Source organism: Gordionus sp. m RMFG-2023, chromosome 5 (assembly GCF_954871325.1).
Source record: "Gordionus sp. m RMFG-2023 chromosome 5, tfGorSpeb1-WG-v2, whole genome shotgun sequence".
Classification (NCBI taxonomy): Eukaryota; Metazoa; Nematomorpha; class Gordioida; order Chordodea; family Parachordodidae; genus Gordionus; species Gordionus sp. m RMFG-2023.
In genome coordinates this window covers 23,807,855-23,874,587 of record NC_088779.1, presented here as the reverse complement: position 1 = coordinate 23,874,587, position 66,733 = coordinate 23,807,855, and the positions used below count along the sequence as shown (strand labels likewise).

Below are 66,733 nucleotides of genomic sequence, written 5' to 3'. Positions count from 1 at the left end.
GTAATAAAAATAATATTTATTTCTTTTATGTAGTAAAATAATAACGTAGGAAAATATTATTAAATTATTTTGACGGAGTATAAGTATTATTTTTTTTTAATAGTATAAAAAACATGGAACAATACTTCCATTGCTTCTATGTCACTGTTGAAATTTTTTTACTTCTATTGATATTAAATATATTGTTAAGTACGTCCAAAAAGAGCGTTTAATCTGAATGTTAGTATTTTGAATCAAGGAGAACAAACTGCTATTTTCCTCAGTTTTAGATTTGTTAAGGATACTCCTAAATGGATACACATACATCGTTAAAAAGTTATCTAGATACAGATAAAATTATAAAGATCAGATACAATTTAAAAAATATATCTAGATACTGATACAATTTTTATTATACTCTTATAAAAGGTTTGCATAAACCTAAATTAGGATTTGATTGTGAAAACTCATGAAATGACCTAAAAATATTTATTGGCTCGATATCACATTTATCAAAATATATATTATAATTTTCCGATGTCCTCACTACGTCATCATGACGTCATGTCATCGGTACGTATTTATTTTTATATTTTTTATTTGTTGATTTATTTATTTATTTATTTATACAAACAGATGATTTTACCAACAGTCTTAATTTATTTTTAAATAGATTATATTTTTCATTATTTATACATCCATTTTATTATACATACAAATTTTAAATAATTCGTTAAATTTTCTTTACTTTTTTATCGATTCGGAAAATGCGTATAAATAAGAATAAATATAACTTTTATTTCTTGCTAATACGCCATTTGGCGTAAGTCTATCATCTCCCGTTTTATCTATTTTATAAATTTATAATAAGAATCTTTAATTAGGTTAAAGCGTTGTGTAAATTTAATCAAGAAAATGATAATTAAAAAATAAAAAATTTGAATGCATGTTAATCTTATGTGGTTCAAAAACATTATGACCAATGTACTGGGTTACTCTTTAACACTTACTTTCACTAAATATCACAAAATTTCAAGCAACTACTTGATATAAATTGCCTTATTCAATCACATTATCCTGTTTTGAAAATTTTAAATATTTGAATAAGTCTATTAAATTGTGTTAAATTAAATTTAATTTCTCATCACATTTTCCTGGTTTGAAATTTTAAATATTTGAATAAGTTTATTAAATTGTGTTAAACTAGACTGAATGTCTCATCTATCCTATAAATTAGATTATGAATTATTAAAATTAAGCCAAACTGTTGTGTAACTAAAATTAATAAATTGATGACTAATAATGATGCAATTTAGGATGCTGTATGGTTTTAATTAACACAATGGATTCATTTTAATATAACGGCTACATAGACTTTTATACTACTGAGGAATTTAAATAATAAATGTTGCTTTTGCTCAACCTTATCTTCCAATATAATCTCCGGAGGAAATGAACGGAGGAAATGAATAACGAGTGCTATCTTATCTTAAAATAGTAAATTCTTAATAAGGAAATACTTATCTAGGTTAAAATATTATATCTGAAAACAGATAAATTTAAACGTAACGTAGGAATGTAAATAGTTTTATTCTTCCTTTTCCTCCAATTTAAATCTTTATTTTGGGGGCCATTTCTATAAATGTTCACAAAATAAATCACCCTTATCTTATTTTGTTTCATTCGCATGACTTTTGCGCAGAATATTTAAGAATATATCTATAAAAAAACATAAAATAATTCTGGAAAATGTAAATGAATAGTGAATAATTCAAAAATAACACTTTTTATCTCCTGATAAGACTCATTAATTTAGTCAAGTCATTTTTTTTAACTATTTAATTAAATTTGTATTATTTTATCATCCTACCTATTTTTAAGGCTATCCATTTTGTCAGGCTGCACAATATGTCATGTCCTTTTATCTCTTATGAATATTTTATCTAACTAACTGAAAAATATACAAAGTACATTTTTAATATTTAACTAAATTAATATAACAATTTTTAAGGATCCTACCTTTTTATAAGCTTACCATTTTGTCGGATCCAGAGATTTACCTATCTCCAGGTTTGGGAAAAAATTTTGAAAATTACTATGGGTTGGCCAGGCTTGAGAAAAATTTTTATAAAATTATTATCAGTTGGAGTGAGCTTGGAAAATATTTTTATAAATTATATTGGGCTGGGCTTGGAGAAAATTATGAGTTTGGACGTTTGATAATTTTTTTATTATTAACTATGGGTCAGACATTGGCCTAAAACAAGTTATTTTGCAGGCCTGGGCTCGACATGATCAAAAAACCTAGACCCATGAAAATCTGATTTTTATTGTATTTTTAAATTCATTATGATTCTTTAAATGTTTTATTTGAGTTCTCAACTACCAAAGTTATTATGATTTTTCATTCAGCTTGGATGAATTTTTCAAAATTATTATGACTTTGTACCAGCGTCTACATGACAGGATTTTCACAGGATGCAAACCCCCTTCAAAAACCCTTGCCTACCCCCCTAAAAAATTCTCGTCCCCTTTGGCGGCCGTATTTCTTTATCATTATTTTCACCTATTTATTTATTGATACTCTTTTCAAAGAATTTATAAAGGATTACTTAAATTAATCTATCTCTACTACCAACTTTCGATATTTTGTGAATATAAAGAATTTATTTTTTAGATAATAAATTCAATTAAAACCTCCATTATTTACAATGAATTAATTATGCCATTATGAGCTTGCTGAAATATCTATTTATTTGGAAAACAATGTGTATGATTGTTTGCAATATATAGATAATATATAGATTTGGTCGACGAATTGTATTATAATAATACTATAATAAAAGTATTAATTTTTACAGCAATAAAATTTGTCCTATTTCATTCTCAAAATTTAATAGATAACCCCAAAAAATTTATCCTACCCCAATTAAAGCAGCTTACCCCCTATCCCCTCAAAAAAATAGGATATAAACTGTTCCAACCCCTCCCGCTCATGTAGACCCTGCTTTGTACTTTACTTGGGAATTTTTTTAATAATAAATATTATGTATAAATGATTAGTAAATTTGACCTATTGGTATTATCAAGTAAAAGCTTTAAATTTATTCTTACTCAAACCATAGTATTTAGTCTTAGTTTTAATGGATTGAACCCGGCCTGAAGGGGGGAGGTGGTAAAAAGAATAAAATTGTATATAATTTTCAAATAACAGGTAACATCTAGCATGAATATAAGAAGAAAATTCTCATTCCCCGTCATTTTAGACGGGTTATCTACTAGTATATCTAAAATAATGTACTTTTAAAATTTAATATAATAATAATGTATATGAAAATATATAATTAAATGATTATAAATAATTACTAGATTTCAGTAATATAATATTTTGGTCATTAAGGCATCCTCGTTTATCCGTAAAAACATTTTTTACTTTGGTGTTATATTATACGAATAACAATTTACAGGATATTTTTAAAAATACTAAAATCTCGACATTCATTTTTGAAAAAATTATTTTAAAATAAATAAAGGATTTTAAACAATTGGAAATGGCTGAATGCCAGTTATCATTAATTCAATTATTACATCATCATAAGTGGTTTGGTTTCTGAGGTCTCTTGGCAGAAATATCAATGGACGATGAGCCTAGTATAATATTTTCTTTAATAGATTTATTCTCCTTCCCATTTTTTATTCTCATTAACAGTGTTTGATGTTTGCTCTGAAAATTTCAGTGGTGTCACTAGGGAGAAGCGCGCAGGGGCTCGAGCCTCCTAAAAAATTTGAATAGCCCCCCTGAAGCAATAAATTTTTTTTTAATGGTCCTTAATATCCTCTTGAACTAAAATTAAATTTTTTGATTGCCCCCTGAATGATTTCTTTTATAATTTTATTAAGTAAATATAAATTTAATTTTAATATTTAGATATTAATATGAGTATCTAAATTTTTATTAAATAAATACTATTTTAATTATTAGATTAGATTAATACATATAAATTATATTTTCACAATGTCAGCTTGCAATCAAATTCTGTTAAAAATAGAATATCAATATAACTCACTCAATATTAATTTAGCTTTAATAGTTGAAGCTTATTGACTTTTATTATTTAAATGAGTATATAGCCCCAATTAAATAAATATAATCATTTATTTATTGAAAATTAACTAATTTAATATTGAAATTAGCTGAGTTCAAAATCACTAATCAACTATATTATTTTATTTAAATTTAATTACCATCCTCTTCCTAAATATGAGATTTCTTTATAAAAAGTAAGTATACATAAAGTTTAATTGTTCTATCCCACATAGAAGTAATAAATTAGATATCTTTTCTTCTCTTTGTTGACGTGTTATTAGGAAAGTTATTTTTTTCTTATTTGAAAAACAGTTTTGAGTTAAATTTTTAAGAGTATATTTTTGATATTTTTACAAACTATTATTATTTTAAGATATAATATACCAACTAGAGGTGGTGCCACAATAATATATATAATATAATAGATTTCATTATATCACTCTGGTTCTTATTTTATAGTTAAAAATGTTTCATTAATATGGCATCCTTGCTGTGTAAATAACTTAAGGCTTCAATATATTTGCATAATTTCTTCTAAAGGTTTTACGTGTTTTTGTTTTATCAATTTATCTAACATATAAAATTCTGATATGAGATAACATCGTGAGTGCCATGGCTGTGACTGCAAACTAACTTGCATCTATTATTTGTGTGGCTATATAATTTAAGATTATTATTACAGCTGCTGAGAGCATATGATTTCATATTTTAGATTAGCAATAATTGTCAATTGTGTAGTCGTTTATATATTATTAAAAATGGAAGATAATCTTTAAGAAATTTATTATCTCACAATAATTTTCTCGATTACTTATATAGCTTCCATCATGTCATCTACGAGGATGCTCTAACCACCATATAGTTTTATGATTTGGATTGGTCGTTTATATTCTTTCTTCAAGAATTGTTGATTTGGTTAGCCCTATAAATTTTTCGTTATTAGTCCATTCTATAAAATATTGTCTAAAATGGTAACAGAGATTTATATAAATTTTATGACCTTTTCTTTTCTCAATGCAAGTTGCTAAGAGTTATATTATATTATGTAATTTTTAAAAATCATTATCAATTGAGGCTTATATATAAATTAATTAACCTTTTTTATCACTTTTTATTCTTTAGACACATAATTTTTTATATCAGCAATCGAAAATATTTTATACTGTATTAAATAGATTTTGTATTAAAAAACATTATTTTTTGATGACTTGTTTAGCAAATTTAAAAAAAGTATAATATATTAAAATAAATCTGGCCGAAGGCCGGGCAAAAGTGGCTCCTGAGATTGTTAAGGCTAGAGATTGAAAGCACAAAATTATAAACAGAAGCGAGTAGTAACCAGAGCACATGCCCCTTCCCCCAAACACCAACCATAACATAACAGGGGCGTCGCTTTTCAATATATGGGTTTAGATAAACTAATAGATCAATTTAGCTGAGTTGGGTATTTCAATCACTACCCAGATTCGTGGACTTGTAGAACTCAATATTTAAATAACATAACGTTAGGTGCTGCATATACGACCATTTTAATCTTTTTATTTTTTATAAAAATTATGGTTAATTTTATCGATTTTGGTAAAAAAAAAGACTTGTAATATTTTATTGAATATCAAGTAGTTTCTAAGGAACAACGTGATGAGTTTGTGTCAAAATAAAAATATATAATATATATTAGCTTTTTTACCATTACATTTTAAAGTAGTTATTATTAATATACAAAATAAATAAACAATATAATTGAAATAATATGAAACTGGGGCGGAGGATTTAAGCAATCAATGCAGCATTCTTAGGGCATAAAATGCTAGCCAACCGACCTACTAGCTCACAGCTTTACATATAGACCATATTCACTGATGATAAAATATTCTTATGTTTATTTACAAATAATATTTCTACTTTGCTCTAGCACTATCATTGAATAATTATATTTTTAAAATAAATTTGTATAACTAGTGATGTTAAATATTAGATTTTGAAACTGGAAAAATCGTGAAACAGGGCTTGATCAGTTTATGTTTTCTAAAAGGGTTGGATTTTGGTTGAGTGAAAAGAAATCCAAGAAATTAAACTTTGCGGAATTCCATTCAATATGCAGGTAATTTAATTCATGACTTGTAAATGTGTATATCATATTTATATTAACTTATTCCTATTTTAATTCTCTCTTTTTATATATATTTAACTCAACACATTCCCACTGTCTCTCAGATTAGAGAAATAGTTATTAATTGATTGTGTACATTATTTACTATTCAAATACTAATTATTTTTTAAAAAATGATTACAATTCAAATATTAAATATGGGTATCATATGATTAATAAAAATGTATATATAAGAGTTTATTAGGCTGTGTCCAAAATATCAAAAATTTAATTCCAAAACTAAAAAAAACACAAAATAAGCTTTTTTTTTATTATATAAATATATGGACAAAACATATTTGTGAAATACTAACATTTATTATTATATTTTCTTAAATTTTGAAATTTATAACAGTTTTTGGTCCCAATTTTGAAAAAAATATTAACACAAAATAAAATACTAACTTAATATTGTTAACAGATGCTTTATTTGGTTACAATGTTTAATAATGTCTTTTAATCTTTATCATCAATTATTATAATTGGATTTTCTAATCTATGTGCTCATTTTATAACAAAAATCTCTAGGCCTGTAATGATAATATTATAATGACCAAAAGTTGACAGCAATATTTTTTTAAAAAAATTCCTAATCAGTTGGAAAATTCATATGATGGATCATTCAAAATTAATTTAACGTTTGTACTTTCAATTCCCTTATGAAACAATTTAACAAAATACAGCAAAAGTTTAAATTAAAATTTTAAAAAGCAAATATTAAAAATCAGGACTAAAATAGGTTTAAAAATATAATCATGTAGTTTCAACATCAAAATGGCAAGATTATTCAATATTTTTTTAATTGTAAAAAAAAATATTCTGCCCAAAAATAAAAAAATATTGGCACTAGTCTTATTTGAAGAAATATATTTAAAAATAACATAGAATATTTATAAAATAACATATCTATATATATATATATCAAAACTATAAAATATTTAAAATAATCACAAATAATATTTAAAATATTAAAAAAAACTAATTTTATAAAAATGGAGTTGGGACACAAGTTCCCAAAAAACATGAATAATTGTAGTTTAAAATTGTAATATATATATTTAGTTATAAAAAAATAATATTCTTTAGGTTCTGGTGTAAGGGCTCTTATTTTGCCTATATTTTTTAAAAATTTTAAAGTTCTGCTTATATGTCCAAGGGAAGAGATAACATTTGGTAAAAAAATATAATTTGTTAAATAGAATATTTAATTATATTTTTTTCTCAGCATCAACCGGGTCAGAATTTAAATTTTTTGGAAATGTAGAGATGTATGTAAAGCCCCAAATTAAGGACTTACCTAAAGACCAAGGCACAGAAGTTAAGCCATCTGGTCTTAAGCCATCATCTAATGATAAATTAGCAAGCTCTAGGATATATGGGTCTTGGTGAGAGAATGACTAATAACTGAATTAATTGCTGCATGTCTGCCTAAGACCATGTCTCCCTTTGGAATCAATTAATATTTTATATTTGATGCATATGTTTGGTTGAATTATGTTACGTCCACTCGATGTCCTATGACAACTCTTAATTGTTCATCTGATAAGAGGTTACCTAGATTATGACTTGGTAATGCTTCCAGCAATTCATAACATGATGTTGTTCATCAAACACGATGCCAAGATATAAGATTAAATGGATATTATTGTTTTTTAAAATTATCAAGCATAAATTTATTAGGACTAATAACTAGTTCTAATACACAATTTTAAATTAATATGAATTATAAAAAAATTATATGTAAAAAATCACTTAAATGACCCAAAATAGAAATTTGAATTTTTTGAGCGTTTAAAATTTATATACAAAGTAAAAAATATTTAAATGTTAGAAATATAAATTAATACACAAAAAGTTTCTTAGGAATAATTGTAATTTGTATTTTATTTATTTACAATGTAAAATTAAATCTTAGTTGGGATTGAGCTAATTTTTCAATTATCTCATCCTTGCTTGTAGTCAAATGCCTATGAATATTTAAAAGATCCAAACCTTTCAATCTAATTTCAGAAGTTGTACTTCTTGGTATTTAAAAGAAAACACCCAGGCTGGTTTTTAAAAAAACATATAGCCTGAAAATTTTTTAAAAAAAAATATCCGCGCCGGGCTGTATATTTTAAAACAGCCCATATTTGAAATCGATATTATTAGCTATAAAAATCAAAAATAAATAAATTTATTTAAAAAAATAAGGGTCGGGTTGGAATATTTTATTTAAAAAAAAAGCCAGGCAGTGTCTAAAAATTTTTAAAAAATTTGGGCCGTGTTCTGCAAATGGTACCTCTGCTGGGCTCTGTTATTCTTCTTAAAATAGAGAAATATATAAACCCTTTTAATACATTGGGAATATAATCTAAAATGTGTTTGAAATAATGCAGAGCATCCTTAGCATTTTTTGGGACTATATCAACCCTAGTTAATCTTATAAATTTAGTTATTCAGCTAATAAGGCATCATAAGATACTTTAACATCTTCATGATAAAAATCCAACAAATATTTTTTTTTTCTATCACCATCTGAAAAAGGTTAAGAAGGCTTTTATGGAAGTTATATTTGCAAATTGGTAAGTGCTGCATGATGAATTAAAAACCATTCATTTATTTGGGTTATAAATGTATCTGTATCTAAGATATACTCTTCTACTGATCCTATATTAATGTTTTAACTATGAGCTAGCCTTACTGCAAGTCGAGGGAAACAAATATTAAACATGTATAGCTCTGCTTTTGACTTAACAATAACATATAAAATATGAAATGAAATTCTTCATCAACATTAGCCCTAATTTCCTTGAGTTCTAATAAAATGCTCTCCGCTATTCTCATCTTCTTAATCAAGTCAATGTCATGTTTTTGAAAAGTAATACATAAAATAGTTGTATAATTAAATAATACATTCTAATGAGAAAAAAAATTTGGAATAAGCATTAAATTCAATAATTTTCTTGCTTCTGAGGAAATATTTCTTTCAGGCCATTGTGATATTTCAGTAATAGTAAATAATCGGCTCTTCTAACTCCATAAAAGCTGTTACTGCTTGATGGCGGAGACTCTATCTCGTTGGACAAGGTTGCAATTTCTTTCTCCCTGTTGGACAATTTCATAAATAATTATTATTTGACTAGAAATTTGAAAATGGTAGATAAATTAGTGGTCTACATCGGGCCTAATTTTTCAAGCCCGATCCAAACCCGAAATTTATTTTTAAAAAATTTACCGGCCCTGCCCGGCCCGGTCCGGTCCGAATTTATTTTAATATAGAAATTAATTTTTATAATTACTCAAAATAAAAGACATATATTATATGGCGTTTAGTTTCAATAAATTAAATTAAAAATCTTTATTTTACATAAAAAATTCAATATAAAATTAATAAATTTAGATATATTTAAAAAAATTTCCAAGGTTCGACCCGACCCGGCCCGGCCCGAAATTTTTTTAAAAATATTAGGCCCGGTTTGGCCCGAACCCGATTATTTTAAATAGAATTAGGTTCGGGCCAGGCCGGGCTTAACTTTGCAGATCTCTAAGATAAATATTACGCCACTAAAAATTTGAAAATAATAAGTAAATATTACGCCGGAAAACTTGAAATCGAAATTAATTGATAAAATAACTTAGTTGATGAATGTGATAATAAATGTAATTAAATATATGGTGAATTCCATATCAAATCAACAAAAAAAGGTCGATTTTCAACCCGACCCCCTTCAATTTTTCTTAAATTTTGTATACTGGTAGTATATACTATAATTAAGAAAAAAGATGAAATTTTACCTCCCAATACTGTTTACCCGCTAAGATATGGCCTTTTAAAGCGCGGAAAAATGGTACATTATTGATAAAATGCACCTCATTTATTTTCAAATATCTCGAGAAATAATTATGTTAGAAAAATAATTTATATTTTATTTTGTAGCTTAATAAAGGTTCTTAAAAATGACATAAAAATAAATATAATGGACATTTTATTAACCCTGTATTGCATACTGTGTATCTCAATCCACATACCACAAATTATATAATAAATGTTTTATAAATAAATTTTAAATCAATTGCATGGTGTGTATTTGAAGCCACATTCCATATCTTCGATTGGAATGTTAATTTGGGCCACGTGATCTATTATTTATTTTTAATTTCGCATTTTATTAAACCCTATTTTTAAAAATGGCTATTTTTTTATAAAATTTTTCTTCTCAATTTTCTACACATCGTAAAAGGATAAATAATATATTTGACAAATTTCAAAACATTAAAATTAGATAAATAAAAGGTAAAAATTAATGTTTATGAAATTATTTTATATATATTTATTATTTTTGATAATTATATTTTGTAATAATCATACGTTGCTTTAAAGACACATTATGCAAATAAGGTATTTTATTTGAGTTTTATATTTTTAGAATTATGAATTGTGGTACCATACCTAATGATAGTGAAGATTCAAATTTAAGTGAATCGTCTGATGAGGAGTTTCTGTCAACCCAAAATAATGATTTAGGTATATTTAAAATGTATGCTCTTATATAATCTATAAATATCTAGATTTCAATGAGAGTGATGAATCGGAAGAGGATGAAAATATCAATAATGAAAAAGGAATCGTGAGAAAAATGATTTGGAAAAATTGCTTAACTAATTTACCGTTAGTTATTCCAAAGTGGAAAGGAGAAAACCCAACGGTTGATAAAGTAAAAAAACCAATGGATTATTATAATACATATCTCACTGATTTATTACCTCTAATTGTTTACGAATCAAATTTATATGCAATTCAATGCAATTCCAACAAACCTTTGAATTTATCGATAGATGAATTAGAAAAATTTATAGGAATTATTTTTTACATGTCAATTATTAAACTTCCCAGAGCACGTCTCTACTGGGCCACCAATACAAGACAGGCCAAGGTGGCTGATGTCATGACCCTAAATCGCTGGGAACAAATCAAATCATTGACAAATTTATTCCACTTGGAAGTGAGGGCCATGACCCACTTCATAAAATTAGACCCTTGATAACTATAACCAATAATATACTAAAATCTTTATCGATAGGGGAAAATATTTGCGTAGATGAGCAAATAATTCCATACAAAGGGATGAGCAGATTAAAGCAATATAACCCCCAAAAGCCCAAAAAATGGGGCTATAAAGTCTTTCTACTATGCGGAGATGATGGCCTTCTCCATAATTTTGAAGTATACTCTGGGAAAATACTACCAGCGGAAGGATTGCCTGATGTTGGAGCAAGTGGCAATGCTGTGCTACGTTTAATTTCTTATATACCGCAGCAAATTAATTATAAATTATTTTTTGATAACTGGTTTTGTTCACCAAATTTGCAAGTCGTACTCGCTCAAAGAGGGATATTTTGCGCGGCCACGGTCAGAGGTAATCGACTACCAAATATCAACTTCCCAACAGATAAGGAGTTGAAAAAAAAGGGCGAGGATTTTTTGTTTCAAAAAAAACAATAATAAACGGAGTTGAGTTAAATTCAGTGAAGTGGCACGACAATCGTGCTGTGACCTTATTGAGCACTTTTGTAGGTGCACATCCTCTTATCGATTGCGAAAGATATGATAGAAAAAAAAGGATAAAATAATGATAAAATGTCCAAACATTGTTAAAGTTTATAATAAATCAATGGGAGGTGTAGATCTTATGGATTCTTTACTTTCATTATATAGAATTCATACCAAATCAAGAAAATGGTACCATCGAATTTTATTTCATGTATTCGACATGTTACTTATAAATTCTTGGTTGCTATACAAACGGGATTATAATAGTATATCAATAGCAGGCAAGGATCGATTAAGTTTGTACAATTTCAAAATTTCGGTGGCGGAAGTCCTTTGCAAATATGGCAAATGCACTTCAAACAATATTCCAAAACGAAAATCAGTTCAAACTGGTTATCGGGAAAAATGTAAAAAAGGACCAGCTCAATCTTTACCAAATCAAGAGGTTAGGAAAGACCTCACGGCTCACTGGCCAAAATATAATGATAAAAAGGGTAGATGTAAAATGCCAGGATGCTTATTTATAACAAAAGTATCTTGCAAAAAATGTGGTGTATATTTATGTTTTACGCCCACAAATAATTGTTTTATAGATTTTCATGAAAATTAAAATGTTCAAACCTTTAATATTTGTTGTATTTAAATAAAATTTTATATATTTATAGTTTAGAGTATAATAAAAATTATTGTGGAAATAATTGAAATTTGTATCCTTAATTGCATAATGTGTATTTAAATCCACATACCGTTCATCTTCTAAGAAATTTAGAATTTTTTTTAAAAAAGTGAGCCATGAGATTATCAATAGTATCTAGAGAAATAAAAAATCTAGTTTGCCAAAAAAAAATTATTCTAACATAGTACATGCAATACAGGGTTAAATTTGTTCTATTTTAGCTAATAATCTAGTGATAACTTCTAACACCTAATGTATCATCCGCAGTCTAGGATTCTTATACATATATAAAGCAGTGTGATATCTATCTACAGAATAAGAAATTTGAACATAAATACCTTGGTGTTGTTCAACTGGTCCATTGGGTCCGATTTTTACAAATCTGTTTTTCGATATTAACCCTGTATTGCATGTACTATGTTAGAATAATTTTTTTTTGGCAAACTAGATTTTTTATTTCTCTAGATACTATTGATAATCTCATGGCTCACTTTTTTTAAAAAAATTCTAAATTTCTTAGAAGATGAACGGTATGTGGATTTAAATACACATTATGCAATTAAGGATACAAATTTCAATTATTTCCACAATAATTTTTATTGTACTTTAAACTATAAATATATAAAATTTTATTTAAATATAACAAATATTAAAGGTTTAAACATTTTAATTTTCATGAAAATCTATAAAACAATTATTTGTGGGCGTAAAACATAAATATACACCACATTTTTTGCAAGATACTTTTGTTATAAATAAGCATCCTGGCATTTTACATCTACCCTTCTTATCATTATATTTTGGCCAATGAGCCGTGAGGTCTTTCCTAACCTCTTGAAGTGGTAAATATTGGGCTGGTCCTTTTTTACATTTTTCCCGATAACCAGTTTGAACTGATTTTCGTTTTGGAATATTGTTTGAAGTGCATTTGCCATATTTGCAAAGGACTTCCGCCACCGAAATTTTGAAATTGTACAAACTTAATCGATCCTTGCCTGCTATTGATATACTATTATAATCCCGTTTGTATAGCAACCAAGAATTTATAAGTAACATGTCGAATACATGAAATAAAATTCGATGGTACCATTTTCTTGATTTGGTATGAATTCTATATAATGAAAGTAAAGAATCCATAAGATCTACACCTCCCATTGATTTATTATAAACTTTAACAATGTTTGGACATTTTATCATTATTTTATCCTTTTTTTTCTATCATATCTTTCGCAATCGATAAGAGGATGTGCACCTACAAAAGTGCTCAATAAGGTCACAGCACGATTGTCGTGCCACTTCACTGAATTTAATTCAACCCCGTTTATTATTGTTTTTTTTGAAACAAAAAATCCTCGCCCTTTTTTTTCAACTCCTTATCTGTTGGGAAGTTGATATTTGGTAGTCGATTACCTCTGACCGTGGCCGCGCAAAATATCCCTCTTTGAGCGAGTACGACTTGCAAATTTGGTGAACAAAACCAGTTATCAAAAAATAATTTATAATTAATTTGCTGTGGTATATAAGAAATTAAACGTAGCACAGCATTGCCACTTGCTCCAACATCAGGCAATCCTTCCGCTGGTAGTATTTTCCCAGAGTATACTTCAAAATTATGGAGAAGGCCATCATCTCCGCATAGTAGAAAGACTTTATAGCCCCATTTTTTGGGCTTTTGGGGGTTATATTGCTTTAATCTGCTCATCCCTTTGTATGGAATTATTTGCTCATCTACGCAAATATTTTCCCCTATCGATAAAGATTTTAGTATATTATTGGTTATAGTTATCAAGGGTCTAATTTTATGAAGTGGGTCATGGCCCTCACTTCCAAGTGGAATAAATTTGTCATTATCATTTATATGAATGAATGATTTGATTTGTTCCCAGCGATTTAGGGTCATGACATCAGCCACCTTGGCCTGTCTTGTATTGGTGGCCCAGTAGAGACGTGCTCTGGGAAGTTTAATAATTGACATGTAAAAAATAATTCCTATAAATTTTTCTAATTCATCTATCGATAAATTCAAAGGTTTGTTGGAATTACATTGAATTGCATATAAATTTGATTCGTAAACAATTAGAGGTAATAAATCATTGAGATATGTATTATAATAATCCATTGGTTTTTTTACTTTATCAACCGTTGGGTTTTCTCCTTTCCACTTTGGAATAACTAATGGTAAATTAGTTAAGCAATTTTTCCAAATCATTTTTCTCACGATTCCTTTTTCATTATTTATATTTTCATCCTCTTCCGATTCATCACTCTCATTGAAATCTAGATATTTATAGATTATATAAGAGCATACATTTTAAATATACCTAAATCATTATTTTGGGTTGACAGAAACTCCTCATCAGACGATTCACTTAAATTTGAATCTTCACTATCATTAGGTATGGTACCACAATTCATAATTCTAAAAATATAAAACTCAAATAAAATACCTTATTTGCATAATGTGTCTTTAAAGCAACGTATGATTATTACAAAATATAATTATCAAAAATAATAAATATATATAAAATAATTTCATAAACATTAATTTTTACCTTTTATTTATCTAATTTTAATGTTTTGAAATTTGTCAAATATATTATTTATCCTTTTACGATGTGTAGAAAATTGAGAAGAAAAATTTTATAAAAAAATAGCCATTTTTAAAAATAGGGTTTAATAAAATGCGAAATTAAAAATAAATAATAGATCACGTGGCCCAAATTAAAATTCCAATCGAAGATATAGAATATGGCTTCAAATACACACCATGCAATTGATTTAAAATTTATTTATAAAATATTTATTATATAATTTGTGGTATGTGGCTTGAGATACACAGTATGCAATACAGGGTTAACATGAATATCATCATATTTTAATTTAAAGAATAGTTATGAAATAATGTTAATTTAAAATTTATGTTTAAATGATAGGCCCTTACTTTTTTTTATCTTTATAAAAAAAATTTGAGAGCATCTGCATGTTTTGGCTTTGGGGGGAGGGGAATTTGTCCCCCAGCCCCCCCCCCCCCGCTGCGTACGCGCCTGCCTGTATCTCAATTAGAGATATAAAGGTAGGGAAATTTCCCGAATTTTCCTTTAATATAAATATAATATTTTATTGCAAAAATTAGATCTATATTTTATAAAGCATAATATTTTATTTCAAAAATTGTGATTTATAATTTAATTTATTATATCATAAATTTTAAAATAATTTTTATTTTCCTCGTGAGTCTTTAAACTTATTTTTTATTAGTGCAACATTGAGTGCAACTCTGCAAAAACAAAGGTAAAATATTAAACATGGTATTCTCATACAATATTATTAATATAATGGAAGTTTTGCAAGAAATTGCAATTTCAAGTTATTTATAGGCAAACAAAAAGGATATTAGACAAAGAAGGATACTGGAATTGGAGTCTACTGACTTTTTTGGAATTTATTTAACAAAATTATAATTGTAGAATCGGATACAGATCTGAAGTACCAGAAGTATTGGGATATAAAAGATAAACCCAAGTCATCAACTTTTATTTTTAATGAAAATGATTTGAAAAGTGTTAAGATGCATATTAATAAATGAAAGAAATTTTGTTGCCTAGAATATCATTATGCAGCAAATCTTCTGGATCTTAGATATTATGGTGTGTAATTAACAGATCGCGAATTAACAGTAGCTTTAAATTTAATAAATATTATTTAAGGCCAAATTAATTGCAATATTAGAAAAATTATAGGTAATTTAGCAGAATATCGTTCAAAACAAGATTTCTATAAAGGAGCTGGCATATGGGAGAGCTTAATCCATACCAAACCATTCACATGGTGGAAAGGGTTGTGTACAAATCAACTCCTTTGTCAAGTGACAGTAAGATGTCTTTCGATACCACCCTCAAGTGCCTAGAGTCTTGTCAGCATTTGGAAAAATTCATTCAAAAACGAGAAATATAATAAAAAAATCGAAAATTAATATCAATCAGGCATAACATACATTTAAAGGATCACACAAATACATCATGTTCGGGACATCATCAAAAGAGTTCAGATTTCGATTTATTAATATTAAGTTATAATGAGATATTTCAATTACATCTCATGAAGATGTTGTTGATGCTATTTCATTAGCATCCTATGAATTTTAAATGTAATTTATAGCACATGCTTCTTGTAATTTAATAAAGTTATTCAAAAAAAATGAAACGTTTACAGTGTATTTTTGTCTTTATTGTTTAATTATTTTATTTTCCCTTAGTTCCCCAAATTTAATTAAGTTATTCAATAAAAAAAAATTGAAGGTTTAAAGTGCATATTTTATGGTTATTTTTTAATTTCTCGTTATTTCCCATAATTATCCCTTTTTTCCCCAATTTTCCCAGGAAAATTTCCCCTAAACCTATTTTCCCGGAAAATTTACATCTCTGATCTCAATTATTGATATTTTCCTAATATTTATGATGAATTATCTTAAATCTCTGATCTCAATTATTGATATTTTCCTAATATTTATGATGAATTATCTTAAAAAAATGCATGGGTAGTTTTAAAAATTATAAATCAAATGTAAATATCAAATCGTAATCTGTTTTACTCCTTGTAGTGATCAAAATTAATTCTGATAATTATCTAACATCAAAATTCACAAATTTTTATAATTTTAAAATAAAGATTTCATTTTTATGACTCATTCATTCAAAACCTTGGTAGCTTTGAGCAAATTTTTTTATTTTCCCATTTCATATGTCCTTCAACAAAAATCATATAAATTAGTACTTGTAATATAAAACCATTTTATTTTAATTGCGCTATCCAGTCTCATATGAGATAGCATTAAAAAAATTTTTATGAAAGTTCCTTATTCTATAGTCTGCTTTTTTGAAAACACCCACACAAAATGTACACCATAATTAATAATTAATATTTATCATATTTTTTTATTATATCTAATTAAATTTTCTTTTATTTTTGTAAAATAAATAAATAATTTAGTCAAGTTGGCATCGAATTGGTTCAAGTAAAAATACCTTATCTTTCACATTTTATATTTATGTCATTCTTATGATTCCTTATATATTAATAAATAAAAATAACGCCTTACCGTTAAAATTAACGCTCTAGCTTCTATCTAGTTCTAAATTCTTAAGAATTCTTAATCGCATTCTATTTAGATAAATAGTTTCGGCAGCTCCTTTTTTGGTTTACTTTTTTTTAGGAATTTATTTTTTAAAAATTGAATAGAATTATTATGAATATCCTTTTATTCCGAAAAGAAAATTATATTTAGAATGCAATTCAGAATTCTTTAAAAAAAACAGCTAAACCGTATCTCGACTCCTTAATGTTCTTAAATTTATTTATGCTAAGATCGAACCGGAAGATTCCCGCGTTTGAGAAATTAGTGTTTTTTGGTATTCATTATAAAAAAAAACCAGATACCTACAGAGGTAGTAATTGCTCGGCCTGGCCCGAGTTTTATATTTTCAGGCCCGGCCCGGATTTTTTAAAAATAAATTACATTAATTTTTAATTCTTAGCTAATAATATTTAAAATATTTGGTAAAAAAAGTAAACCTGCCGGCCCTGGTATATTTAAAAAAAATAAAATGGACTGGGCCCGGTCTGCCAGTCTCTGAAAAAAACTATAAATAAATATAGTTAATAATTTTACGGGATCATATTTCTTTAAAACTTTAAACGGCTCGTTTGAGCTGATTTTTAAAAATGGCTAACTCAATATTTCATCTAGAAAAATATTACGCAAGCCTGAAGATTTGCTCATAGAAGGAACAAAGGTCTAGACATATATTAACGAAATCTAGAGGCTTAGGCAATATTTTTCTGACTAAAATATTGAGTCAGCCGTTTAACAACACTATAAAACATAGACATTATTTGGAATTAATTCTAAATTAGTGAACAGACGATAAAAAAAATTGCAAAAGTTAGAAAATATCCAAATTTTTGAAAACTATTTTCGCAACTCATTTTTTGACTTGCATTATATTTTTACACGAGAACGCTCTGGTACGATCTTAGTCTTAGATAAAAATAAATGCATATTTTTTGGAACTCATTTTAAGTTGCGCATACAAATTAGGAATGACAATTTTAATTGTTACGAGATGTATAAGATAAGTTATGATTTTTAAGATTATTTATTATTTTTAAAAAAATAGATAAATTTAGACCTAGATCTAGATAAGCAAGGGCCTTTTGATCTGATTATACATAAATTGACAGATGTTATTGCCAAAGCTGATCTTAACGAAACAAAAGCTTTATTAATTTGCCAAAAATTTCAAGTATAATAATTTTTTTAAAAAAAATCTGAATTGTAAATTTTTTAGGTAAAACTTTAAAAAAATTGATTTGACATAAATAAAATATCGTAATGTTATCCCTTTATTTTAATTTTAGATGTCCAATATTAAAATTTAAGTTGTGATGCGCATGCGTAGAGAATGTGGGCGGGAAGGACGCTTATTCATTCAGGATATAGCGTCCTTGGAAACTTCTCTCCTTCTAGGAAAGACGAACAAAATTTTTTTATAACAAATTGCAAAAAAATAGTTAAAATGTTCTTAATTTTTTTTTAAATGTGGTAACTTGAACATTGAACACATATGATTAAAAATAGTTTAGCCCTAGAATTTGAAATTAACACTAATTAATATTGCGAAAATAATTGGAAAGGAAATTCAGGACGTTGATGTATTCTGTTCTATAAACAGCAATATTTCCAATTTCTGATATAGCGACTTTCCCAACCTAAAATTTAAAAGACCGGACGAACATATGGCCACCCCGACACACGTTAATTTATAAACGATCCTTATTAGCGTTTCTTATACATTCCGCGAGAGAACTATTTTAGTAGCGGTATGGGATGGCTTTAAATCGTAAAATAATAAATATTCCTTATTTATGATCAATTAAAAAATTAGATGATTTTATTTATTTTTATAGATGTAATTTTATAATCTTGTAAAATAATATTTTTTTCGTAATCAATCATTAATTTAACTAAAATTAACAAGTTAATTTAAACGAACGGATCGGATAGTTAATACGAATAAACAATTATTCCGAAGAAACGAATAATTCGTTTTTATTAATTATTTATGTTTTTTAAAAAAGTAAAGCTTGATCACATTATGATTAGTGCTGCGTAATTGGCTAAAAATCTCGCCTAAGCCTAATTGGGCCTAGCCTAAAATAAGCACGGGCTAAAAAGCTCGGCTGTCAGCGTTACTCAGATAAGCCGTCTTAATAAATAAATTCAGGCTAAGCTTATCATGCATAACCCTCGGACGATTATTCGTGCTCCTTATCTTATTATGCCTAATTTTTGATTAATTATTTCGGATAAACCTAATTAAACTCAGCCATTTTTCATACCTAGGCTAAGCCCTTTTGGGGTCGGTTATAATTAGCCGATTACTCATCACTACTTGTGATTTCTGTTGCTGCCACTCGGAAGTGATGCGATTAAAAAAGATACACCCAACTGCTTGCCAAAGGCTTTTCTCCGTTGGAACTTATTTGCTGTTAAAAAATCGCATGTCTTACAAAAAAGAACAATAAAAACAACAGCCGGCTTGGTTGGCATTATAAATTAAATTAATATACATTTAATTTTCGTTGATTATCTTGTTCACATGTTCTGTAAACAAATTCTGTCAATATATTCATCAAATTATTCGAATAATTTGAACTGAATGCAAATAGTAATTATTCTTAAAAACTCCTTAAAGGAAAATAGAATAACTTGCTTAGTTAATTTACATTTCAAGTTATTTCTTTCATCATATTTTAATGCAATTTTTTAAAATGAATAAATTAAAAAAAATTTTTTTTTTTGAAAATTAGAGCTATTTATGTGTCATCTTCAATTTCTATTTTTGACACGAAGAAATTTATTAATATTAAAAAATTAAAAAATTATAGTGCCTTTTTTATGCACTACCAGCTTAATAATTAAAAACTTATTAAAATTTTTTTGCTAAGATATGTAATATGTTGTTGTGCCAAACTTTAACATGTGTAATTAATATGCAATATGCTGGCTAATGCTAAACTATGACAGGCCGTAAACTTAAATATAAATAATGTACATGTTTAAATCGCATTTAGAAAAAAATTAAAATATCCAGAAAGTTAGTAATTCATTTGTTTCACATTACATCAGATGTGGTAATCCCGATCACATGATTTTTTTTATTAGTAGCCAAGTTTTTTCAATCATAAGCTGATAATTAACCGTTAAAAATATTTTTCCAATGTGACTAATTACCGACCAGTCTTGGTGTAATATAAAATAAAATCAATATTATTTGTTTTCCCTCTTTTTAAATTATATGTCAATCATTCGTCATAATTCAATTTTTTTATATTAAAAAAAGACTTACTTAAACAATCACCCCCATACGCTCGTGATAGACCCGTTCGACAACGTACGGTTGCTGTTGAATCGTTTTCAACAGTACAAATTGATACGGAATGCCCTTTGTCATATGAACGGTACACTTAAAAAAAATTTTTTTTTTAAATTTACCTAAGGTTTCATTTATAGTAAACGCGTTTTATTCAAGCGGTGCAGTATTTATCACTATCGAAATCATAGCTGTTTCACAGTGATGATAATTTTTGAAATATACGTCGCAACATAAGTTTCATAAATTTTATCATAGCGTTTGCATCATTTCGCTCCATATTTATAAATTGGACCTATTTATTGGCCTTATTTTGTAAATATCACACAATTAAATACCGCACCGCTTGAACAAAACCCGTTTACTATAAATGAGGCGTAAGTTTTAAAAATGGGTCCGATATAATTTCGGTTGTTCTATGCGTGTACCCAACTTTTATCACATAAAAATTTGTAATTTTATTATGCATTATACATTTTCCTATCTTCTCATAAATTTTATCGCACATTTAGTTTGTTTTAAAAGAAATTTAATCGACGTAGATGTAGAGAGCACATTAATCAATAATAAATACCAGATGTTTCATTTTTTCGTAATTAAATTTCGACCGTAAAATTTTAATCTTAAAAATTTTATTTGGACAAATTTTTTCATTATGAATTTTTTAATAAATTTTAATCAGGGGAAACAGATGAATTATATTCTTTTTTTTTAAGTTGGCTCAATCATTTTTTAAAATTTGAAATTGATTTCTTTTATAAATGGATCAGATGCACCAATTAGAGATCTGCAAATCACGAACCGGCCCAAGTCCACCGGGTTTATTTTTATAAAATAATTTCGGTTCGCACTGGGTCGGGCCTAATATTTTTTATAAAATTTTGGGCCGGGTCCGGTTTAGATTTTTAAATATGATATCATTACATTTTATCTAATAAATTGATAAATTTTGAAATTCTTGCAAGAAACAAGGCGCTAAATAGTTTTTATTTGTAGAATATTTTTTTTTACAATTAAAAAAAACGTTAAATTATTTTATATTAAACTAAATTCAGTCCGGGCGGACAAATAATTTATTTCGGGTTTTTCGAGACAAATAAAAAAAATTTCTGAAGTTAAATTATTTATTTATTTATAGTGTTTATTACTAATATATAAAATTTATCATTTATTTAAAATAAATAATAAAAGTTCAATTTAATATATATATATATATACTCTCTTTAGATGTAAATTTCATTAGTTCAAAATTTTTTCTAAAATGTATATATATAAATTTAAAATAATGACACGATAATTGAGCTCACTGGGCGCAAGAATAAAAATATAGTAATTGTTGAAAATAAATATTGTCAGATTCTACATGCGACCCAAAGTCAACGATGGGAAGAAAGGTAAAACATAATAAAAATACGAGCAAAACATAACGTTAGCCCAAACTATTTTAATAAAATACGACTGAATTTATAATAATTATTTATATTATAATGTAAAATTAAATCACCGAAACTTCGTTCTTAAATGGTTATAAAAATAACACGCAATTTGATGATCCCAAATTTCCTGCGGAAAAAATACCTTCATACTATTCATCGCGGCTTTTAAATAATTTGTGAATTGTTTTTAATGAGCGGCAGTTATTGTTTAAGAATCGACTGCTTGAAATAGATTGTGCATTTAATTTATAAATTTTCGGATTGAAAATAATGTGGTATTTGAAAGAGGAAGCGCATGATAAGAGAATGGGTGACCTTAAGGGGCGGAATAATAAGCGTGAGAAGATTTACATTTCCCCCCGAAGACAGGCGTAAGTATTATTTTTATTAAAAATGATCGATTTTCAAAATTTGATCTATTTTATAATTGTATAAAATATGTTAAAATAAATAAATTACATAATCAACCAAATAATTTTTAAACATCCAGCCAACTATTTTTTAAGAAATAAACGGGCGAGCTTTTATTTAGATAGTTTTTATTTTTTGTATAGGTTTTTAAAAAAAAACAAAATTCTACCAGTTTTATGGGCAAGTTTGAGTTTGTAAAGTTTCTTTATTTTTCGGACAAGTTTAGTATATTATCCTATTAGAGGTCAAGGCGGCTAGGCGTCCAAAAGTTCGGCCTCGCAATAAAATATTTTTAGGCCATGCTGGACGACTTGGGCAAAATTTTGGATTGGCCAGAGTAAAAATAATTAGTGATCTGGCTTAAAAATCCGGCAACAAAAATTTTAATTGGTCGGGTTGGATTACTTGTAAAAAATGAGACCTCTATGGGTCTAGCCCAAAAGAACTTAATTTGTTCTTTTTAACCGGGCCGCCACGCCAACCAATGATTTTTATTACCATTATAATCTCGTTTGAAATATGATTTCGAAAAACATTTACGTCGTTTGTATTTCCCATATATTTAATTATTTTTATTATTGATTTTCTAAGTATTAAAAAATAACGCTATATAAATTTAAAAAAAAACAAACTTTATTACACCTATAAATTTCTATAATAAATTAAACAATACTTTTAAATAATTTTTTTAAATTGCTCATCTCATAATTTTATTACATATTATTTTTTTGTACGCCTATTTCAAACCAGGAAAATTAATTAATATGTTTACCTATTACATAGCATATAAGCTTTGCTTAAACTTATGCCTTCATTATAGGTTGCGTACCCTTACCTATCCATACATTAGAACTGATCTGTTTTGAGTAAAATGCGTAAGTACAATATTAGTCTCCTTACGCATTCAGTAGAAGCCTGCACTAAAATTTGGATGATTTTTCTCATATAAAATCTTCTTAAAACCCCCTTTTCTTCGGGTTGATGGACAAGAGAAAAAAAAGTAAGCCTTGCTTTGTTCTCGCAATCGCAACACAAACATTACGCTTAAAGAATGACGAATATTCTATGGTCGGATATTCTTTTTATAATTTTATTTTTTTACCAAAAAAAATATAAAACCAAAACGAAACTAACCCAACCTATGGTCTGCAAAAAAACAGGCTTGAAATCATCCAATAAAAAATTATGGGCGGCAAACGCTATCCAAAATTCTCCCCTTCAGTTATTCCTCGTTACGTTTATGTTATGTACATAAAAGAGATAAATAGAACCTCCAATCCAATACATAAATGGTATATTATTCGTCGTGTCACTTATTACAATAATTTAGGGTATGATGATTGCCCTAAGATTTACCACAAATAAGCTCTTAAAAAATTTTTTTTTTAAATTCAATTTAAAAGATTTTTTTTTATGCATGATTGCAATATTTTTTTTGCATTTTTCGGTAAAATTTGATTAATCTTTCTTAAAAATATTGATATTTTAGACATAATCGACACTCCCAATTTCACTGTTCTGAATATCAATAAAGCCAATAAGAAACTCAATCAAAAACTTCTCAAACGTTACAATATTCGATACCCTTTCAGTAAGATTATTCAATTGATTTTAAAAAAAATTAAATTGTACACATAATACCAGAGACGATTATCGCCCAACTCAAGGAAAATACTGTCATGATTTATTTAAATTTCTATTTGTCTATTTATAATCACATGACCTGTATTTAAAAGGTTATTAGTAAAAAGGATTAAATTATTTTATCAAAGACTATTTTTTTAATTTTTGAAAATATATCTTAACCCTAAACCCATATCTCTCTTACCTTTAAACCTACTCTTTGCTCAGATACTTGTTTAATTTTTAATATATTTCACACAATTAAAAAAATTTATTTTAGTTGAACAGAGTTAAGCCAATATCGCCAGAGACCTGCAGGGGTCGAATTTTTAAGCTCGAATTAGATGTAAATCTCCCCATTTTCAAACCCTGCTCGTTTCATAAATTTTGTTGTTTTAAAATATTCTAGCAGTAATGGGACCCGAGATCTAAAAAGTCAAAAGTTAGAAATGTAAAAAAAACCCCGAAGACATTTTGTGAATGATAAGATTCCTTGTATCCGAAATTGGAATTCTAGATTCGGGATAATCATTAAGAAAAAACTTTTTTTGAATTTTAAAAAAAAACGAAGTCTGTAAACCGTTGGAGGCCCACGGTTCCTGCCGTAGTCACGAGATGGCCCTCGTATTCAACTCGCGGGGCCTTTATGATAATTCACCCTTACTCCCCCCTTGCTCCTTCGTCGTTCAATCGTTCGTTAATCACAACGCGCTCTTATTTAAGGTGTTCGTGATAGGGGAGCTATATTTTGTGGTTAAAAGACCGTCGCTCAAAAATTTTTATCCCGGAGGTTGATCATAACTTATTTACGCAACGTTTTTTAAAAATTTCATATAACATTTTCCTTGATTTGGCCTAAAAGATTTTAAAAAAATCAAGACAAAAAGGAACACCTTCACATTTTTTTTAACGGAACTCCTTATAAATGTCATAATTTTCGGTCATGAATTAGCTTTCCAGCTGTATAGCTGTGAGATTTATTTTCAGCTTATTAATCACTAATTAATATGATATTTTTTGGGTAAAAGATAATGTGACCACATAAAATAAATTATAAATCTCTTATTTCGTTTTTTAAAAAATATAATTATCATTTAAGCTCAAAGAAATTATTAATTAGATTATTTTTTCTACCAACGTTTAGTTATATATGTAAGCCCTAGCTTTTTTTAAATATTATTTTTATTATAACTTCATTTTTTTAGATAACGCGACTATTTTTTTCAAAAGCAACGATGTGTCTAGAGCCGATGCCTGCTCGAATTTAACGGAAGTAAAAAAAAACTAAGCAATTAATTTTATTATAAATTACAATAATTTTGTCGTAGAGAAAGGGTATTCCACTTTTTAAGACTTTGGATAAAAATCTTATCCTTGGACTTTCGGTCTCCCACTACTTCTTTTACATTAACACCCCCCCCTCCCACCAACCCTTCAATTTCCAGATTAATGGATTAATCCTTTCCTTTAATTTTGCGCTAAAAGCATACATTTTTTTTGGATAGTTGTAGATAATGTACAGTCTTATTTAATGTGTTATTATTTTTAAAAAGCTTGACGATCTAATCGACGGTGATTGCTCTAACTCCATTACAAGTTTAAACAACGATACCTATAATTTCAATAATAATACCTTCAACATTAATGGGCGAAACGTTGATTTAGACGACAACTTGGTGCGGAGAGTAGTTCAAATATTTAGGGACGTTTTGCGTTTGTCACTCTTCGGAATAGATATCATAAGAGATCACAAGACAGGCAAATGCCATATAATCGATATCAACGCATTTCCTGGTATATATTCATTTATAGAGCAAAGACTAAGAAGTGAAAAAATTAACCGATTTGAAAAACCCACTGAGAACAATAATGCATTGTACTTTAAGTGAATCATATTTTTTTTAGTGATAATTTTGTCTATAAAAAGAAAGGCATGATGTTATATTATAAACTTTAGCCTGTTTATTTATACAAAAGAATTTGAATTTTTGGTTTGCCCAAATAGAAATATTTTTGTTTAAATTATAAAAACAAAAATATATTATGTATACTTCGCCGCGAATTCGTGCTCATTTTGAATGCATTGTTACCACTTATTTACATTTAATCCGAATTAATAACGGAAAATACAGCTTATTTTGTATAATTCGCCCCAAATTCGCGCTATCTATGAATGAGGGAGAGGTTAACCGGAGTTTCCATCATGTGTAGGGCACCTCAGTTTTCGCCATAAACTTTTGATTATCTTTTTAATTTATATGAAGAATCAAACGTAAATTGAGAGTAGTTTCTAAAGTTTAAGGTAAATCGAAATTTACATGTGGGTTTACTCTATAAATGCTGAAAAACATTTCCGGATAAATTATAAATCGCCTTTATAGCAAATGATTTAAAATAAAAAGATTACGAATCCGCATGGATTCCATTTCCTAAATACTACACATAAAAAAACCCAAATACGTTTTATTTCATTTGGTATAAAAATTAAATTTTACTTATGGGTTTTTAGGTTATGACGGCGTACCCGACTTTTTCAAAGCCTTACTCAAACTAACCCTAACAAAGCTCAATATGAAAACCCAAAATCCGGCTTCTTCCCACCCCTACCGATTCCCTCAATGCGCTTCCAGTACGAACGATTCGCTACTGCAGCAGACATATCACCTTACCAAAGCTATACAATCCAATCATTATCCCAACAACACCTATGATGTTAGAAAATTCGAACCTCCTCTAGAAATCATCTCCCGTCACGAAGTAAATAATGATACCTGCACCAAAACTTCCGAAAGATACGAAAAAAATAATTCCACCACCGCGGCAAAGTTTATTCATTGCTACGATGCCTCGAGGCGGATTCATATAAGTCACTTGTACCAAACCCTGCTACCGGGGTCTAACGAAACAAGCATTATGATCGATTCGGACATGAACAGGAAGAATAGAGATAATCTCGATAGTTGTGCCAGAAACCACCATTCCAAAAAAATATCTTCTTTTGCTTGATATTTTATTTCCTCTTTATAATCCAAATAAAAAAAATCAAATAATTTTTATTTTGTATTTCAAATTATTTACGTGCTCTTTTTCATGTTTTTTTTTATAATTAAAATTTTTTTATTTCAATATTATTGTATTTTAAAAAAGAGATTAAATATATGATTTAAAAAAATGGTGAATTTTAAGATATTCTGGCAATTTTTAAAAATTATATTATATATATTTTAAATTGAAAAATTAGTTGCATTTTATTATATTTTGCTTTAATTTCTGGTCCCAAATATCGTGTAATCTGTGCTGTCATAAAAAATTCCTGACTTCCCTGAGAAATTCTATAATTAAATATATCGTAAAAAATTCTAAGATATAATTAAAAAATTCTAGAAATAATTGTGTTATTTTATATAATATCTCATTATTATTATTGTTATCTTCATCCTTTTATTCAAAAATAATCGTTTATAAACTTTTATATTTATACACATTAGCTTGCAAATTTGTTTAAAATTATATAAAACAAAAAAGCAAAAAAAATAAATTATATATTGAAAAAATTTTTTTTTTCGATATCATTTTGTATTTATATTATATTATTTTATTAAAAATAATTAATTAAAATTGTGGAAAAATATTTTTTTTAAAAATAAAAATATATTATATAATAATTATATTATAAACTAATTTTTTTTAAAGGCATTGTTAAATAAAGAAGGATGACTGATCAGTATTATTTTACAAAATTATTATAATAATCTCAATTTTTTCTCCCTCTTGTTTTTTCTCCATTAATCAAAACCGGGCTCATTCCCATCTTCAAATTGATAATAGTTCAACGCAAGGAATATTCAACCAAAAATTTTTTTTTTAATTGGACTAAATAAATTTAAAGTATTTGAGGGAGTAGGATTAAAGGTTAAAGAGATTATTAATTAGGACTGATTAAAGATTCCTGACAATCGAATTTGAGTCAAGATACAAACACACCTGTCTAATTTGTTGGGGCTCTTAATAATTCGGCCGACTACCTAATTTGAAAAATTTTGAGTCCCAATCAAATTCCTAATAACAACTATAAGAGAATGCCTTGATAAATTGGGCAACTGTCTACTTTGAAGAGTGATTATATCCTTTGTTGGGATTAAATTTGTATTTCACAATCTGTCAAACGTGGATATAATATGTTATTATTAATATTTTGTTTTATAAATGTTTTAAAATTTAACGTTTGTAATTTAATTACAGAAGTAATAGTCGCAGTCCGCTAGTTTCATCTTCTAAATCTTAACGGTTGTAATTTAATTACAGAAGTAATCAATTATTGTCGCAGTTCGTTAGTTTCATTTTTTTTTAAAATTTGGTATCCAGGTGGTAACGGCAAAAAAAGCGATATCGGTTCTAATTTGTGAAATTAATGTTTAAAAACGCCAAACGGATTTTTCTATTTTGTTGAAAAAAATAAGTCCAATTACATATTTTATTCAAAGGGGTTTTGCCATCGATTTGATACAGATATTAATATATTAACCGCCCACAGGAAAAACTACCGTTGTTAAACGGCTAGATTACCGAATTTTAAAAATGGCTAACTCAATATTTTATCCATAAAATGATACAAGCCTGAAGATTTTGCTCATAGATGGCACAGAGATCTGGAACAATTTATTCGCGAAAACTCAAGGCTTTCAGTAAATATTTTTTCTGAAAATATTAAGTTAGCCATTTTTAAAAATCGGCTCTAATCTAGCCGTTTAACAAAACCAGGAAAAAGCCATTAAAAGAATATTTACATTGGAGGTCTGCAATTGTCGAGTTTTTAACCCCCCCCCCGGAAATGGTTTCAAGATGTGGAGTGTAGTTAAAATTATTTTTAAAAAATGGGCGGGTGAGTTTAAGATAATTTTTCTGTCGAAATGATTAGAACGAGCTTTTAAATTTTTTTTTAAAAATTTAATAATTGTTTATTTTATAAGCTTAAGTATGAATATAATAAAACCTAAATAAATAAAAATCCAAACCAGCCAATCAAGTAATTATAAAAAATTTGGCGGGTGGGTTAAACATATTTTCAGATAAATGGGTCGGCTGGTGACGATTTTAACTCCGAGAGAGTGAGTTAGGTAGGAGGAGATGCTTTCGGGTAAAAATTTAGCTATTGCAAACCTCGAAAGATATCTACATAATTTAAATATATCATTTAAATCTAAACAATAGAATTGATATTTAATCCCATTTTTTTGATTGTCACTAAATTAAAAGTGCGATGGGAGTTATAGGCCCAATGCAAACTGAGCAATTTTCAAAAAATTTAATAAATTGCAACAGTCGTTAATTCAATTAGGCATATCATTTATTTCTGGCGTTATTAGGTAAATGCTTTACGTTTGTAGTGGGCCAGAGTTATATAGTAATACTTCAAAATTATACATTTTTTTATAAATAGTTTAAGCTATATTTTAAATTCAAATAGTTTATTACAATAAATAAACATTTTAATTTATTGTTGAAAAAATAGAATTAACCATAAAAATTTAAATATTATATAAATTTTGATAATGTATATAGTAATATAGAATACCATTATAATATGTGTTATTTGTATATCTTTTTCAAACATTTTTCTTTTTTTCTGCTTTTAATTTTATCAGATCCCCACTAACCACGCTACGCCTCGAGCCCTTGTCAGATTTTTTTCGACGTTCTTTAGGAGGTTTACTAGTATCCCACTTAGTTCCCTTCCTATAAATCTTATGTCTACCCATGTCTTCCATCAATTCGAATATTTTCTTGGGCTTAGCTCCCCTCCTCATATCTGCGAAGTCTTGCAAGACCAAATTTCGTTTTTCCTCGATCTTATCGACCATTTTGTTCAAGGATTTTGATAACGATTGCATTTTATCCGAAAATTGATGGCAGTCCATGGATACCGATTTTACACCGGCTAAAATATCATCGCCTATAATTGCCTCCTTTTGCATTACACCATGTAAATTTCCTAATCCAGCAGGGAGTCTACTGTGATCCACTCCACTCAGTAGGAGTCTTTTGTTATCTATGTTTTCATTTTTCACGGTATTCGAAAAAGTGAACTGTGGATTCGGTGAAGATTTGTTGAACATTCTAGAATAAGGGGTTTGTTGAGGTGGCAAATTGTATCCCCGCGGCAATGCCTGATTACCTAAGGGCGTATTGAAATAATTTTGATTAAGCATATTATGAAACGGCGTTGGATTTGTACAATATGGAATGTTCATATTGTTCGAAGTATTTTTTTGAGATCTGTAGATGTCATAAGCTTTACTGTTTAAATAATTGTCGGGGGCGAAGGGTTGGGACGTTTTTAATTTTTCATAAATTTGCCTTACTTCCACGGGACATGAATTTTGATTTGGCGAAAAATTTGATGGATTAAAATTGTGCGTAGGATCATTAAAATTTGGAAAATTCCTTTGCATAAATAAATAATTTTTAAAGATTAATTAATTTAAAAATGATAACAACATCATTAAGAATATTGCTCATTTTACGATACGTTTATCATAAGGCAACGACATATATGATCGCAGTATTTCGTAGCTTAAAAATTTCTATGTATAAGAAATTATAAAACGATAAAATCTTCATCTCCTGTTGCATTTTTTTTTAAAAATTATTAATTCACAATTGCCCAAATAATATCCATATTTTAAAAATTATTTAAGGGTAATAATAATAATAAGGAAAGGTTCGTAATGAGATACCATTATGTTATAAAAAAAAATATAGTAAGAAACTAAAGAATACCCTAACTAAACCATTACTGATAAATGCTAAGCCGATTCATCCCCTTACATAGGCGTAGCCACCAATTTGAAATTTGCCTGTTCTCGTAAATATCATTTTAAGCGAATAAATATTTTTCCTCCACATGCCCCCTTACCAACCTCCTTCCCAAAAATGTACACAATATATAACAATAAAGAAAAATTAATAAAGGTTAGTAACTTTTAAAAATAACGACTAATAATTCAAAATTTTTAGGGAAAAAGCAGTTTTATAAAAGAAAGTGGAAACCCAAAATAACTTATAAAAATCTAACATAGCATAAAACCTACAATAAGAGGATCTAAAGACCCAATAAAATACTCCAACGTAGTTATCTTATCATTGACTTTATCCAGTTAATAAAATTCAAATTCCTTACTTTTGAATATAAGTTGGGGTCTAATAGGCCCAGTGATATGTAATTCATAGTTTAATGTTATCATAGCATATATCTTAGTGCATGATACGATAGTGAACTTAAATATATATATATCATTCCGGTCTTCTTTCTTTTTGAACGGTTGCGTTTTTTAAGAAGGACAGACCGTTGTTGGGACTGATTTATTGAAAAAAACGGGACGCGTCCCAACACAATAGGACCGGACACCTCCTAACGCAAATTTTTTTTTGATAGTTAATTAAAGATATAGAATTCTATTTTACCAAAAAATAAAATTATTATAATAAACAACAAAATTATTAAAAAATGAATGCGCAATATAAAATATGCCTTCTTGCTAGGGATGTCTTAGACTAGAAGGAAAATTATTTATTACTATAATAATATAAATAATATTATAATATAAAATAAAAATAATAATAACTTTCTTTACCCAAAATGTCAATAGCTAATGAAAAAGATCTTCGAAAATATCAATAATGCCTTTTACCTCTATTAAAAGAAACCATTTTATTCCCATATTCCACAATAAGTTCCCAGAATATAACCATTTTATTTTGCATAGTTATTATGAACCAACTTATTTAAATATTTTTATCTGCCATGAAATGCATTTTATCTTAAGATTCAGGCCCGATTCTAGTTTCACCTATGGTGGAGGGCAGACATAAATTTTGTAGGGGCAATTAAGAAATTTTTTTCAACTCCATAGAGCGAATATTTGAGTTATTTGAACACAAAATGGAAATATACGATTTAATTTGAAAAATATCACATATAAAAATATACAAAAAAAATATAATTATGATCAAATATGTTTATAAAATTGGATTGAAAATGAGAATTGTCCTATAGCTGGAAATAGGTTGATTTAATGATTTTATAAATATTATATAATAACGTTGATATAGTTAAATTGTATTTGTACAATACCTGTTAGGGATTCAATTATAAAATATATATGTAAATGAGACAATATTTATGACTATATTACAATTTATATTATTATCAATGATTGGGCAGTGTAAGTGTAAAACTATTAAAAATAAAGTATTAACTATATAATTTTGGTTGAGTATAAATATAAATGCCTCGAAAACCATTCCCAAAGTTAATAGTTTCAATTATGTTTTTCCATATCCTAATAAAACCAAGTTACTCTTATATCACTACTCGAACGTCTATCTGATTTAATAATTCTCGTTAATGATGAAAAATTGACTTACAACAGAGACCTGTGGAGATACCATTTGCATGGGCCGGATTCATTTTTAAAAAAAAATTTCGGAGCGGCCTGGATTTATTTAAAATTTATTATAGTTATTTTTTATTTTTATAGCTAATAATGGCGATTTAAAATATTCCGTTTTAAAATATACGACCCAGCCCAGGTATTATTTTTTTTAAAAAGATTTTAGGCCCGATCCGGGCATTTTATAAAAAATTTTAGGCCCTGCCTGGGTTATTTTAAAAAATCAAATTATACTAGTCTACGTACCCGGGCCGGGACTAAAGGCCTCTGACTTAAAATTAATTTAAACTGATACAGAATATTTGTAACACATTTGTAAATGCATTTTTGTATTGGTATAGAAATTTGATGAGATATAAGTACATACTTTAAAAAATTAACCCGTTATTGTCACTACATTATAAAAATCTACTTACTAAATTCTTTTTTACAAAAATAACCAGGGACCTGTCCAGGCTTGGCCAGGGTATTCGGACCTGGCTTAAAAAAATTTTTAAAAAAAATACCGGGGCCAGGCCATTTTAAAACTAAATATTTTAAATCGCCATTATTAGCTAAAAAAATTAAAAATAAATAAGATACATTTTAAAAGAATCCATGGTACCTCTGCAGATCTTTGAAAATAAAATAACAGTCAATTATTATTTTATTTTCGCAAAAATGTAATTGTTACATAATATTAAAAATATCAAAATTTTTAAAAATAAAATTGCAAGCGTAAGTCATCGAAGACATTTATTATTAAAACGTATTTATTTTCTTTTAAAATTGAAAACGTAGTTAAGTTATTGCCAAAAAAAAAGGGTAAAGAAGAACGTCAATCACTAATCTATTATAAAATTTTTAAAATAATTTATTTTAGAAAATTAAAAAATATTTTTTTTAAAAAAACTAGTGTCTGTTCAAACGGCTTAATTTTTAAAAATGGCTTACCCGATATTTTAACCAAAAATATTAACCAAGCTTGGAGATTTTTCTCATAGATAGCAGAATGGTTAGGACATTTATTAACGAAATCTCGAAGCTTGCGTAAATTTTTTGGATAGGTTTTTCTTAATAAATTGATTAATACAGCAAAATTTAATGGCAATAATTTATTGAATTAATTCTACATAAGCTGGAATTCCTTTCCGGTTAGACTTTCCAAATTTATAAATCGCCCTTAGTAAATGATACAAAATTTAGAAATCTCCGATCCCCATGGATTCCATATCCCAATACGACATATATGTCATTTAAATCTCTCAATGGAGCTGAAAAAGTTAGAATAGAATTTTAATAATCTTCTAGTTATCGAATTCTACGCCCCAACGAAGGTTATAAAAAGATTCAGCATCTAATTTGACATCGTTGGAGATACAAGGGGGTTTTGCACATTACAAAAAAGGAAAAAGTTCGATCAAGAATAGGAAAAAGTCTGATCAAAAAAGATAAAGGCATGGAAAAAGGGAAAAATTATGAAAGACTTAAGAAAATGTTCTATCGAAAAAGTGAAAATGGTCTTCTATCGAAAGAGGAAAAGTCCCACACAAACAGGAAAAAGTTTTCAATCAAGAAAAGACCTCGAGGAAAAACTTTCGAGGTACATTTTCCAGAAGCCGTTTAAATTGCCTACTTTCTTTTGGGCCTGATTATGGTAAGAAGAAAATCATGATTGGCGATGAATGCTAAAATAAAAATTTAAAAAAAAACTAAAATGTCGGCATAGGAGATCGCCATAATAAGGCAAATAAAGGTTTATTTTATATTATTTGAACATTTTTATTTGGCTACATTGAAGTTAAGTTATAGAACTTACAAGGAAAGCAACATCAGCATCAATTCAACCTATTCGTGTTTATAAAATTTTAAGAAAATCCTCTTCCATTATTAGTAGGTTTATTTGAGTGGTTCGTAGTGTTGATAAAAAATCTGATTTTTAAAAGATTCTGCAATCTATGAGCAAAATCTCTCTCGAGGATTACATAATATTATTAGGTTATGATTTTAATCTCGCCGTTATTAAAAATCGACCCCAAATCGGACTATTACTACACCAAATTTGACCTATTTGGTAATACGTGATTTAAATCAGTTGAAAAATATTTGCAATAAGAACTAAAAAATCTAACCTTTCCATTTTGTTTTTGGTAGCTCAGGCTCATTTTTCTTATTCGGAATCTTGGCACTATGATCATTTTCAACTTCACCGACCAAATAACTACATTTTCGACTTGTTCCTCATTACAATATATATAGGGTTCAGTTGGCGCTATTAGGTATTTTAGTAGACATGAATGATTTTTTTAAACCGATAGTGATTTTGAGAGCAGCTATTTTTCTCCCATTATATATATTTTTTTAAATTTATCCAAAAAATATTTCTTAGGAATCAATAATTTTTTTTAAAAAAATGGGGGGGGGGGCAGTTTGGGAATAAAGTACACTAATGAATAATTGAATATAAAACTCTAGTCAATTATTAATTTATCATAATCATTAATATTGAAGAAATATAATTTCCTTTCTATATAAATATGGTTTGGGGTCTATTAGACAATAGCAGAAGGAAAAATAAATTGAAGATTATAAATTTTATCCAAAAACATAATATATCTATATATTGAAAATGATCAAAATCAGAATGCCAATGAGCCAATATCAATTTAATAGCGGTCTCCAAAGAGTGATAACAGTACCACTCCAATAATTATATTTAAGATTTCTAAAAGGTTAATAAATTATATTATTAGTAAGGCTTGTGTAGTAATATAAAAAATAACGTTTTCTTTATGTTCCTAGTTAAAACACATTGATTCTTGATAAAATTAAATATTTTATAAATCTTTTTGGCTTTTCACTTATTTAATAAAAGGTTGAAATAAATTGAAGTGAATTAACATGCCCCAGTTTATTATTTCATCCTAAAAAAATTATTTAAAATATTTGCCTTGATTTTTGAAAAATGATCAAGCAAGATAAGACAATCTTTACTCATTCCCAAGTGAGTGATATTTAATTATCAAAGTTTATTTAAATTTAGTCATGAAATAAACACAAAAAGCTGTATATTAGGGGTGTGGGATATATTTCAGTTATTTTTGGATGAGCTCAGAAATTAAAACCCAGATACACCACTAGTAGGTATAATAAATTTGATGAAATTGAATACATTTATATTCAGACTAATAATTGAATCAAATTTTTTATTAGTAAAAATAACAATCATAGATATCAATATAAAATTTATACAATAAGGAAGAAACATATATATATATTTATATTACATTATAAATTTAAATTATTTCGCAAGTGCTAATGGATTCCTGAGCACTATAATAACAGAATCTCCCCTTAGAAACATTTTTGATATAAACCGTTCTTTATTTACAGGTTTTCCTTTCTTTCCCTTAACAGCCTTTGGTCGGTCTACCCACATCTCTTTGACATTTTCCAAAATCATGTTGCAATGTCTAAAGAAAAAATATTTTTAAAAATCAATTATATGCAATCTTAGATCATGCTTAAAATAATTTTACCTATCAAATGCTTTTACTCTCCCAAAAAGCTTTTTGTTGTTTCTACAATTGATCAAAACTTGGGTATTATTTTTCACAGAATTTAAAAGAACAGAAAGAGGTCCAGTTTCCATCTCTTCTTGCTCCCTTTTATCTAATTCCTCGGCAGTCATCTCGGTCTTGGGTTTATTTCTATAGCATAATTTAAAGTTTATACTCGATATTAATAAAAGTTACAATAAGGAATCTCCTCCCGTATTCATTTTGAATTAATTCTGATTTGATTATATTCTCGAGGAATATATAAAATATATCACTAAATTAAAATGGCTAACTAATATCAACAAAATTACGATAACAATAGGTAACTATGTTAAATCTTTAAATATGTTTAAATTTGCTTATTAATGTTATTACTTTAAATATTTTTTGATATGAAATCTACTACCTCATCCACCATGATTATGAAGGCTTTTATTCCTTTACTCTTTAGATATAACATTCTCTCTAATAATATATTTTCTTTATGTCTACAACATTCTGACAAATTCAAAGATCAAGAGTATCTGCCGTATTTAAACCTTTCTCGAGATTGAGTTGTTTTTTTATAAAATTGAATAAGACCGTATCTCGGTCAAAATTTTGAGAAATATTGCTGGAAAAAGAAGAAAAACTTAACTGAAAAAAAATTATAAGAGTTAAATCAACTATAAAAATAGATTATTGGAATTTTTAAGAAATAAATAGACTTTGAGACGGTGCCTGATATTCGCTATCAGCGTTGGCCTTGGCATGTATGAAAATGTGACATAATACACTGTCGTGATTATGTAGATAGTTAGACAATATTACTTTATTTATGCAAATATTTCTTGTTATGAGTTCGTTTAATTATATGACTTATCGATATATTCAAATTTTTCTTGTCATAAGTACGTTTAATTATATTATAATATTGGTTTGGTCGATATATTCAAATTTTATTTTGTGTAATTTTCATGTTTAACGGTAGACTATATTTATGATAAACAGAAATAAGCAAATTGAAAATAGATTTAAATATTTAGTTTTTTTTTAGTTTATAAATTGTTTAAATTTATTTTGAATAGCGATAACTGAAAATAATAATTTAATTTATGAGTATAAAAACTCTCATTTTTTACCATTCGCGATCATTAAATTTTTTATATTATATATATATTTATCCTAATTTATTTAGGTATGCAGAAATCAAAGGCTAGAAATTAAATGTCCACTATAATACGTATATTACGTCAATTTATTGATCTATTTAACATTGATAAAAAATATAATCAACCTTCTATACATAACTTCAACACATAGTTTTCACTCACTTGCAATATACTGGTGCCGAAGAAAAACAATTTAACCTTGTACATGTAGATCTTCAGTACTAACCATTACATACTATTTTAGGGAACTAAAGCGTTAAGAAGATTCAAACTAATTGATACATTAGTTTATTTAAGGTAAATTGATTTATATTCATAATATAAATATTTAACTATTTAGTTTATAATATGTTGATTGATTATATATTTAAATAAATTTAAATTTGAATAGTTAATTTTAGTTTTATTTGAATATTGTTTATTTTTAAAATATATTAAAGTTGATTGTTTAATATGTTCAATTAACTTTTTTATATATATATATACTATGTTTTTAGATATAAAATAGAAAATAATAATAATAAATTTTGATTTAAAAAAGAATTAATTTAAATAGTTTCTTAAATCGAAAATACTTTCTTTTATGGTGCCCCGGTTACGGTGGTACGTTTTTCGTTTTTCTTTCTTTTTTAAATAAAAATAAAGTTAAATGATAAAAGTTTAAAAAAAAAAAATTTAAAAATATCCTTACCTTGAATTCTTTTGTAAAAAATAAAAAGTAAACGAATTACTTATCAAATTCGTCGTTCGATATTGGAGATGATATAAGGACAAATAAAATTTTTTGACTTTTCTTTTCGATAGTCAAAATTTTATCCAAATTTACAAATTATAAAAAGGTAAAAAAAATAAAAAAATAAAATAGAGTATATATATATATAAATAAAAGAGTTATATGATAAAAAATATTTTTTCATCTAAATCTTTCATTTTTTACGTCGTGATGTTTTGTTTTAAAACTTATAATATACCTCAATACGTTATTATTGATAAAATGTTGAAAGAAATGGGAATATGTAAAGAATTTTCTTATGTCCGTGACAATAGGACGAATGAAATTGTTTTTTATTTTAAATCCTTACGAAAAATGATTGGTGCTTACATGTCTCTAAATGGGAAGCCCTATATTTTAGATGACAATAATTTCATTTTTATATTTTGTAAAATTATTAAATATTAAAATTTAAATATCTTTACGCTTTATATATTTGACATTATATTCATAGGGTAAAGAAAATTTTCCCTATATTTCGTTATTAAATATAAATTTACGCAATGTTTAACCTATAGAATATCAATAAATTTTTTTTTTTAAAAAACTTAGTCACGAATTAGTATTAAATTTTTCACAGACAAATTATATTGAAACTTAGTGGATTAAATCCTCTTTACGAATTCGAATTAGAATTTTTATAGATAAACTATCAAAACTTAGTGGACCATATTCTCTTGATTAAAATTAAAATTTTTAGACAACTTAAATTTGATTTTAATGAACTACAATGTTTTGCTTTTACGATTTTAAATATTGAAAGTTTACTTTACTCAAATAAAATTATATCATGGACGAAAAATTAACTCTTACACACACTCAATATGTTCCTAAATTTCCCAAGTTATCAGGAAAATTATCTGAGACTTATCTTAACTTAATAGAAACATACTTTGAAGGACATATTGAGTCAGACTCATCTAAAGTTAGGACACTAATATGTAGCTTACCAATTGAGATTGTAGACCAAGTTACATCGATATGTTCTAAAGCACAGTTAAAAGACTTTAATATTGTTTTTGGTAAATTGAAACTGTTAATTCCAAGTGAGGACATTAATGTAAATATAAAGAACTTTAATTTAACGGTACAAGGTGCCGAGGAGTCTTTCCATACTTTTTATTTTAGAATTTCAAAACTTCATAAAAAATGCGATTTTGATAACGATACAAGAATGATTGAGAAATTAATAACTTGTTCTTTAAATGATAATATTAGAAGGAAGTTAAATAAACATAAGCACGAAGGTTTAGATAAGATGATGAAATTAGGAGTGGAGTTAGATGGCAGCAATATTAAACCAGACGTTAGCGATACAAATTATGTAGATAATGATAAAAAATTGGATAAAAATAAAAAATTTTACAATTTAAACATGGATAAAATACCATGCAAAAGTACTTTTAGTAATAATGAGAATAATTCTAATGATTATGAACATAATAATTTTAAAGAAAATAATTTTAATTATAATGGACGTAACACTCATAAGGAAAATTTTGATTTTAAGAAGAGGAATTATAATGATTTTAGGCCTAATTATAGTGCTAGCCGAAACTATCAAAACAATATTTTTCGAGACAGTGAGGGTAACTCTAGAAATTTTCGTAATAACCAATCTTCGAATAACAATTCAAACTATTACGGAAGAAACTCGATGTGGCACAACAACAATTATAATAGAAACAATGCCTGGCAATACAATAACAATTCAAACAATTATGGTAGAGGTACTTGGCAAAACAATAATTATAATGGGAAAAACAATTCCTGGTCTTACAACAATCAAAGAAATCAGAGTCAATATAATAATCGATATGGTTATCAATATCAATCCTATAATAACAATAATAATGGAGAAAATAATACGTGGAAAAATTATAATCAAAATATTAATCAAAGAAAACCATTACAATATAATGACGTGAATCAAAGTAACATCAATTGTAACATGAACATTGAAGAGATTGTTGAAGAAAAATATAACCCTACACAAAATAATAATGGTAGTGATTTTAATATCAACAATTTAACTGAGTTTAAACTTAATGATAATGCGTTCATGACTACTTTAAAAGTAAATGATGCTGTTGTTACTATGCAGGTTGATACGGGATCCAAGTTTACAATTATACCTCATGATATGGCTAAACAAATAGGTATTAAAGATCTTAAAAAGTCCACTCTACAACTCACAGCTTATGATGGAAACTTAATCAAAATTATTGGCGTCACTCAAGTTAAAGTAACCTACGAAGGTATCACCAAACACTTGCAAGCCGTGATCGTTAAATCTAATAAAAATGCGTTATTGGGACGTATGTGGATTAATGCCTTTAGTAATATTTTGAACAAATTTATAGCAAACATTGATACCAACTATGAAGATGAAATAAAGAAATTAATAAAAGATTGCGAATCTAAACTGACTAAAAAACCGATCAATAAAGGGAATGTCAAGATATATCTACGTAACGACGCCAAACCGAAAATCATACCACCTAGACGGTTACCTTATTCAAAGATAGACGCTGTTACTAGAGAACTTATGAGATGGATAGGAGATGGAGTAATTGAGCCTGTAACAGATGTCCGATGGGCAAGTCCGATAATCGCTGTCTACAAGGATAATGGGAGCGTTAGGGTTTGCGCAGACTTCAAAGACACTGTCAACCCAGCCCTTGAGGACTTCAGATACCCACTTCCAAGAATAAATGATCTTATCGCTAAGCTCAAGGAAGGGAAGAAGTTCACCAAGATAGATTTCAAGGATGCGTTCCTACAAATTCTCATTGATGAAACCTGCAGAGACATATTAACTATATCTACACACAGGGGGTACTACCGGTTTACCAGACTTCCTTTTGGGTTAAAGACTTCATCTGCGATTTTTCAACAAATTATGGATCAAATTTTCAGTGACATGAAAGATGTCATATTTTATATTGATGATCTACTAATTACGGGAAGTAGTGACGAAGTTCATTTCAACAACATAAAGAAGGTTTTTGAAAGAATACTATCTCATGGTTTAGTGCCTAATTTTGCAAAAAGCTTATTTTTCAAAAAAAGTCTAAGGTTCTTAGGACAAGACATCGACGCCAAGGGGATCCACGCCAACCATGACAAGATCGAGGCGATCGTTAAAATGCCGGAACCAAAATCAGCCGCGGAATTGTCAACGTTTCTAGGTATGGCCGGGTACTACAGAAAATTTTTGAACAACTTCGCTGAAATAGCTGATCCTTTATACAAGATTGTTAACAAAGAAAAATGGGAGTGGAATTTAGAACACTCCAAAAGTTTTGATGATCTAAAGACATTGATTAGTCTTCCTCCAGCTTTGACGTACTTTAATCCTGAACTACCTATCGGAATTGCGACTGATGCATCTAAAAGAGGTTTAGGAGCTGTTTTGTTTCACACTGAAAAAGATGGCAAAGAAAAACCGATAGCTTTTGCATCAAGAACTTTAGCAAAATCCGAAACAAACTATACCAATATTGAGCGTGAAGCTTTGGCCATTATGTTTGCTATCAAGAGATTTCAAGAATACTTGATAGGGACTAAGTTCACTATTATAACGGATCATAAGCCGCTAATCCATATTTTCACCAAAGGGCTCAAAGATAATAGCACCATGTCATTAAGGTTACAGAAGTGGAGTATAATTTTGGGGGGTTACGACTTTAACATCAGATATAAAGCTGGTAAATACAATGTTGTTCCCGATTGCCTCTCAAGACTACCACAAGTAATTGATGATGACGTTATTGATGATATCGCGATTATAAATGACTTTGGCGATATACCTCTTAGTTTTGACCGAATACGTGATGAAACATCCAAAGATTTTGAATTATCTCAAGTTATGAATGATATAAGAAATAATGTGCCTATCCAAAATAAAATTTATGAAAATATTGAACAAGAACTAAGTATCATTAAAGATTGTCTGTACAAAAGCGACAAAATAATAATTCCGTCAAGTCTGAGAAAGAACATACTGAAGGCGTTACACGAAGGTCATTTGGGAGCAGGTAAAATTAAATCCTTAGCCAAAGATCGTATGTGGTGGTCTGGTATGGTCAACGACATTGATTTGGAAGTCAAAAGTTGCGATGATTGTAATATTTATCATGACAATCCTAAGAAAATACAAAATCCATGGGTAGCAGCAACTAAACCATTTGAAAGGATACACATAGATTATGCGGGTCCGTTTTTTACAAAGAATTGGTTGATAATCGTTGATGCTTACAGTAAATTTCCGGTTATAGTTCCGGTAAAGAATATTACGACTGAATTCACGTTAAAGGAAATTTATAAAACTATTTCACTATTTGGTATACCTGAAACCATTGTTACAGATAATGGTACCAATTTCACGAGCAAAGATTTTGAAAAATTTTGTAGCAATTATGGTATAAAACATGTACTAACGTCGGCCTACCATCAGCAATCTAATGGACAAGCTGAACGTATGGTGAGAACATTTAAAGCTCATATGAAAAGAAACATAAAGATTGACTTAGAAACTGTGCTGGACAGATTTTTGTTCAACTATAGAAACACGCCGAATGACACTACGGGAGTTACACCGTCCAAAAGAATGTTTAACCGCGACATTAGAATAAAGTGGGATTTATTAAAACCTTTGGAGGATAAAATTGGTGAAGTCTTCATGTCGTTACCACGAAAGCGAACTTTTAATAGAGGAGACTATGTTTGGTATAAGAAACAGGGTGATGATACGTGGTGCAAAGGCAGCATCAAGCTTAAAGAGAGTAACACCATGTTTCAAGTTTATACTGATAAAGGGATAGTAAGTAGGCATCTTGATCAGTTAAGGAAAAAAGAATGTTACAACAGTTTAAAATATTATGAAATTGACCCTAAAAATTCCTCTAAGGGGGGAAGTGTGGACACAAAGAATGAGATTAAGATACCAATTACTAGACCAATAAGAATTAAAAATAAACCTGATTACTTAAAAGATTACGTGCTTAAAATTTAAATATAAAACGAAAAAAATGTAAAACGCAAAAAATGTAAAACGCAAAAAATATAAAACGCATAAAACGCTAAAAGTATAAAACGCTATGATTAACTTAACACCTAAAAAATAATAATAATTATTATGATTTATCATTCCTTATTCTGGATTAAAATTTTATTCCTTATTCCATAAATTATCATTCCTTATTACATATTGTTCCGAAATTCAAAATTTTATTTGTGCATATTATTCATATATTTGATTTGATCAACTATTCCAAATTACATATTCCGATTTATTCCAAATTCCAATATTCAACTGGATTAATGATAATAACAATTTTGAGAAATGTGAATAACATACGATAAGGATATCAAACCAACGATAACGTTCAACGATTTTATCAAACCTACGCGATTGATTCAAGCCTACAAAAAAACGTACAAACTCACGCAACTCTAATAAACGATTTTATCAAACCTACGTGATAGAATCAAGCCTACGAGAACATTTGAGACTTATGCGCTAACCAAGATGAAACCGAGTACAATCGAAACGGGAAAAAAACTTCTGGGACAACAAGCTCTCGATGACTGCTGAGAAGAAGCTTAGTTCTTTGTAGAAGAGGGGGAATGTTGATTGATTATATATTTAAATAAATTTAAATTTGAATAGTTAATTTTAGTTTTATTTGAATATTGTTTATTTTTAAAATATATTAAAGTTGATTGTTTAATATGTTCAATTAACTTTTTATATATATATATACTATGTTTTTAGATATAAAATAGAAAATAATAATAATAAATTTTGATTTAAAAAAGAATTAATTTAAATAGTTTCTTAAATTTAAAACACTTTCTTTTAATAAACAAATTGATTTAAAATATAAAAGTTGTTTTTATAAAATTTAAAGTTAAATATTAGTTTATAAACAAATTGATTTAAAATATAAAAGTTGTTTTTAACAAAAAGAAAGAAACAATTCTTATTACATTTGAAATATTTTAAGTTACGCCATAAATGGCTTAAGGATGTAAAAAAAAAACAATTTTTTTAAAGTTAATACTGTTTAACAATTTAAATATATTTTATTCTTTCTTTTATTTAGATTCCACTATAATAAGAATTCTCAACCTTCTATAAACAACTTCAACTCAAGTTTGCACTCACTTGCAACAACTGGTGCCGAAGAAAAAAAATCGAACCCTGTAACTAGATCTTCAGTCTAACCATTACATAATATTTTGGGGAACTAAAGCGTTAAGAAGATTCAATCTAATTTATACCAGGATATTTAAGGTAAAAAAAATTTATATTCATGATATATTTATTTTACTTTTTATTTATAATATTAATAATTGTTTTATATTTAATTAATTTTGGTAAGATTTTTAAATTATTTTTAATTAGATTTTTATTAAGCACGTTATAATGTATATTAATCAGATGAGTATTTGGAATTTATTTTTAGAAAATATAATTTTAATAGTTTTTGTGGTTATGATTTTAGTTTTTACATTAGGTTTAATCATAGGGAGAAGTACAGCTTATATTAAGATAGAGAATATAGAATTGGAAAAGGTTAAGAATATATTGAGAGACGTATAGTAGAAGATAAATATAGATAATTACAGACGGACAGATAAGTATAGACAAATAATTTGTTTTAGTTGTGGCCAGCCGGGTCACATGTCGCGACAATGTGATTTAATGAAAGATTTAAAGTGCGCGAGATGTGACAAGAATGGCCATGTAGCTATTAGATGCAGATTAGACAATTTGATATTAAGATGTAATACGTGTGGTCAAGATGGACACACACAAGAGAGATGTAAGAAATGACTAGTAGAAGGAAATGTTAATTGTAATGATAATTTGAATGATAATTTTAATAATAATCTGAATGATAATTTTAATGATAATTTTAAGGATAATTTTATTGATTATTTTAATGATAATTTTAATGATAATTCGAATGATAATTTTAATGATAATTTTGGTGATAATAATAATTTTTTTTAATTTTGTTAATTAGAAATCAGGTATTAAGAGAAGTAGAAGATAAAATGATAGACATAAAGATAGAGAGGAGAAATTTTGATATATATAAATCGAAAGATGCAACTTTGGTAGACATACCGAAAGGTTGTATTAGAGGATTTTTTAATGAAAAATAGATGCCCGAGAATAAAGATAAGGATTGAGGAAGCTGAAATATGTTTTTTATTAGATACAGGAGCAGAAATTAGTTTGATGAGTATAAAGGATTTTAATAAATTTTCGCCAGGAAAAGAATTTATTATAAAAAAGATAAGAGCCAAACAATTAAATGGTAGCGTAGTGAAAATTTTAGGTTATTACAGAATAAGATTGCCTGGAAATAATAGAGGTATAACTTTATGGATAACTACTTTGAATATTGAGCCAATTTTAGGTTGGGGAGATATAAAAATATTAGATCCTGTCTTTATTGAAAATATCTTGAGAATGAATGATGAAAATAAGGAAACGATAGAGAGTGATTTCGATAAACTTAAGTTGCCTAAACAAGATGTAGTTCTCGATAAACTTAGAAATCGAACTCCAGAGTTTTTAATTGAATATAGAGACGAAGAGAATAATAGTTCTAGAGGTATAAATTCTATTGAGGCAACACCAGTTGAAATCTACAAGCAGAGAATTAAGAAGATAACAGAACAGGAAGAGATTGTTGAAGATAAATGCAGCCATGAAATAAATATAATTTTAGATCATTACATGGAGGTTTTTAAAGAGGAGTTAGGTACGCTAAAAGATGTTGAAGAGATATAAGATTATTAAGAGACTACCAGCCTAAATTTTGCTGAGTAAGAAGATTACCGTTTTCTTGGTTAGATGAGGTTGATAAGGAATTAAATAATTGGTTGAAGAAAGGTATAATACGACCTATAGTGCATAGCGACTGGGCGACACCGCCCCATAAGAAAAGCAGATAATAGTTTAAAACTATGCATAGATTATAGAGTTTCGTTAAATCCATGGATTATCACAGTTAGTTATCAATTACCGAGCATAGAACAGTTATTAGCGAACCTGAGAGGAGCTACTTTTTTTTCGAAGATAGATTTCTCGAATGCATATTTACAGATTAAGGTGAATGAGAAAACAAGTAGATTGTTAACTATTAAAACACTTAGAGGATTATCTGCTTTCTGTCGTTTACCGTTTGGGTTGAAGGTATCAGCTGCGATATTTCAAAGAACGATGGCTTCTTTAATTCAAGGTTTAGATGGAATAATGTATTATTTAGATGATGTTTTAATATCAGGTAGAACCGAAGAAGAACATAATACTAGATTAGATAAAGTATTAGATATAATATTAAAAAATGGCTTAAGAGCTAATATGAAGAAAAGCGTTTTTGGAGTACGAGGAATAAGGTATTTAGGTCATTTTATTAAAGGGAATGAAATTACTCCAATTTTGAAGAATATAGACAAGATAGTGAATATGAGAGCGCCAAATAATAAATCTGAATTACAGTCGTTTTTAGGGGCTACGAATTATTATCATCGGTTTATACAAGATTTTGCTGAAATTGCTACACCATTATATAATGTATTGAAGAAAAATAATAAGTTTGAATGGGGAACATCCCAAAAGAAAGTTTTGAAAGATTGAAGATAAAGATGGTATGTAAACCTATACTAAATTGCTTCGATGAGAAATTAGACATTGTTCTTGCAGTAGACGCTTCTAAAGAAGGTATAGGAGGGATTTTATTACAAATAGTTGACGATATAGAAAAGCCTATCTTATTTGTGTCGAGACAATTTAGCAATACTGAGAAGAATTATTCAACAATAGAGAAGGAAGAATTAGCTGTCAAGTTTGTTTTGACCAAATGTGGAGAGTATTTGTTAGGCCGAATATTTTTGTTATATACTAATCACAAACCTTTAGTAGGGCTCTTTAAGAAAAACAATAAGGAGTTGATGATTTCACTAAGGCTACAGAAATGGCTTATATTGGTAGGGAATTTTGATTTTGAAATAAGATACAGAGCAGGTAAACAGAATTGTTTACCAGATATTTTATCGAGATTGTTTGATAAGGACTTTGAAGACAAAGAGAAAGAGCCAATGATATATAGTTTAGAATATAGTGAAGCAGAGGAACTTAATAGTAATGTTATAAGAGCCTTAAAGATAGATACAAGAGAAAGGCCGATAACTTTAGAGCTGGTAGCTATGATTTCTCAACATGATGAAGAATTAACGAGAGTTAGAGCTTGTCTGAAGGGAGATAAAAAATGGAATGATGAAGATCAGTCCTTTAAAAACATTAAGAGTGAACTGAATATAGATGACAATTATTTAATGAGAGGATATCGCTTAGTGTTACCAAGTAAGTTAAGAAGAGACCTTTTAACAGCGGTACATACAGGACATCAAGGTATAGAAAGAATGAAGAATAAAGCAAGAGAATACATTTGGTGGCCAAGAATGAATATGGAAATAGAAGAATTAGCTAAGAGCTGTGAAACATGTAATATGTGTGCTAATTTACCAGCAAAAAATAAGGAAGATAAATGGCCAGAGACAAATGTGCCATGTGAAAGGATACACGTAGATTTTTCAGAATTTGAAAGGAAAAAGTACTTTATTATGGTTGATGCTGGTTCAAAATGGATAGATTATCAACAGGTATTTGGCCTATCTACAAAAGTAGCGTTGAATAAGTTAAAAGATTTTGTAAGTAAATATGAATTAATGAAAACATTAGTATCTGAGGGTGGTCCAGCGTTCAGAGGTAGAGCATTTGATAAGTTTTGTGATAGATGGAAGATTGAACATTTATTATCTCCACCACATTATCTAAGAAGTAATGGACAAGCTGAACGAATGGTAGCTATCGTTAAAAATTGGCTAAAAAAAGAAAAATATGGAGAGGGAAAATGGTGGTTATTATTATTAGCATATAACAATACTAAGACTAGCAAGGGGACTTCTCCAGCAGAGATGTTTTTAGGTAGAAAAACAAGAACTGAATTAGATTTTTTGAAAGAAAAAGTAAAGCAAAAAGATATTTCTTATTGTGAGAAATTTAAGGTTGGTAGCTTAGTTTGGATACTACTTTTTGATGGTCCAATTAAATGGGGGAAAGGTATAGTAAGAAGAAATATAGGAAGAAAAAAGGTAGAAGTAGAAATTGAATGACAAGCCGGAGTATGTTTCAGACATATTAAACAATTAAGACCTAGAGGGTTCAGTTATTAAACGTGGAAATTTTAAAATGGAAGATAAACATAATCGATTTGTTGGTGGTAACAAGTGACAATTATGAGAATCTTGATTTTAAATGTTGATGATATACATGATTGAGTTGTTGTTAAACAACTCTGGTTAAATTATGAGAATCATAACTATAGAAATTTTAAGATTGTTGATAAACATATTCGTTTTGTTTGTGGTAACAAGTGACAATTATGAGAATCTTGATTTTAAATGTTGATGATATACATGATTGAGTTGTTGTTAAACAACTCTGGTTAAATTATGAGAATCATAACTGTGGAAATTTTAAAATTGTTGATAAACATAATCGATTTGTTGGTGAACAAGTGACAATTATGAGAATCTTGATTTTAAATGTTGATGATATACATGATTGAGTTGTTGTTAAACAACTCTGGTTAAATTATGAGAATCATAACTGTGGAAATTTTAAGATTGTTGATAAACATAATCGATTCATTTGTGGTAACAAATGACAATTATGAGAATCTTGATTTTAAATGATGTTGAAGGACATTATGATAATCATATACAGTAACAAGCCAATAAAGTTACAATTGAGAGAGATATCATGAGTTAGGATTATAATAATAGTGAGGGTGATATATATATTGTTTTACATATATAGTTAAATTCGTTTATAGATGGCGTCGTATTTTAGAATTGGGAATAAGATCATTAAAATAGAAATTAGAGAAATAGACGGGACGGTGGAATCCAGAAGATGGTTAGACGCGGCTAGGGAAGAAGCTCAGAATTGTTACGGTGAGATGTTGCAAGAACCAACAAGAGTAACAGAGAGACGATGGGTGCCCGAAGGTTCCAAGAAAAGGAAGTTCGATTGTTGGTCATGCGGAGGCAATCACCTAATGCGAGTTTGCCCGTCACTATATGTAGCTAATGACAGTTCGGTAGTATCCCAGCCCATTCAAGAAGAGGTGATTAAAGGGAATTTAGCTGAAGAGTCAATAGAATAGGAAGGACAAATTTAAGGAGGAAGGTGTCGTGATTATGTAGATAGTTAGACAATATTATTTTATATGAAAATATTTCTTGTTATGAGTTCATTTAATTACATGACTTATCGATATATTCAAATTTTTTTTGTTATAAGTACGTTTAATTATATTATAATATTTGTCGATATATTCAAATTTTATTTTGTGTAATTTTCATGTTTAACGGTAGACTATATTTATGATAAACAGAAATAAGCAAATTGAAAATAGATTTGAATATTTAGTTTTTTTTTAGTTTATAAATTGTTTAAATATATTTTGAATAGCGATAACTGAAAATAATTTAATTTATGAGTATAAAAACTCTAATTTTTTTGCCATTCGCGATCATTAAATTTTTTATATTATATATATATTTATCCATATTTATTTAAATATATTTTATTCTTTCTTTTATTTAGATTCCACTATAATAAGAATTATAAGTGAGAGATATAATTAACATTGATAATAAATTAATCAACCTTCTATACACAACTTCAACTCAAGTTTGCACTCACTTGCAACATACACAATAGCCTATAAAAATATCAATGAATTGATTTCTTTACTCTTCTTTAATAAGAAATAGATATATTTTATTAATATTGTATGCTGCTTTATTATATTTTTACTGCCAACGTACTTGTTTTCCTAAAGAATAAATATTACGATTTTTTACCTGCAAAAATGATTTTTAAACTATGAACACCTTAATACATATTTTAATATTATATGTATTAATTATCTTGAAATGTAATATTATGCATTGATTTAAAATAACTATAACTTTATTTCTAGATGCTTTGTCATATGAAAAATGTGATGAACCTTTTGGTCTTGAATCAGGTAAAATATCAAATAATGCTATAACAGCCTCCACTTCACTTTCTTCTATCAAATTGCCTCACCATGCTCGATTGAATAAAGATACTGGTAAAATTTAGTCACTATTCAAAATTTATAATGATATAGATTCAATATATTTAAAATAAATATCTTTGAAAAAAAAAAATTTAATTCTATATTAAGAAATAGTGTATATATATATAAAATAATTTAAAAACATATCTAATTATATTTTATATAACCATAACCATATTTTTATTCTGAATATTTTTTAGAAATTTTTATATTTAATCTATACTAGTATTATATTATTTAAAATATAAATAGGATTATCTGGAAATATATGAACATTATCAAGAGGGCTGTGATATTTATTTATAAGTAGGATTAAAAAATCTGAACCATAAAATTTTACAAAATTAAAAAAAATCAGAAGGAACAAAGTATAATTTTATAATACTCCCCCCCCCCCCTCTCATTATTAAGATTTGTTTTCTTCAAACTAATGAATACCGGATAATAGTTATTTAACTCCTATTTTTTCTGAAAAAGATACACCATTAATAAATACAAATAAATAAAGTTGTAAATGACTAATTTATATATAATATTTATTAAGTTTTAAAAATAGTATTTACTATTAATTGCAAAAAAATGATTTAACAAAAATGTCTATATGACCCTTTTGAGTTATGTAAAGTGACATGAATTATGAATAAAAATTTGATTTATTTATGATTAAATAAATTATGTAAAAATTTAATAAAAAGAAGTAAAATTGTTCATTTCCATATAGATTAAGATTTATTTAATTTTTTAAAAAAATATTTGTTTAAATATCAACAAATATTCTATTATATGTATAATAATATATATATATTAGCTTGGACTTCAAGTAATACCGATATCAATCAGTATCTTCAAATTGACCTTGAATCAACCAAGCAAATAACATCAATAGTGACTCAAGGGCGTCCAAATACACTTGAGTTTGTTTCCGAATTTTTAATCACATATAGTGAAAATAATAAGGAATGGATTCATTATAAAGATCAAAATGGAATACCCAAAGTTAGCAATGTCCTCGTTATTTTTTTTGAAAAATTATATTTTTATCTTGTCAACTACAATATTAAGTAATTTTAAATTAAAAAGGTATATTTTTTACCTATTATGGGTGTGGGAAAATTTAAGGATCTATTTTTACACCCCTCTGAAGATTAATTACTAATAATTTTTAATAGTTTTTTTAAAATGAAAAATATTTGATTTTGATGATAAACGGCAAGTAATTTGGTCTCAGATTTAAATTTGTTACATCAAATCTTCTAATTTGCCCCATACCCGGGATTTAACGATAATATATATATCAGAGGAAAAATGTTGATATAATTTATTAAAGAATACAGATTTTGATTAGTAAATGATATTTTTTAAACAAAATTTATTAATTATTTATAACCAACTTAATTTTCTATTATTCGTAATTAGAAATTTTTTTCGATATTCCCCTCAAATTTATCCGGTAACCAAGATCTATGATCGGATCGGTTTTGTATGGATGCCGGAAAATATAGGATCGGTGAAAAATTTTATAATAATTTATGGATCGGCTTAACCCTAGGTTCTAGTTTCATAAATTTTGTGAAATTTAATGATTAGTTTTATTTTATTAGGCAAATTTTTTTCCTAACTATTCAAGTTACCATGATTCCGAAGAATAATGTAAAAAATTTTGAAAATATATTTATACTCGAGAATAAGATGCTATTTGTAATTAATTATATATTATGTCGTATTGGGATATGGAATTTAAAGGCTAGTTTTAAGTTTAAAATATCGAATGAAACAGGAAATGTATTTTTGTATGGACAAAAGTTATTTGAAAATAGTTATATATAATATCGTTTTGGGATACGGAATTTCATTAGAATTTGGAATATCTCCATTTTATATCATTTACTGAAAGCCATTATATAAGTTTGAAAAATCTGATGAAACCGGAAATATATATTTTAAGTACACATTATGAACTTCAAACACTTTAGGTTGTACCTTTGAACGAGTGTTTATTTTTAGTAATTTTTTATATCGACTTTATAAATTAAAAAAAGCAATATTCAGAAGTAGTGAAGTCACGGTCCGGTTTTTGGTTCAGATCGGATGCACTCGGATGGACCATGGTCTTAAATAATAAGACCGGTCCTGAACCGGCTATTTTTTTGGTATTTTAAAAATATTTTCGTTTTTACCCATAATTATTTTTTATTGGGACTATAAGTAAAATGTTTCTTTGAAAAACTTATAGTTATCATGAACTAAAAATTCACAAAAACTAAAATAGCTCCTCTAGAAAAATAACATGATTAAAAATATACAAAAAAATTAGGTAAAAAAATAGTATTAATTCAATAATGAAGCAAGCTTAAATATTAATAAAAGACCGGTTCGGACTGTGGCCCTCAAAAATAGATATTCGGTCTGGTCCCTGTCATATACCAATTGAACCGACCCGTTGGCTTTCACTACTCAGAAATTCATGAAGAAATTGTCCGAATTTTTCCCCTCTTTAGGGTGCGTTACTAATTATGGGAAAAAACAGCTAAAATAAAAAATTAATTCATTTAGGTTAACCGAATACCGCGCTCTATCTTTGCACGCGTTAAACATGTTATAAAAAATTGGGGCCCTATAGGGTCATACGATCATACGTATTTGTTCCTGCAATTAACTGCGCCGAGACTTGATCACATAATATTTGATATTTTATATCCCCTCCTGCCATAAATCAAAATTGAATCACTATATAATTAAGCAATTTTTATTTGACCTCGTTTTATTAATACGAGCTATATTTCTTTTAATAAAGGGAAGACGAAAGAGAAAGAAAGGAAGAAAAATTTATTTTCTGCCCAATTCACTCGAAACTCGAATTTTCCGAGTTTAGGCAATTAAGCCTGCACATATAAATCATAAATAATGATGAAATTATAAATATTGTAAAATAAATTTAAAATATATTTTATAGATGGCTATAATATGATGGTCAACTTTTAAACTATTTAATTCTAAGATTAAAAAATTGTTAGCACATTTAATTATTTCTGGATAAAACATATTTGACCGGTCGGGCCACCTAAAATATAATTACAGAGCGGACTAAAAACTCCGATTGAAAAATTTCACGATCTAATTTGGGCCGGTTTTCATGACACCCCCAATTACTATTTAAATTATTTCAAATATTTAATAAAAGTGAGCTCATAAGAAACCATATTTTCGTTTTAAAGTTTTTATCCATTACATTATAAAAAATTTTTTTTTTAAAATTACATTTCTATCCTATTTTTAATTCTTTAACATCAAAAAATAACACAAAACTTTCCAGAGGGATTTAGTTGGTAGATCTTCTAAAGTTTCAGAATATGTTCTAAGAAAATAAAGAATTGGCCCCTTTTTTAGCACCCACCTTCATATATTTCTGACACCATTTGAATCTATTCCTCCCCATATTTAAAAAAATGGTTTTTGTACTTTGACATACTACATATTATTGCTAACTGTTGCAGTATCGGGTTTCATTAACACCACCTCTTGTGGTTTAAATTTGTAGCAATCGATCTAAGTAGTCCTGATTATATTTAATATATCTAAAAGTTTGAACCTTATTCACTTTTTTAAAAAAGAGTATAGTATGAACTTAAAATAACAGTTTTTGGAATATATTTCTTGAATCTGGAGTTCTTATTTCTAATCATGGTAGTCTAAAGAACGCGCAGTTATAGGCTACCTTTTTTTTTTTACCTTGCTTACCATATTGCCCCATTTTTCCTTGGACAATATTTGATATGTTGTTTAAAAATTATTTCTATATATATAATATATTATATTTTTAGCTATTATTTTTATCATTTTTAAGAATGTAATTTCATTTGATCAATTTTTATTCTTTATATTTCTCATCATGATTTTTTTTTTATATTTGATTTATTATAAATTTGTTTATAATGGAAAAGGTGAAAATTTATTATAAATACCTTTAAAATAAATTTTTATATAAGTACAAATAATATTATATGTCAAATTAAATCATATAATTGAGAAATATTGAAGTGTCTATTTACAGAAAACATAACCAATTCGTTTTCATGATTGCATTTTATTCAAGTGCTGTATTTTACGCTGCATTATTTACAGAATTAAGCCAATAAATAGATATAATTTTTATAAATGTGGAGCGAAACGACAAACTTTGATAAAATTTGAAAAAAAACATATGTTATCACTCAAAAATTAGTATCGCTATCAAGAATCAGCTGTGATTTCTATAGCGTTAATTGTCGCATCGCTCGAACAAAACATGTTTATCATAAATCAGGCCTAACGCGAGATTCAGTATGCCTATTTGCCAGAACAAACCAGATTTAATATTATGTTTTTTTCCGTTTCTTCTTTTTTACATCCCAATTAAAACCAACGCCCTATATCGGACTCGTTTTTGGTGGTAATAAATTTCATAACGTTTTGGTTATAGTTTTCAGTAGAATTCCCCACCGTGATAACTCAAAATTTATAGAAAAATTGGCATCCCCTAATTTTGGGGGAGTTTAGCTTCGCCCCTCCCTCCCCTTTTCTCCTCCACCCATCCATCTCTTGACTACTTGTTCTATTACAATAATAGATTTTGTATATACCTTGTGTTACATAAAATAAATATTACATTTTACACATTTAAATTGGGGTTTATTTTATAATTATACTAACCTAATTGATTAGCTACATGTGTTTGAAGTTTTTCTTTTTTGATACGCAATTAAATGAGACTTATATTTTATGGAGGGGGGAATAAATAATAGAACTCATTAATCTATTAGTACTTTTCGTAAATTAATGAACACCAACGTTAAAATTTATTTTTTAAATTTTTTTTATAAACATTACTTGAACTAAAAATTCATTTTTTTATTTTTTTATTACGAATCGTATAATTAAATTATACTGTTCGTTTCAGTACAAATTTAATAATTGTGTTATTATTCATTTATAATATCCAATAATTCGATTGCATTCTATTCAAATAATTTAAATTAATTTTTTTTGGGATAGATTTTTTTTAATGGCCAGATCGGGCTTAAATATCATGATCGGAATTAAAGTATCTGATAGCTCGGGTAGTTTCAGACACCTGTGGATTTGAACCCCAAGCCCAAAAATTAGTCAAAACAATGGGGCATAGGTTACTTTTAATCACAGGCGATTCAGAGGGAGCTTTTACTTTCGACAAATGAATATCGATCGAAATTTGCCTATTCAACTTTATGTCTATACATGGGTCATTAAACACCACCAACTTAACCCCTAAATATTTATTTTTTAATAATTTTGGTATGTTAATATTTATAATCAAATGTTTGAATTTGAAAATGAAGTTTAAAAATTTAAATTATTTTAATTAATCAGTTATAAAACCATATGACGCGCTTAATATTAATTTATTGCCCATATCTTAAATTACGTATGAAACAATGTATATAATACAACCGTTATTATTCAAAATAACGACATTTTGTAAATTTAGGGCAGGGTCTTTAAAAATCAAAGCTTGAAAAAAAATTCGAAGCCGGGTTAAGTAAATAAACATATTCAAATGTGACATTTATTTTTTATTTTATTGCCAATTACGACAGTAAATTTATGTACTTGTCGCAAAAAATTAGCTAAACATTAATAAAATTATAAATTTTTTATTTCACTTTGGTTTAAGTAAGCTATCTTTTCAAATTTGAAACCCCACAGCTGAAATATGGCTAAAAATAAAGTTATTACCAAAACTATGATTTACTATGCTAGCACCCTACTTTTATGACGAGGAAAAGGACAATAAAATTTTAGATTCATTTAGGCATGTAAATTTCACGGAAAATTGGGAGAGGGGGAGCTGGAAAAAATGGGAAATTTCCTTTTAAAAATTTAATATTGATTTTTTAAAAATGTTTTATCAAAAATATTTAGACTATTAATTTGTTATTTAAATAAGTTTGATATAATTTAAGTTATTTAGTGTGTTATCTTCACTTGAAACGATTATCTTTAAATCGAGAAATTTGTCATATATCTCGCAACATCTAAATCTAGGTATCCTGAAAATAGGTTTATAAAATCTAAGTCTCGGCAATAAAATATTTTCCGATTCCTTTTATAAATGGTTCTATCTCTATAATTTTATTCCGTAAGAGATTTCCCTGATATGAATAAATGCTTGAGGAACGGCATATAAGGTTGATTTGTCCGCTTCGACTTCCTCTATTTGTGTAGAAATGACTTTATAAATTTGGATAGATGTGTATCATTTAAAAAACTTAATTATCAAGAAGATCAAGTTCTCTTACCTCTAAAAATATGTAGTATTGCCGCCTTTATTTTTTTAGCAGACTGTTAATTTTCATAACTACTGTGCAAAGAGTTGGGAGAGGTAGGCAACTTTAAGGAAATAATCCTATTTATATCTTTTTCCTTAAACATATAAGAAGAATGTTGAATTTTACATATTTTATAATAATTGGGGTTTTTGCTATTAAAATTTAAATTAGCAATATTTTATTTGCTAGATCCTTTAAAAGCAAATTAAGTCCATATGTATTCGATAATTAGATATTTAATTCTCACAAGTGTCTAAGCATTTTTCATTACTTGCATTATTTATTATAATGTTTATTTTTGTGTTTCCTATTTCTACAATTACTTTAATAAAATTCACTAGATATATGTATTCTCCCTTATGGATATTGGTCCCAGTTTTAATCAATTTATAGAAAATGGAACTTGGTTTTGCTATAATAAAATTTATAACACATACAACTCTTATATTTGTCCACCCATCGTTAATAAAGGGTCATATTTTTATCTTATCTTTCGGTTACTATATTTTTAATCCTTTTCATTTTGTTTAACAAATTTTTACTGAGTAAATATCTTGTGATTATTTTAAATGCTGTTTTTAAAAGATTGAAATAATTTCTTCCAAATACACGTTGCATTGTATTTTTTCAGAAATTTATATTTATTAGTTGAATTAAAATTAGATGAGGATGTTGGACTTATCCTATATATTTTTAACCTTTAACTACTCCTTATCCTTATTTGAGTTATTATAAAAAAAAATTATTTCAGTCAATAAAAAAATTTCCTAGCTATTATTATATCATTAAAAATTAACGTATATACTAGAGATCTGCATTGGGCGGGTTTTCCCTCCGCCCGCCCACGCCCTTCCATACATTGAATGGGCATGGTCGGGGTTTTTATAATATTTTCAACATTGGGCTGGTGGGGGGGGCGGGTTGAAAATTTTTTAAAAGTAAGGGGTGGGCGTAGGCGGAACTTTTGCTATTTTTCAGGTGAAATGAGGAGAACAAACTTTCAATTTATTAAAAATAATAGTTTTATTTCATAATATTCCATATTATATATGTTTAATTAAATATACATTTAAATAAATAAAGAGCCAAATCAAGCCATTAAAATAATTTTTCAACATTAGGCGGGCGGATTAAACAAAATTTATAGATAAATGGAGGTAGCGGGTGGGTATAACGATGTTTTGAAGATATACCCTATTTTTGTTCATCAAAAATTTTATGCATCCAGCCAATACCCTTTAATAACACGATATTTTAAAGAGTAGCTACCCGATATGCATTTTTTTAAAATATTATAAATTTTAATCATAATTTAATTTTCTTAATACACGAAATATAGGTTTTTAAAGGAAATTATGATTCACAGACATCTGTTCGCAATAATTTCTACCCTCCTATCATAGCTCGCTTTATTCGAATAAATCCGCAAAAATGGTACTTATATATATCCTTACGCGTAGAACTCTTTGGATGCGATTATCGTAATGTTTTGCCTATTACCAAATATTTAGCCATATATTAAAAAAAAAACTAAATGTATATTTAAAGAGGTATATAAAATAAAAATAGAATTGAATAGATTGTACTCTGGTTTTGTTAAAGAGCTCGATTTAACCAATTAATGTTATATTTTAGCCAAAATTATATTATACAACCTATAATTTCCTTAATAGATTCCATAATCTAAGCACTAGTAACTAACTATGAAGAAAAGATATAGTGGATGAATTTTCCAATTTTTTTTTTCAAATATATAAATAAACTAATTTTCTTATACAGAGTCCAACGTGATTAGTTTTTCCGGAAATGGCGATCTTATTCGATACAATATAAGCGATGATCAAATACACAGAACTTCTGAAGTAATCCGGCTCAGATTTTTGACAAGTTACAAAGATGGCATCCTAATGCATAGCCCCGGAAGTCAAGGAGACCTAATATTTTTAGAGCTGAGGGACAGCAAATTGAGGCTCTACGTGAAACTGGGTTTTTTTTTAAAAAAAAATATAAAAAACATTTGTGATTATGCAACCATTTTGAATAAAAAGCCGGTAATTGGGTAAGTTACGATGTAACTGCATCTTATAATATTAAAAATGATTGATGTTCAAAAATGGATGCTTCATCCTCGCAAAAATTTAATGTTTTAACAAAAAAATCTTCATTTAAAAAATTTTTTGGAGATCAAAAATCCTTAAATCCTTGATTTTTTTTATATTGAAGAGCATTTCAAACTCTGCAAATTACTTAGTACAGAGTTATAGACGCTAATAACAAGGTTACAATTTTATAATCATTGCAACCTTCTTTATATAAAAAGGCGACAATCACGAAGTCTCGTTGGAACCCTTGACTGTCGGTAACCTTTTGGACGACAATCGTTGGCACGATGTCATGCTAGAAAGGAACGGCAAAAACCTCACCATGACCGTAGATCAAATGAAAAATCAATCGCTTATACCCGGAAGTTTTTCGCTTCTAGATTTGGATAATTACGTAAAATTCATTCATATTACTAGGAGGGTGGGTTATTAGTTGGACAATGCCTAAAATCGGTTAAATTTCACTTTGATTAAGAGTAACTTTTTTTCCAAGTTTTCTAAAAGAAAAAGACCCCTAGGTGAAGGTTTAGTTCGTGGTTAAGAACTCGTTGTCTTGGTCGGTTAAAGATGGAAATATATTCAACAATGCGCGGGGGAGGTGGGTGTTAAAAAATTCTTAGGGTATCTTCTGTGCTCATAGCTATAAAAATGAGTGGGTGTTTTAAATTTATTTTAGGCTATGTTTTTTTTTCAATGGAAAACGATTATTGGTATATTTTCAATGCGAATTTTATTTGAACACCAAAAGAATCCTTAAAATCTAAAAAAGATAGAATTTTATTGCATCGATACAAAATATTAAAATTTGAATGTATAAAAAAAAAGAACATTTAAAAATTAAAATAACCTTGATTATAAAATCTTTTCCCATTAGATTAGATTTAAAAAGAAATGATAAGTTATTGTCCTGGTTCATCTTATTCTTGAAATTTATTTCGGTTTAGCCCAGGCTAAAAAGATTTTGAACTAGGACACCCTCTTTTGGATTGTTTCATAACCGCTTACATTAAATAAATATTATTTGTTATTTATATATTTTTTTCCCACAAAGATACTACCCATAGCCTCTTTCTTTTTAGACTGTTTATAGGAAGCTATAACCAGCTAAACAGACTATGTTATTGTTTAGAAATGAGACGAACCAGGAAAACATAAGACTCCAACTTCTATTATAATTTTTTTTAAATTATTCAACGCGATTTGTTCAAGCTGTGCAAAATCAAGCTAATGAATAGGTATAATTTATAATTATGTCGCCAGATGATGAAAACTCTATGATAAAATTGAAAAAGTTGCGACGTATATTGCAAAAATTATTATTTCTGCGAAGAACCGCTGTGATTCCAATAACGTTAAATACCACACCGCTTGAACTAATCGCGTTTACTATAAATGAGGCGTAAGGTTTTTGAAATAACATCAATATTTTAGAATTAAAAATAAAGTTCAGGCCAAATAAGTGTTGTATAACGGCCCGATTTGGGTCGATTTTTTAAAACGGGATTATTTTGACTAAAATTTTGTTTTATTTATCATTTATCAATATATTATAGTTCGTTACTTAAAATTATTTTTGTTTTAAAAAAAATAAATAAAATTTACATAATATATAAAAAAAAGATAACTTTTGGAGGCATATACTTACCACCGACAGCCAAAAACAACTTGGCAATATCTTCCCAACTTAGAGGCTTTAAAGGATGCGTAGATAATATTTTGATCAACGATATCAATATAATCTACGAGACTCGTAAGAATGCCAAAGGGTTCGAAACTTTGAACAACCCCGGCGACATGTGTCGAGTACGAAATTTTATAATTTAATGCATCATTTATAATATATTTTGAAGTCCATTTATGGAGGGCGGGGATGGGTCAGCTAAACCATTTAATGGCTGCTTTTGATTTAGATGATGGTTACAATTAAATCATTTATCATTATTTTTTTAAATTCATGGAAAAAAAAAAATCCCTAATGGAACAAAATTTTTTTTAAAAAAAAGATTAAAAAATCCCCAGCAGTAACCTTTACCCTTCCCGAAGCGAACTTTGAATGGCCGGCCTTAGATGGCATAAGCGCTTTGAATATATCGCTCGAGTTTCGAACTTTTCACAGCAACGGATTGCTAGCCCATCATAAACTAGGAGGAGCGGGCGGTTACATAAGTTTGTTGCTGGCTAAAGGAAGGATCACTCTAACCTTAAGAGTCGCCTCGCAGATGTCTTCCCCATTTGAAGGTTTTCCTTTGTTACACTTTGAATATTTTAGATAAATTATATTTGATCTTGCTTTGTATTTTGGTCATATGTTTGCCATTTTTTTCTGTCTTTAAGTGTCTTCGTAATAACGGCGCAGCATGCCAATGGCCAATCCTATATTAGAATATATGACAACTGGCACTTACAGTTGTTTTTTTTGAAATAATTTTGCCATTTATTCTTGTTCTCAACATTTTAAATTTTTTTAAAACAAATTTATAGATGTTTTTCTTTTTTCAGGTAATTTAATTCAGAGTTGAAAAAAAAATTTTTTGAGCAAAAATTTTGAAGATTTATATAAAATTTAAATTAAATATTTCTTAAAATTTTTAAGTTTTTGTACTAAAAATAATCATCCATAATTTTATCTCAATCAATCTCTTGACTCTCTATTCAAACACATTTTTTTAAAAAAAATTTAAAATAGGCATTGTTAATCTAGCTAACCTATATAGCGAAACCTCTAACAAGCAAAGTATAGATCCTTTTGAAAATAAGCATTTTAACGATGGAATTTGGCACAGGGTCACCCTCTATATCAAAACCAACGAAATACTCTTAGATGTCGATCAATGGAAAAGTTTGACCCGAAGGAAAATAGATATCAGAACCGGGAAAAGTTATCAAATCGGAGGTTAGTATTTATGTAGATTTAAATTTATATAAATAAGAGATTATGTGTTTTATTAGATTTAATTATGAAATATATTTATATTTAAAATTTTATATAATAGGAGGAGTGACTCCCGACGAAGATCCAGGTTATTTAGGTTGCATCAGATCCCTATACTTGGATAGTAGAATGATCCCCCTAGCTTCTCTAACTCCAAAAGATATCAGCCAGGGAATAAGCATCGATGCCTGTACGATTGTGGATAGGTTTTGTGAGATTGATTTAATTTATGGGCTCATAACATGTCTTAGAAAAAAAAATAATAGATTAGATTATAATATTATCATATGATATATATCTTCTGAAAATAATATAATTCCTTTTTTTGTGTTATTAAAAATGAACGAATATTTGGTGCAATTTATACCTTAAATTATAATCTCTATAAAATGTACGCATTTAAGATGCACCCCAAACCCTTGTCTACACGAAGGTGTATGCACCCAAGATTGGTTCGATTTTTATTGCGTATGCGACGGGACCGGGTACACGGGACCCGTTTGTCACTCGTCCATTCACCCCTTATCTTGCGAGGCTTACAAGCAAAGGCGAAATTTGTACAGTTCGCCCTCGACTAGTTCGCCATACCATAGTAATGGATTCGAAGATTCGGATACCAAACGGGACGAATATAAGGAGACCGGATACAAAGGTTTGTTAAATTAGTATTTGGATTATAAATCGGTCTCGTTAAAATTTTAAAAAAAAGTTTTTTCGGCCCGGAAATTTTGTACAAATCAGTGATTTTTTTCGTTTTCTATGAACTTTAAAAGAAGGTGTTTTTAATTACAATTTTGCATCTCAAGTATGAACGAGATGGTGCAAAATGTAATGATTGCCATAATAGGATTGATGTAAAAATATACCTCTAAATAAGTGGAAACCAGATTCTGTCCTTATTTTATAAATATTCTTTTATAAAAAATAATGAAGGTAAAAGAAATAGGATAAAGTTAAATTTAAATCTAGTTCTTTTAATTAAATTTTATCTATAGTTATTTATCTAATCTTTAGAGAATTGAGCTAATGTGATTATGATAAAAAAAACTCATATCCTGTAATAGCAATTTAACATTTAATAAATTGAATTAGCTACCACGAGTTCAGCCATATCACTAACCGGGACGTCCTTGATCATTGATATGGACGGGAGTGGGCCAGCTAAGCCATTTAGGGTCGTTTGTGATTTCAGTGAAAACTCATCGCCACATCGTCAAAATCTTGATACTGGGTATTAAAAAATAGATACTTTATTAAAAGGTTATATTTTGTTACTCATATCTTTAAAAAATATAATTGTGTTATACAATATTGATCTAATATTATTTATTAATTATTCAGTAGTTATAATCGATTTCATTTTTTGAATTAATAGTTTATTATTTATGCATTTTTACGTGAAACACTACTACCAATGTTTAATCCAAATTTAGGTTTAACCCGTTTAAAATAAAATTATGTTAAACCAATATTTTAAAAATTTATCAATATTTATATTTTAAAATTCGCTACATGTTTATTCTTAAAAATAAATAAATAATAGTGATTAGAATAAATTGCTGTTTATCTTAAAAGCTGAACATGCACATGGTGTGGGGGGAGGAGGAGGGATATCTTAGATGATATATAATGTCCCGCAGCTAGCTAAGCTACGCATAACATCCACATTACTTTGATATAAGTGTCATATATAATTTTATGAGAAAATAATTAATAACAATAACTCTCGGATGATAGTCATTGTAAAAGACTATCATAATTTTCTCATTTTCAAATTATGTTAGAATTAAATCAATAGTTTGTCATAGGTTTTAAGATAGTTAAATATTTCATTTTTTTAAAAAATATTGTTTTGATTGATATCAGTTCTTCCCTTACTCAAACCATCCTTTCTCACAACTTTCAATGGGAACGTAACATGGTCACGGGATATCCCGAAGCCGGAAGTTACAAGCAAAGACTTTATTACGAAGGAATGGGCGATGACCCATATTTATTGGATTTGTTCGTTAATAGATCGTTGTCATGCAAACAAAACATAAAATACGAATGCCTTATGGCTAGGCTGATGAACAGTCCAAGTTTAAATACTATTTATATTATATATATCTGGAGACCTGCAGAGGTACCATCTGCATAACTCGGGCTGAATTATTTTTCAAAATTTTTTTTTGGCCCGGCCCATGTTTTATATTTTCAGACCCCCTAGATTTATTGCTTTAAATATTAATCAAAGGAGGGGTTCAAAGAACATCATCCTCTTCCCCCTTGAAAATGGTTTTGACCAGGGTTGCCAGATTTATTCAAATAAAAAGCGGGAGAATTTAACAATAATTCAAAAAAAAAAATTTCTTTTATAAAAAATGATTTTTATTTTTTTTCCCGGTAATTATTTCTTTATTTAAATGAAAATAAATTGATTATTATTAATTTAACTTCCCCAAATTTGAATTTATTATCGAACTTCGTAATATTTAGATTTTCCAATTTATTTATTGATAACTTGGGCTTTAAAGTTTTAACTAATTTATTCATTAATAAAAATATCTCCACTGCAATTAAATTTTGGGATTTAAATTTTTTTAACCACGTAAGGTCATCTACATATTAATAACTAGGCCTAATAAGTCTCGGCAAATACATTTTCAAAAAAGAATTTTAATATTGAATTGGGATTTTTTGGAGATAAAAAAATACGATTAAATAACTAAATAATTTTTATTAAGTCTTTCGAGTTGGTATTAATGATAGCCATCTTGTTAGAACAATTCGTAGAAGTTCAGACCATTCAATATCCTGAGAATCCATGATTTTTTTTAAACAACATATAACCCATTTGTTGTAGATCTGCTGAATTCGGCTTAACCATTTATTTCTCTGTCTATTGATAATTGAGCATGCCCTTTTCTTCCTGCATTGTAAATTGTATGGCACAGGAAACCAATGAGGATAATATTTTCATTCAAAATGAATAATTTTGCCATTACAATTTGCCTTTTTCAAAATTCACACTTGCGTTATCATCATAAAAAGCTGTTACATTTGATAGTGAAAGGTCACATTTTCAAGGCTTTGCAAATCCGATGGAATTTTTCTTAGAAGTTTACTCGACACACCTCTTTCTTTATTATAATTGCGCAGCATTATTGGAAATGTTTTAGTATTTCCATTATTTGATACATCGGTTAATAGAGAAAATGGATGACTTTCCTTATCCTGACGTATTTCTTAGTTTTAGGACCTAGAATATTTGACACTGATGATTTTGTTCTTTTACATTTTATCCTTTTGGCTATTTTTGAATCAGGAAAGTGTATAGGCAATAAATTTGCAGCACAATATGCAGATAAATAACTAAGCGAATGTTTTATCATTTGATAGATGAATGTTGTTTCGGCTATCGCAATATTATCATCATATAAATTATTTTTTTCTCCTCTATGGCTGAAATAAATTTTATATTGCACATTATACAAATTGCATTTAAGCTACATTCTTCTTCCCTGACCCATGAATAAATGGAATTCCAGTTATTTTGATATTGCGATTTACATTTTTTTAGATGTTAAACTTGTTTTTAAACTGTAATTTATAAATAATTTAATGGAATAAAATTGGAAAAGAAATGAAATGAAATATCATGAGAAAACTTTATTTAATTAATCACAAATTTTTATTGGCTATATAAAACTGTTAAAATTTTAAATAATAAATTGTTTACTTCCATCATCTTATGTAGATTGATTTCTAAAAATTATATAAAATATTTACTTCACATTCGCATAATAATCATTTTCATCATCAGAATCAGAGAAAATAATTATATGATTTATCGTAACAATTTTTTTTTAAATTAAAAGATATTAAATATTATTTTATTTTAAATTGGAAAGATTTTGGAGATCGAAAAAAAAAATTAATTTGGGAGAATTTTATATTAGGAAAATCGGGAGAAAGCGTAAATCAATAGACAGCGTGTTTTAGCGTAAACTAATATAAAAAAATTGGGATATTACGTCGAAAGTGGGAGTTCTGGCAACCCTGGTTATGACCAAATATTATAAGAGAAAATATTTGTAGAATTTATGTATTTGTGCATTCACCGTAGATTGGAACACGCCCATGAGTTGGTGGGTCTCCCGGCACAACCAACCCATGTATTATTGGGGAGGGGCACCTTCCGGTTCAGGAAAATGTGCTTGTGGGGTCAAACAAAACTGCATTGATAAGGATAAATATTGTAATTGCGACTCGTACAAACCCTACCTAACGGAAGATTCAGGGTTTATAACGGAGAAGGAGCATTTACCGGTCGTTGAAATCGCGTAATTAAAGTTTTTTTTTTTTTAAAAAAGAATTTTTTTTTGATTTATTAGACAATTCTTATAAATAATGCTCTTCTAATAAAGGTGAAGTATCCTATAGTTCGCCCACTTTTCATATCTTAATACTAAATCAATTTTTTTCTTTATACTGTGTCCAAAATATTTTTTTTTTTAAAAATAAGTTCGTAAATTTGTATATAAATAAATATAAGCTAATTTTAAATATAAAAATACATGTCCAAAATTTAATTCTAGAAATTTTTTTATATAAATTTAACATTTCATTAAAAAAATTTTAAATTTGGGAAAGTTTTAAAACTTTTCGAATTTTTTTTTTTAAAAAGGGGGATTTTGGATATAGCCTTTTTAAGCATTTTATTTTGAATAAAGCATTTCAAATATTATAATGTTTTAAATATTTTTCACTATATTCAATGAAATATACATTACAGAATCGGCGATACTGGCACCTTGGCAGAAGATCGTAAAGCTTATTACACTGTTGGGCCTTTGTTGTGCACTGGCGATCGTAAACACATTTATTTTTATGTTTTTTTTAAAAAAAAATTTATCTTTACCTATTATAATT

General features: G+C 27.7%; 3 protein-coding genes across 4 annotated transcripts in view; 2 read left to right on the top strand and 1 right to left on the bottom strand.

Moving 5' to 3' along the window:
• The first annotated feature begins 6,034 nt into the window (after window positions 1–6,034).
• LOC135929998 (inositol-tetrakisphosphate 1-kinase-like) lies at window positions 6,035–28,050 on the top strand. 2 transcript variants are annotated; one of them, XM_065466755.1, is made up of 9 exons: window positions 6,035–6,167; window positions 17,414–17,438; window positions 18,601–18,726; window positions 20,827–20,944; window positions 24,193–24,294; window positions 24,898–25,116; window positions 25,532–25,599; window positions 25,880–26,120; window positions 26,836–28,050. In XM_065466755.1, the coding sequence occupies exons 1-9, from the start codon at window positions 6,085–6,087 to the stop codon at window positions 27,330–27,332; spliced, it is 1,479 nt and encodes a 492-aa protein (XP_065322827.1). In that variant the 5' UTR covers window positions 6,035–6,084; the 3' UTR covers window positions 27,333–28,050. The 2 variants fall into 2 exon arrangements, with proteins under 2 accessions (XP_065322827.1, XP_065322828.1); XM_065466756.1 differs by lacking the exons at window positions 17,414–17,438; window positions 18,601–18,726 and having other exon boundaries at window positions 6,147–6,167.
• A 7,962-nt stretch (window positions 28,051–36,012) lies between these two features.
• On the bottom strand, window positions 36,013–36,588 carry LOC135929663 (small nuclear ribonucleoprotein Sm D2-like). The gene is made up of 3 exons (XM_065466349.1): window positions 36,514–36,588; window positions 36,298–36,468; window positions 36,013–36,231 (listed from the first exon to the last, which is right to left on the bottom strand). The coding sequence occupies exons 1-3, from the start codon at window positions 36,537–36,539 to the stop codon at window positions 36,060–36,062; spliced, it is 369 nt and encodes a 122-aa protein (XP_065322421.1). The 5' UTR covers window positions 36,540–36,588; the 3' UTR covers window positions 36,013–36,059.
• Window positions 36,589–56,209: 19,621 nt separating this feature from the next.
• The window catches only part of LOC135930270 (neurexin-4-like), a 19,377-nt gene continuing 8,853 nt past the window's right edge, over window positions 56,210–66,733 (top strand). The window contains exons 1-13 of the mRNA XM_065467049.1: window positions 56,210–56,272; window positions 58,125–58,266; window positions 58,565–58,771; window positions 59,106–59,281; window positions 60,508–60,690; window positions 60,891–61,125; window positions 61,574–61,780; window positions 61,881–62,025; window positions 62,224–62,471; window positions 62,912–63,050; window positions 63,686–63,900; window positions 65,928–66,144; window positions 66,597–66,673. Coding sequence (XP_065323121.1) covers window positions 56,210–56,272; window positions 58,125–58,266; window positions 58,565–58,771; window positions 59,106–59,281; window positions 60,508–60,690; window positions 60,891–61,125; window positions 61,574–61,780; window positions 61,881–62,025; window positions 62,224–62,471; window positions 62,912–63,050; window positions 63,686–63,900; window positions 65,928–66,144; window positions 66,597–66,673 — 2,254 coding nt within the window. The remainder of the gene's footprint in view (window positions 56,273–58,124; window positions 58,267–58,564; window positions 58,772–59,105; window positions 59,282–60,507; window positions 60,691–60,890; window positions 61,126–61,573; window positions 61,781–61,880; window positions 62,026–62,223; window positions 62,472–62,911; window positions 63,051–63,685; window positions 63,901–65,927; window positions 66,145–66,596; window positions 66,674–66,733) is intronic.

Bases quoted from the DNA above. Each gene is read 5' to 3' on its own strand.
- LOC135929663 (XM_065466349.1), bottom strand. From the start codon at position 36,539: ATGAATACGGGAGGAGATTCCTTATT. The intron at 36,469-36,513 runs GTAACTTTTATT...ATTATGCTATAG, and splicing joins ACGGGAGGAGATTCCTTATT to AAATAAACCCAAGACCGAGA. The intron at 36,232-36,297 runs GTAAAATTATTT...TTTTTTCTTTAG, and splicing joins AGAGTAAAAGCATTTGATAG to ACATTGCAACATGATTTTGG.
- LOC135929998 (XM_065466755.1), top strand. From the start codon at position 6,085: ATGTTTTCTAAAAGGGTTGGATTTTGGTTGAGTGAAAAGAAATCCAAG. The intron at 20,945-24,192 runs GTACACTTAAAA...TTGATATTTTAG, and splicing joins TGCCCTTTGTCATATGAACG to ACATAATCGACACTCCCAAT. The intron at 25,600-25,879 runs GTAAAAAAAAAC...ATTTTTAAAAAG, and splicing joins CCTGCTCGAATTTAACGGAA to CTTGACGATCTAATCGACGG.